Source organism: Anser brachyrhynchus (genome assembly GCF_964034855.1).
Source record: "Anser brachyrhynchus genome assembly, chromosome: 1".
NCBI lineage: Eukaryota > Metazoa > Chordata > Aves > Anseriformes > Anatidae > Anser > Anser brachyrhynchus.
Window position 1 is genome coordinate 185,383,212 of NC_137694.1, and position 72,089 is coordinate 185,455,300.

At 38.3% G+C, this 72,089-nt stretch overlaps 1 protein-coding gene across 1 annotated transcript; it reads right to left on the reverse strand.

Annotated features, from left to right (window-relative positions):
* Positions 1–18,680: 18,680 nt before the first annotated feature.
* Positions 18,681–33,938, reverse strand: UFM1 (ubiquitin fold modifier 1). The gene is made up of 7 exons (XM_080577699.1): positions 33,825–33,938; positions 33,648–33,743; positions 33,386–33,442; positions 33,014–33,071; positions 26,027–26,066; positions 25,587–25,619; positions 18,681–20,559 (listed from the first exon to the last, which is right to left on the reverse strand). Coding segments are annotated over exons 2-7 (258 nt in total). The 5' UTR covers positions 33,650–33,743; positions 33,825–33,938; the 3' UTR covers positions 18,681–20,491.
* Between the last annotated feature and the right edge of the window lie 38,151 nt (positions 33,939–72,089).

Consider the following 72,089-nt stretch of genomic DNA (forward strand, 5'->3'; position numbering starts at 1 on the left):
AGTGGCAAGAAAAGCAAAAAAAAGAAATTGGAAATGGCTTTAACAAGACCTAAAACAGACTAAGTCCAAGCTACAAATATCTAATGACATTCTATAATTGTGTAATTTCCCGCACATGTTAATATCTACACCAGTCGTGTTTTGCCTTTTATCAGTCTAATTTTTTGTCTAACTTTTAACCAAACAATTCACCACCTTGTGAATCAGTTTATACCAGAATGATTGGTTAAAACATGGGCTTTCTGGTGGAAAGTAGAAAGCTCTCCAAAGAATAAAAATAAATAAAAAATCATGCAATCTAAAATATAATTTTCTTCTCAATGCAAGGAACAAGATGGTAAAAGCTGCCCAAAATAGACACAAGGAAAAGTTGCAGTACTGACAGAGAAGGTACAAGTCAGAATAACAAAGAGAAGAAAGGTTTCAGGCCTGCATAGAAAACTGCTGTTAGAAGTTATGAGAATACTGACTGTGTGTTTATGTCATCCCAGAAAGCTCAAAGGACTGAGGAAATATTCTGGCATTTGAAATACAAAGGCTCAGAAGGAGCCTGAGAATATTAAATGACTAAAATTTGTTAGCTGGCATAACATCCTTTAGGGTCCACTGGCAGGAGCTTCAATTTGAGGTACGTACGTGTACTGACTATACAGAAAAGGTCACTTTTCCTAATTTGGGCAGTGTTGAGGTCTGTCTGCAGTGCTCGTCTAAGATTCTAGTCCTTACTCCTTTCTGTGACAGTTTCATTCAATTCAATCAAAAATCTGAATGCAATTCTGTGATGAATCTGGCAAAGCAAATGTATACCTGAAAGCTGCTTTGCTTTTCCAGATAAATCTCTTAGTCTATTAGGAGATATTATCACTGCATACAAACTTGTTCCCTCTTATGAGCTATATTATAGACACTGAATGACTTAACTCCTTCTGGTTGCAAATGGGCTTGTGCCCATTGCCTCTTGTCCTATCACTGGGCAGAACTGGGAAAAAAAAAAAAAAGCCTGGATCCACTGTCTTTAAACTCTCCCTTCAGGTGTTTGCACACATTGATGAGATCCCAATGCTGAGCCTTCTCTTCTCTAGGCTGAGTAGTCGCAACTCTCTCTGCCTTTCTTTTTAGGAAAGATGCTCCAATCCCTTCATCATCTTTGTGGCTGTTTGTTTGATTCCCTTCAGTATGTCCATGTCAGTTTTATACGGGGGGGGGGGGGGGGGGGCAGAACTGGATGCAGTCCTCCAGCTGCGAATCACCAGTGCTGAGTAGAGGGGAAGGATCACCTCCCTCTAGCTGCTTGACAATACTTTGCCTAATGCAGCCCAGGACACCATTAGCCTTCTTTGCAGCATGGGCACACTGCTGGCTCAACTTGGTGTCCACCAGGACCCCTAGGTCTTCTTCTGCCAAGCTGCTTTCCAAGTGGGCAGCCCCCAGTACTTACTGCTGCCCAGTGTTATTCCTCACCATGTACAGGACTTGGCATTTATCCCTGTTGAACTTCATGAGGTTCCTATCGGCCCGTTTCTCCAGACTGTCAAGGTCCAGCCGGACGGCAGCACAACCCTCTGACATATTAGCCACTCCTCCTAGTCTTGTGTCATCTACAAACTTGCTGAGGGTGTACTCTGCCCCATCATCCAGTTCATAAATGAAGATGTTAAACAGGATTAGACACAATGTTGATCCCTGGGGTACACTGCTAGTTGCTGGACTCCAACTAGACTTTCCATCATTTAACATCACTCTCTGAGCCAGGCCATTCAGCCAGTTTTCAATCCACCTCACAATCTGCTCATCCAACCCATTCTTCATCCGTTTCTCCATGAGGATCTTATGGAAGACAGTGTCAAAGGACTTGCTGAACTCTTGGTAGGCAATATACACTGCTCTCCCTTCGGTACCAAGGCAATCATTTCATTGTGGAATGCTATCAAGACTTCTGCAGACCCTAAAACTGAATGGAAGCTTTCTTTGTCTACTGTTACTGTTCTGGCACATTTCAGAATCTTTAGAGTAACTGAAAAAGTAAAAAATAATTATACATAATTGAAGAAAACATATAAAATGATGGATCATTTTTAAACAGGAAAGATTTGTAAACATTTTAGGCACTGAGTTAGTAAAAAATCTGACCAGAATAACAAATCTAGTTGTTTGTGGATTCATAAATAATTACAGTACTTTTTGCATTGAATAGATTTCCACCAGGAAATTAATTGAATCAATATTTACGGTGAAAGAATATATGTTACAACTTTTGGAATTATTGTAGTGCTATAGTAGAAACACTAAAGGTGCATTGATTTGAATCCCTTACTGTTAATACCTTAAACTACAAATCTACATCCTGATCTAAGAATAATGTCAAGTCAATTGAATTCTATAGCAGTATAAATTAATTCATGTCTGGAAACTTTTTTTAGTAACTAAAAATAATTGTAGTATTTGACAGAAGTGTCATTCTGTACAGTAGGCTCGAGTCTGTATTGACTTTGTTGGGGAGCAGCAAGGCCCGGCTCCCTGGGGATGGGGACGGGCTGAGGCCAGGCTGAGATGTGGGCCAGGCCAGGGCAGGGCTGTGGGGAGTGGAGGATGTGCTGCAGTGTCCCTGGTGTAGGGACTGATGGCCCCAGGGGCAGACCTGGGGTCCAAGGTGGGGGCTGTCCACAGGGAAGGCAGGGCAGGGACAATAAGGCCTCATGCCCTGCTTGTGATGCAAGCGATCCTTCATCACTAATAAAGTTCCATTTTATTGCAGCCTTGCTCATGGGAATAAGTTGTAAGGGCTAACTTGATAGGCACTAGACTTTGAAAGGAATAATCGAAGAATTTTAGTTCCCCAGAGTTACTGTCTTTAACATGCAAGGCAGATACTTCTGTACCAGACACAGGGAAGTACCACCTAAAAGAGGGGCAGCAGCAGACGTGCAGCATACTGCACAGACACATGGGATGGACAAAGCTATACTGGCAAGAACTGTGAACATCAAGCAAATTCTTGTGACACTTTAAGAACCAGAAGGAGGTTTTAAGGTTTTATCCCTAAAAGTTTATTTTCAAAAAATACCTTTTGTCTGGAAGTTTTTAAGCATCTCCACCACATACACACATTGGACATTATGTCTGCATTAAGTTACAGTTAAAATATAATGTTGGAGGTTAATGTAGTAAATTCAAGTAGGAATGCCAGAAGATAGACTGCTTATGCAACCTCTTTGCTTCTGCTTGCACACGTGTTATGAGATAGCCTTTACAGGAAATTAAACCATTTACCTCATATATGTCTGTTTTGTTCACTGTATGGGTGAGGAATCCAGATTACTGAAAGTCATCTTCAAATTGGGAAGGAAATTCAGTTAGAAACATACTCATTCTATCCCAGTTACAGGAATGCATTTCATTAATAAGCCAAACAGTGCAGCTGTTGCATATAATGGGCAGGACTGAGTACAAATGTCAGTAGGTTCCTTCTAAATCTTTAGCAATTACCTTGGTTTGAACATCTATTCAGAAACTTTGGAAAACAGCAGTTTCCCTTACTGCCCTTCTCCCAACTGCAGTGGGCAGAGACCTTGAGGGTCAGCATGACCAGTCCTCTGCACAGACAGCAACACATCATCTTCCACTTCTGTGGTGGTTTTACCCTGCTGGGTAGAGGAGCTCCACCACAACCACTCTCTCATTCACCCTCCTCAAAAGAAAAGGGGGGGGAAATGGAATACGATGGAAAGGACTCAAGGGTTGAGATAAGGACAGGGAATTCACTCACCAATTACTGTCACAGGCAAAACAGACTCAGCATAAGGAGATCAACATAATTTACTGCCTATTGCTAACAGACTAGAGCAGTGAGAAACTAAAAGCAAATTAAAAAGACCTTCATTCCCATCTGCCTTCTTCTACCTCCTCCTCCTGAGCGGTGCAGGGGAACAAGGAATGGGGGCTGCGGTCAGTCCCTGACGCTTTGTCTCCGCCGCTCCCTCACGGTCCCTCTCTGCCCCTGCTCCCCGTGGGGTCCCTCCCACGGGATGCCGTCCTTCCCGAACTGAGCCTGCGGGGGCTGCCCACAGGCAGCAGCTCTTCAGGACCTGCTCCCACATGGAGCACGGGTCCCCCACATGTGGGTGGCAGCTCCCCCCAGACCCCCTGCTCCTGCGTGGGCTCCTCTCCACGGGCTGCAGCTCCGGCCCGGGGCCTGCTCCTGCGGGGGCTCTCCATGGGCCGCAGCCTCCTCCAGGCCACATCCACCTGCTCCACCGGGGGCTCCTCCACGGGCTGCAGCGTGGAGATCTGCTCCGTGTGGGACCCATGGGCTGCAGGGGGACAGCCTGCTCCACCAGGGGCCTCTCCATAGGCTGCAGGGAACTTCTGCTCCATGCCTGGAGCACTAATTGGCTTGGCTCTGGCCAGTGGTGGTTCCCTTTTGGGGGATGCTGGAGCTGGATCTAATCTAACATGGGGCAACTTCTGAATTCTTCTCACAGGGGTCACCCCAGCAGCACCCCTGCTATCAAGTCCTTGCCACGTAAACTCAGTAAAACTTCAGAAATGATCTGTCTTTAAATTGCAGAGGTACTTTGTTGTTATTTCTTTCAGAGATCTGGTGGATGGAATCCATCGCAGCCATGTCTTTGCAGTTAAATATTATGTTCCTTTAAGTAATGACTGGGAAACTGTAGCCTGAAATGAGGGGATGCTTCCACCTTCCTAGGATACCTACTCCTTGTGTTCAGGGAGATGCTCTTGGATGGGAGAGGCAAGAGCTGGGAGACTGCAGTGAGGAACAGGAAGATGTCAGCCAGCCCCAGAAGGGAGTAAAAAGCTTCCCTGACTTTTCTGCAACTCAGAATATCATTGAGCTAGCTGGAAGCAAGGACCTTCTCCATTGTGCTCTTTGTGTTTCAGTATTTCAAAAGTAAATTATTCTAGCTTATGGCTTTTTGACTTTAAAAAATTTTCAGACTTACCTGGGGAGCTCCCAATTCAAGAATAACTAGGCAGATATTTCTCAGAGCTCCAGCTACTTGGGTTCTTGTCACACATGGCTGCCCCAGACCTTCTGATTCCTCTAGAGATTAAAAGCCACCTTCTAAATTCTAACCTACATTTATTCAAGGAAATTTTGTATCCGTTTGTTCCTGTATCAGCACTGCCTTTTAGCTTAAATAGCTCTTTTCCTCTGTAGTGTTTGCCTCTTTCATATATTTATAAAGAGAAATTATACCCACTCTTAGCTTTCATTTTGTGAGGATGAACAAGCCAGCTTTTAACATTCCCTTTCATAAAATAAGCTATCAATTTCCCTTATCATTTTAATAGCTGTCTTTACATTCTTCCCATTAAGATTCATCTTCTGCCATTGCCAGAATTCTGTGGAGTGTTCTCAGAGAAGGTCTTACCAGTGATCTGTATTAATTGTAGATTGCCAGATGCTGCATTCTAGATGACATTTCTCACATCATGGTCCATGATTGAGTTGTTTTGTGATGGACTGCTAAATTTTTCTCTGCACTGCTTTACCTTTCCTGCAATGTATGTCTTGTACAGGAAACAGGAGTTTGAAATGTGCCCTGGGGTCAGTGTGGTGATGGCTGAGTCTTTTATTAGACTGTATCCTAAGACACCCTTTCCATCAGTCCTAGGTGACTTAGTCTCTTATACTCAGTCTTTCACACCCAAATGCAGGTGTTAAAAAACAAGCAATATGTCATTTTTTGATCTGTACATTTTGTTGAATGCGTAACAAACTTGTAAGCACGTTTTTGTTTGAGACGAATGGATGTAGTGGGAAAAAAAATACAGTTTTGTCAAAAAGTGTGGCATTCACGTTCTCCAAATTGGAGATGCTTATACCTGAGCTAGTCATTCAGGCTTACTCTGTTGACAATGGAGAAGAATCATTCCTATTCCTTACTCCTGTTCCTTATCCTAAATATTTGTCATCCTGGATGAAATTCCATCAAATCCCCATTTCTCTATATTTTTCTCTGGATTCTACTATACAGGGTGAGACTGTCCTCTTTAGGGCAGTTCCTCAGAATGGAAGGACGGGAGGGAGGTCTCATGGCCAGAATAAATCCTAACAAATTTGACAGGGGAAGGCTGACATTGCTTATTTCATGGACTATCACTACCAGGCATAAAAGATGAGGCCTTGGTCAACCAATGATGCCACCCTGTTCGCCATGGATGCCGGCTGCAAGCTCCTTCCACAGCTTTAAGAAACCTCTTTTCCATATTTAGTACTTCTGCCAGCAAGGGTCCATAGAGAGCCCCGTGCTTTTAACAGCTTCAGGAATTAACTTCTATAAACAGGCTTTTAGATAGAAATCAAATTTCCCAGCCAGCTGTAACTAATAATAACATACTGTATCAGAAAGTTTTGCCTGGTCCTTTCATATACACATTTTGTATTTTTTGCTATGTCTGTCTTGCTTAAAACTGTTATTTTATATAGTGCCAAAATGTAAAATTTATGTTTTTAAGAGACGAACGAAGCAGCAGAGGTATACTGATTTTGTAGCCATTTAAGGCATTTGCCTTCACAGAAAGCTACAGCATTAAACATTCATTTAAACTCTCACCTGCCCTCTGCTACATGAAAAACTGTGCTCAGAAAGCAGGCTTAATAAATCAATACTGTTTGATTAATTAAATTCTTTTTTTTTTCTTTCTCCTTAGGAATGTAGTGAATGCAATTTTATCCCCTTCTGGAGTCACAGATCTGTATAAATAAGTCCTAATATTTCCAGGGGAATAAAATAAGTTATTCCTCGACTACTTTCCATCTTACAATAACATGCCATACCTTCCATACACAAGCGCAGACACATCATTTTTTCACATTTGAAGCCTTTCATTCAGCAGGGTGGTTTTCTTCCTTTTTTCTTTATTTTTTTTTTCCCCACTACTCAGATTTTAAGAAAAAGGTCTTTCGATTTCATCAATTTTGGGCTTTTCTGAAAAAGTCTAATCAAGAACAAGACTGCTTTCAAATGTTACCTTAATAACGTATGAGTCAACAGAAGTGCTCATTGAGGATTTAGAAACTGAAAATTGTCAGAGGCTTTTTGACTGTTGTACTTATTGCACTAGAAATTAAATTTATATTGGCTTTGTAAATATACTGTTCTGTTTGGTTTCTCACCTTCGTATACATTACATCTGCTTCCATTATTGCAGGCTCTTGTCCTCCTGATATTATTACATGCTTTGTAAAATTATATCTCCTGATGCAAGAAGTTCCTACAGCTTCCACTACTGGCAACAGACATTTTGCCAAAATATTCCAGTTCTCATTTCTGAAACAGAAAGTGTCTGGCTGTAGCTGAGTTCAGTCCTAGAAGGAAAACATGTCAAGAAAGAACAAAGGAAATCTTCCAGGGTTATTAAATCTTTGGAGTCAGAGAGCCCTTGTATCACATTTCCCCCATGTCTGGGGCAGCACTCATTCTCTCAGAGGTAGGGGAAGTTTTACACAGTTTACAGTCCTTTCGTCTGTGATGTGCAGAAAGGAATGTTAGAGATGGGAGGGAGAGAGATGGAAAAGAACCAGCTCTAACATCTCATTCTCTCTCTCTTTTTATCCCATTGAAGGTGGTTTATGCATTAGACAAGTTCAGGTATCATAAGTGTGGCTGATGAAAAGCAACATTAACTAAAGAAAGGTATGTATTAATTCACTTTTCTGTAAGTTGGCTGAAAATGTTAAGTTAGCATTTCTTAGTGGCAGACAGTTTAATTGCCAGGGCCCTTCCTGCAACAAATCAGTCATTCTCAATTTGAGCTAGTCAGCCACGAAGCTAAAAGTTAATACTGTCACAGGTTGCTTTCCATAATCCACTAATAACGAGTGCTGCTATTCAACACGCTGCAGTTTTGCAAAGTGTTTTGTTTAACAATAATGGGATTGTGCTGCAGAGTGGCAGGACCATACTAAGAATCTAGCAATATGTGCACCCCTGCAGAGTAAGAACCTAGCAATATGGGGATGGGCTGTACCCTCCAACAATACCTCTGTTAACTTCCATGGTTTTGAAGGAAAGGCAAGATTTCTACTGTATTTGAGGGAGGATGGTGCCAGTCTCCCATATTCTGCTCCCCTTATTCAAGATCAGTGGAACTTTATTAATCAATTAGTAGATGGAGGTACTAATTAGAAGAATGAAAGGTAGTATTTGGGGGGTTGAGGGGATACAGAAGCAAAAATGTCAAGAGTTCATGAGATACCAGTATCCTATTTCAAGATATGCAAGTGTTTTCCCTTCCTAGTTTTTCCTAAATCAGCTCATTTTACTAAGCCCATGTGCCACAAGCAGTCAAAAACATTGATGTGAGCTTCCCTCCCTGGAAGAAAGCAGTTTTGTCCACCTTCCAAGTGAAGCCTCTCAGAGGTTGAGAAGAGCTTAGAGCTTTTATACAGCCTCGATTAACAAAATAAAATCCCATGTCATTTAACAGAATAAAGACTATTCTTTAGCTGAACTAATTCTCCTACCAACATAATTCTGATAGTCTCTTACTGCAATACAGCTTATCTTAAAATGCCTGAAACAGTTTCTCCTCCTCTGTTTATTGTGTTTCTCACCGCTCTGCATGAGAGCTGGCTGCAGTGATTATCAGCTGCTGTAGTTTGCAAGGAAATAATAGTGTACGGTACATTTGTAGGAAAATAGTATTAAGGTAGAGAGAGAGAGAAAGCAAAAACGAGAAGATAACCAGACCAAAAGCTAAAAACAAAGAACCAAAAGAAAACTAGAGGAGAAATGAAGCACAAAAGTGTTTTATGGCATGCTGAAAGTCATTCAGAAGATCTAAAGCAGATTCGAGAACTAATGAGAGGTTCACCTGAGCATCTGTGCTCTAGCCAAAAGACACTACTATTCCTTTCTCTCCTTGTCAACCACCTGCAGCACTCTTGGTCTATACCATAAAAATGACTGATCCAGAGCTTACCTGGCTCAGTGGGAAGTGTCTATTCTTGGACTTCTGTGAGCAGTAAACAAACTTAGCTGAACACTTAAATATATATATATACACATATATAAATATTTGAAGAAAAATAAAATACACTCCAGTACAGATGGGAAAATAATGAAGTTTCTAGAAGAATATGCATCTTCCAGACCTCTGGTGTAGATGAGCAGTAGATATTCAATGACCTGAAACAAAAGGATTCTCAAGAAAGCAAGCAATAAGCCATCCTGGAATGGGATGGAAAGCTCCCTTTGAGGTAAGCTGTTTGCCAGATGCTTTACAGAAAGCTCTTCTACCTCAAACTACTTTCCTACTTCAAATAGCTGCCTTTCCACACTGAATTTTTTGAGTAGACAAACTTAGTTCTACTGAAGCAATGTGGAGAAAATAAAAATCACCAAGCATTAAAGGAAAAGGCCAAAGCTAATTTTATGATTGAGTTGTCCAGACTGATATATTATGTTTCTATGTTTCCAGCATGCCAGATTTTTGAATTCTTTTTTGGATGAACCTGTTTTTGTCACAGAGGAGACTTTTTCAGATATATACATTAACATTTCAGCACTTCCTCACACTCCAAATTAGCTCTGGGACTGGGAAGAGGGAAACAAACAAACAAACAAAACAGTCAAGGCACTGGTTAGACAGAGAATAGAGAATTAAGAAAGGAAAACAGGCAGAAGTGTTGTTCAGCAATTCAGGACAAGCCAGCAACATAGAGTACCTTAACTGTGCTCAATTAAATGAAGAGATATAAAAGCCATGGAAAGGACACAGGAAAAGGAGAAGGGAAAAATCAAATTTGAAGAGCTGGGATGGAACAAGTCTTAAGGTAATGACAGACAATCTGAATTGGTTTTGAACAAAGGAAGAATGAAAAGATAGATGGGCAGAGAATTCTGAAAAAGAAAAAAAAATGAAGTGTGAAAATGGCAGCATTAACTAAAGTGAAAAAGCACCTTAGTGAAGAAAGATGAACACCTTTAAATGTCTGATGCAAGAAATTAATTGAATTGACAGAGCTATTTATAAGATTCCAAATTAATTTATTGCCTGAATACCTCTGACAAGGAGTTTAATTAAAGCAGAATCTACATTTTTTTCAGCTTTTTAAGCTGCATAAGTTTATGTCCAATAATAATGTGAAGTAGCTAGGAAGCTCTTAAAACCAGCAGAGAGGAGGAAGCATCATCTCCCACATCTGTGCAGTTCATTAGATGCATTAAGGAATCATTTGTTTTCTATAAAAGCTTCCGATCTTACCTGTCCTATTAGTCCACTTAGCCAAAATTTATTGACTAGGCTTCTCTATATACTGTGGAAATAGGCACCTACAAACAGTCATTTGTCTCAATTGCTGTTCTCAGTATCCACTGGGGAAAAGAGGAAGACAAAGCAAGCTTAATTTTCAGAAGTTAAAACTGAGTTTGGGAAAAAAAAATCTAAATATAAATGTAGTAAAACACTAGAATAAATCTAAAACATCTTCATTCCTGATACTTTCACGGAAGAACAACATGCTTGTAGACGCACCTTCCAGTACAGTTAGACCTATTCCTGCCTTATTTTTGTACTTAATCATACTGCAGGATGAATAGTTAAACTTGATCAATTGTATTCAACCTTCTGCAATTTTTAGATGCCTGCTTTCCAGAAAAATTATAGATGACTTTGGAAAACCCACACATGTTGACTGCATGTAATTCATGTAAGCCTGTTCACAACAAAAATACTTGAAGAATCATTGTATTAAAAAGTCACAATTCTTTGTACTTACAGTCTTCTGCATTAAATAGAATAAAACAGTACTGATGCTGGTTTTGGCAAACCAAAATAAAGCAGAATTAGTGCATTTCAGTTGCAGATATTCCCCATCTGGCTTAAAATAACATTTCATTCTTTAATAGTAGAAGTTCACATGAACTTAAGTAGATGATCATACATATTGTTGATACCATAACTGCTTATTTGCCAGCTCACAGTTCCTTCTTTTTTTTTGGACAGAATTGATGTTCCAATCACCATCATTGGATAACGGAAGTAATTATTTGTCTTTATTTAGCTTTTAGACTGGAATACAATGCAGAAGATTTAGAATGCCTTGATTTTCCTCACTCATAACAGGGAAGGATTACTAAAACTAATAGTTAAGCACTAGTAAGCAGGCATATATTTTGCATTTAAAATCATGCAGTGTCAACGCATCTTCAGAAAAAGGCTGTCAAGGGTTGTGAATTCATTAAAGTCATTTCCACTAACTAGACAAACCCAGAGGCTTCTTGACAAACACCTTGATTTTGTGATGAACACTGGAAGCTGTTACAACCTCTCTGTAACATTCTGATTTGGGGTCATCAAGTACTGCAAACACATCACAGCAGCTTAATAAAGCTTTTTCAAGGTGATCTCACGGTTCAAATTCAAAATAAAATTTGCATTTAAGGCACAATATAAAACAATGAATGCATACTTTGCTTTGATAGCTGCCACATTCAGTATAAAGTGGTAAAATCACATTTTCTTCTCATTTTATTTCAGAAATCTAAAAATAACTGATAACTTTAAGTATGTTCAGACTAAGGTCCAAAACACTTTGCATATTTGCTATACTTCCTTAATTTTGAGGGCTTCACAGTGTAAATTGCATTATTTCAATCATTTAGAAAGGAAGCTGTCTAAGCTACTTCAATGGCAAATAACATGATGCCATTTGGCATCACATCAGTGAGGTATCCACAGGAGGTATCCACATTATCTGGTATCAACCAGACAGATTATGCTGAATGGTTAGAACTGAAAGAAATAAAGGTGTTTTTTTTACAGATGCCTGGAGACCAAAACTGGAGAGATGCCAGTTTGTTTTTAGAAGTGTTTGGAAGCAGGGCAACAGAATAAATAACCACAGGGCAGTGGTCACCACTCAAAGTTTGGAGAGAACTGCAACAAAGAAATGTGATGTCCAGCATCATCAATCCCTGCAACATCCAAGTGCTCTCATTTTTAAGATCCTCTTGAGGGTTTCTGTTTTATTTATTTATTTATTTATTTATTTATTTTAAACCCATAAACAGTTTCTATGGATGAATTTTTTTCTGGCATTATTGAGTTCCCCTGGCATTTCAGTGGTACAGAAGAAATTTAAAAGTCACAGGGTAATTCACAAAAGCACATGGCTCAAATTGCTTCCCTCTGTCATCATTTGCAGATGTTAGCCCATAAACCTTCAGGAATCCCTGACTCCCAATGCTGAAAACAAACAGATGATCTCCATCCTAATTTTCTATGGGCACCAGGTTACAAATAAAAATGAAAAGGGTAAACTTCAGACTATTCAGGCCCCTCACTCCTGGGCCTGAGGCTGCATGGCACTGACTGTCCTGTAAACACTCCCTCTCTTTTGGAGACAGCTGGAGTCATCCAAACCAGAGCCAAGACGTGAGAATAATCAGTACCTGAGCTCACTCTGGCCCACTCTTACTTTGCGCTACAGATATATTAATTGAGAACAGTATTTAGTCAATAAGTGAGAATTAAATGAATCTGACATAAATAATTGGACCATTTTTATTTCATTGTCACCCATAATGGATATCACCGACTACTGTACAGTTGGCAAGACAAGCTGTGCACTTGTTCACGTACTAATAATCTGCTCTGCATGGGTGGTTATTGACATTGAGTGCTTGTACGATCTTTCACTATTCGTGCTAGGGGTAGAGACGCCTAGCTGCTATTATTGTTAGCAAGTATTATTTGTATCCTACTCAAGAGCCCATACAAATGGAATAGAACCCTGTCACAAGTTAATGGGTCTCTACTGCTAAATCACAACTGCTAGCTGGAAATGTCACTGTAAAACTGAATTGAAAGATGCTAATTTTTCAAGCAACATGGATCCTCTGGCAGCATTTTATTACAGTAATGCTGTTTACTTTCCCTCTCTTGCCCAAGTGAGAAAAATGTGATTTAGAAAGTTACTGCAATAAATGTTAGCTGATCAGCTACATCCAAAATTGTCTTTTTGTTCTCAACTTAGACATTAAAAATGTAATTTACAAAATATCTAATATTAGTATCATCATTGACTACATATGAATGTATATTTCACCTGTCAGTCTCCAAATTACTTAAGCAACTGCCACAGCTTCTACGCAACAGTTGGGGACAGTATGATTTTGGCTACTCCCTCTGGTCAAACTTTGGTTGTCACTCCAGCAGGTCAAGGACTATAATCCTTTACAGGTACGCTGAGAAATATACAGGTGTGGAGAGGGTAAAAAGAGCTCAAGTAGAAAGAGCTATGGCTGTACCATGCCTCCATTGCCTGGGCAGGTATCTAAGGTAAAGTAAGATGTAGCTCTATTTCTGCTAAGAAAAAGCTGGGAGAGGGGGAGTAAGGAAAGAACTGGCCAGGGACTTGCTTAGGTTGGAAAGGACCTCTGGAGTTTATCTGCCCCAAGCCCTGCTCAGAGCTGGGCCAGCCTCAGAGTTACATCAGTTGCTCAGGGCCTTGTACAATTGTGTTCTGAGTGTCAGCAAAGGGCGACTCCAGTCTCTCTTCACAACTAGTTCCAGTGTCCAAGGATTCTCACCGTGAATACTTTTTCTCATATTATTTCTTAGAAATTCCCATGCTGCAGTGTGTTCAGTTTTCATTGTCCACCTCCAATGCAATTGTCTTCATCTTCTCTATAACCAGCCCTGGATGGTGGTTTCTAGATGTCTGAAAATGGCACTTAGGTTACCTGTTACCTTTCTCTGCTTCAGACTGAATAAAAGCAGCTCTGTCACTCTCTTCTCCAACATTATTGTGCTGCAGTTCCCAAACTATCCTGGTAGTCCTGAAGTGGACTTACTCATTTATCAGTGCTCTTCTGTATCGTGTAAGGCCCTCAAACTCTGCTGACCACAGAGAAATCGCTCTACTGCTGACAATTTGGAGTCAGGGCATTCCCCCCCACCTGGGAGTTTGGCTACCTGGGCTCACCTGCTGTATTAAGATGGTGACTAAGTTTTCTCCTTATCCTGAAGACCAACCTCTCTCTCAGAATGCTGAAAGCAGTAGACTACACATTATCCAGACTTGATGGCACTCTGTGCTTATACACAGTGTGAGAAACTAAAGAAAGTTGGGTACCATCAGATAGAAAATGAGCAAATACATGCACATATTAGTATTTAGAGGTCTCTCTGGTTTTGTGCTAAAATGCCAGTGTTGTCCTCCCTGTACTCAGGACTTCTTCCTTATTTATATATAAAAACTGTCAATTTTGAAGCATGAATCTGGTCTCATATCTAAAACAGTCTAGTCAGTACCAGTTCCTTCCACTGCAACAGAGGTCCCTTTCATTTCAGCAGCATTTTTTTCTGTGATACGATTCTAGGTCGAGCATTTAGAGCAGCAGGCCACATTTCTTAGATTATTTTTATTTCAATGCTCTCTTAAGAATTATTAATTAAAGAGTTACTATCTTGCTAGCGGGCAACATCCAAAGGTTTCTCAGTAGACTCCACCACGATGTATGTGACCCAGACAGAACCATGTGACAGTAACACAGATCTGAACAGTCACGTAAAAGCAGTGGATTTGGGGCTAGAAATGAACACAAATTTGTGACAGAGCCTTGAAACAGGGCTTTTGCCTAGACCTACACAACCAACTTTTAAAGAAATAGGAAACTAAATTAGCAGTGGACAAATCTGAGCAGCTACACAAACTGTTTAAACCACTCTTGAACAGCAACCTGCTGACAGCTACTGGCTTACCTTGCAGTAGTTGGCACTGAAAGCTTGCAGAATTCTATTTATCCTCAAGATGGACAGTGAACAACTTCACTGCTTTTTTCAGTGGCTTGCAATTGTTTTAGAAATTATTTTGTGCCAGGATACACAATCAAGACTACAGTATCAGCAGATACGATAATCACCTAATGACTACAATTTTGATCTTATTTTGGTAAGTGAGCAGGAAATGCATACTGCACTTCCTTAACTGCAAATGTTTCTTTTGCAGACAAACAGGGGCAAACTATTGGGGAAAAATACCAACAACTCGGTACACAAATAATTCAAAGTAGCTAAAGCTCACTGTCTTCTTGACTCCTGCAATTACACCTGGAGTCCTACATAAAAAATACCCAGGAAATATACCTAAATCTTTTAGAGCAGCACTCAAGAACCAACACAATGGCTGCAATCAAGAGATTGCTGTCTACCAGCTGTTTCAGGAAAATGACTTGGTCAGCACGGTGCCTATGAAAATCCTAAAAAACAGATTAAATTGCTTTTACCTTGGTGAGAAGTCCCTGCATACAAGCAGTCTTTCCAGTCGTGGAAGAGTGAGATTAGGCTAGGCCCTTAAGCCCAGACTAGACTGTAGCTCTGCCTTGAACAGAAGGCAGGACAATTTTGTTCCCCAAAGAGAATCATCTATGTATAAAATTAGTCCTCTGTTTTGTAATTTCTCTTTATTTAAAGGAGGGAGCCATTGATTCATCAGCCACAACCTACCACTCCATGCTCTCTGTCAGCTCACCAATTCTGGCCAGCTAGTAAAGGTATCGAGGTCCTGGTTCCTCAGAGAAGGAACTGGAGAGCTGCATGTTATCAGCTACTTGCACACGCATACACATTTAAGCATGAAGATATGCTGCATAAACCCAGTTTGGTTCAGAAGAAGCATTTACATTTCTGTGCTCTACAGAAGCCACAGTGATGATGTTGTCCCGCAGTAAAAACTAACAACACTTTGTAAAGCAAAACTGGCATGCAGCCTAAAGTATTATGAGCTATTTTTGAGAAAGCATATGAAAATCAGTTCAAAGTAATGCCTGATGCTTAAAAGGCATGAGGAGCATTAATCAGTATTAATATCAAACTATCCCTGATCATCCATAGCAAAAATGTTCATTAAATGTAGAAGATATACTTCATATATATACATCCCTTGTAAATAACCCAACGGCTCTTTAGTTGAATTTCTAAGAGGGCTGTGACAGTGCACCAAATAGCTCACATGAACTAAAACCTTGTGGCTTTATGAGAAGATACCATACCATGTGAGCCTGGAATTGCAAAAAGACCATGTACCACAGAAAGACAAAGCACGTCCAATTTTTGTTAAAACTTTTCATCAGACAACAATGAATCTTTATGAATGAATCTTCTGAAGATAAAGATGCTGTGGTTTGCAGCTGGCACTTCATCTTTGATGCAAGTTACGTTTTCTTTTTCCATAGGGAAAAGTCTTGAACCTTCCCATTCCCACCACAGGAAGATTACTTTGAAGATCCACAAATTTAACTTAATTATAGGACAAACTTGATCAATTGTTCAAAATTAAGAGAGTGATTTTTCTCCAGCAAAATGATCAAAAGCCTTTACGGTTGGTATAGTTTTTACAGACAACACCTGGTTTTTCTCATCAGTGAAAGACGCTGACAGTTCCCACTCACAGCCTCAGGACTTTTCTTCATAGCAATAAGCAGGAACACCTGCACCTGGCCTTTGCATTAGTGGCTATTTCATGCATTCCAAACCTTTTAAAATCAGCTTTCCAGGAACATTTAACCTCCTCAGGGAGATAAAGGAGACCAATTCTATACTCTGAAAAAAAATGAAGTAATAGAATGGTTGGTTTTCTTCTTCAGAGCAGGTTTTCTTTGTTTGTAGATGTAACTAATTTTAACCTGACAAACCTTTCCGTAAAGAACAACAAGCCTTCCCTGACACTCCCACCAAGGCTGCTAAGCCTGCTGTAAAAACAAAAAAGACGCATTTGACTAATTAGATCACATAAAAAGCACGTTTGTTTTCATGCAAACAAGTTCTTATAATTTTAGTTTTGAACAAGTCCCTGGGGGCTTTGTGTCATGTGCTAAACATCCAGATCAAACAACAGCGAGTGGGTAGCACAATGCTGCAGCATGTAATGCTGAAGGGAGGGGGAAGCGCCTGTTGGGGATGTATTCACAAAGGTTAACATTAGCCCCTGCAGGCTAACATCTCAAGGCTTTCTACAGAGTCAGTAAAGAGAGAAAGGCTCCTCCAGAGGGCAATTCAGAACTGAAGATTCATTTAGCTACTCTGAATCTCTCTCCGGAGGAATCTCACTTTCCATTAAATTCAGAAACAGCCTGCAGAGATTAGCCTCAAAAAGATCATGCTAGCCTTTGTGAATACTCCCCTGTATCTACCTTCCGTCAGCAGGAACAGTGACTGAAATTCACCAGTGAGAGGTATAGTTAGGTGTACTGTATTTAAATATGAACAAAATATATCACACATGAACTGAATTTTACTCAGCTGGAGCTTGGTGCTCCTGCCTGTATTGCTGAAATGCTGTCTCCGCAGTGTTAGTAGGAAAACTGCAGGATTTAGTTTTTTTCACTGCCCCATTAAAGTGTTCTGTTTGATGACTACCTGCATGCTGCCATACAAAGGACTGCTGTGCCCCCAGGATCTTTGGAATCCACTAACTGCTCTTCTGCAGTCATACCAGCAGCTCCTCCTCTCGCTCTGACTGCACAGCGTGCCACTGGAGCAGCAACGGGAAGTGGGTCTTTGCTATCAACCTGAAGATGAATTAAAAAATACCTAAACTCTTGGTATCTGCTACCCACAATTTTTACGGTCATTATTTAGCAGCAATGAGAGTGGAAAATGGTCTTCTAATCTTAAACATGGAAAAATGTTGGATTTTGTGGCTTAGTGTTGTGGTTTAGCCTGGCAGGCAGCTAACCCTAAATCCAAAACACAACACCGCATCAGCCTCTTCAAGGAAAATTTTCTCTACCCAAGCCAAAACCATGACAATTGGAAATACAAGGAGGAAATTCACAGTACTGACAGAACTGTTGTGAGGGCCATTTCCTTGGGGGTGTTCAAGGAAAGGTTGGCTATGGTGTTTAGTGACACAGTTTAGTGGGTGATATTGGTGGTAGTGTGATGGCTGGACCAGATGATCTTGGAGGTCTTTTCCAACCTTAATGACTCTGTGATTCTTATCTCTTCTAGTTTTTCTATACTACATTAGATCATTGTGTCTCCCTCTGAAAAATCCCTGAAAAATACCCGTGATTTCATAAAGTTCTGTCAAATTTGAGAAAATCAAGTCTTCTAGAATATTTTATAAACCACAAGAATAACAACAGCTCTCTGGGAGTTTTGGTGAGATTTTCCACACTAATGCCCAAGGATTCTGCCAAACATTTTCACAGAATATGTTTGAAACATAAACCAGCCATACTTTTACAAGTGTAAAATAGAGGAAAAAATACCCTTTAAATTGCCTTCATGCCTTCAGCAAAGAAATGACAAAGTGAAACAGAGACAAATGACAGAAGTCTCTCATTTAACACAAATCAAGTTACAATCAGAGCCCAAGACTATACTCCAGGCAGAGCTGATTTCCGAAGTACTTCTTAAAGTAAGTTTGACCAAACAGTGCAAGTCTGGGAGTACAGCATTCTTTTCAAAATCTTCTGAAGATTTCCTAGGCCTACGAAGTCTGGTTCTAAACTTTTATTTTGCTATACAATGTGTCAATTATGACTTGGACACAACAAAATGAACTTGCAAACATCAAATCAACTTGCAGACGCCTACCAAGTACACTCTACTGCTAATACCAAGTGAATTCACCAAACTGAAAAGTTACATTCAGGTTTTAGAGTCCATATTGAGACAAAGGTGTCATGAACACAAAGTACTACAAAGATCATTTATTGTTCCAAATGGACAGATCATTTGCATGTTATACAAACTGCTTGCAACACACTGTGGCAAACAAATACTTTATGCTATCCATGCTATTACCTAAGTAAGAGCATAACAAATGCTAGACATCATCTGAGATATTTTTACCTAGCCTTCCTTTACAAGAAGATGAACGCATCTTAGCTTCAAATTGCATTTGAAAAAGTCATGATGGCTTTTTGAAAACTGTATCACGCCTTGAGACAGGAAAGAAAGCTTTGATTTTTGTTACATTCTAGTGTAAGGTGTTTTTCAGGTATTTGCTCAACAGACTGGCAGAGAAAAACTACAAGCTATTAACTTAGCTCATTCTAATTATATTGTTGCATTAGATAAATTGAAACTATGCACTCTGCCTTTAAAATCAGTGTTCTGTAGAATTCTGCATACGAATATTTTGGCTTCAAACGAATCTCAGAGTATGCTGATTAAAATGTCAAAGGGCATCATTTTTAATTACTGTCAAAATCTAAAGAAAATGAGAAAGGAGTATTTGCATTTTTTCATATTGTTGTTTATTAAAATAAAGGAAAATCCAGAAATTTACAATTCATCTTAGAGTTGAAAATGTTTATAGTCATATACTACTTTCAGAAGAGTTTTCCTCTATACACTTAATTCATACCCTCTCATAAGGGCATTTTGTACTTCTACACTATTTGAAACATAATCTGAACATCCTTCTGGAGCATAAGTATTGCACAGCAAAGTTGTATTTCAGACAATCCTCATTTAATCAAGCGCTACATTGCCCATTGTTCAACTTTCTGTAAACTCAGTAAGACACACAAAATGTAACAGGGTAAGATTTGGCCAAATAGATTAAATCACAAAGTAATATTAATAGCTCAAGAAAAGCAGCAACTTTTCTAATTAGAATCCATGACTGACAGTTTACCTCAGGCAATTTACAAACAAGAAGTTATCTAAATACAAACATTTCAATGCATTCTACAACTTCCCTTGTAATACACAGAAGCAAAACAAGACTTTTGCAAAGAACCAGTATTTACTGAAAAAGGAATGACATATTTGACCAGAACCTATACATTCACAAATTATGCTGCAATCCTTCCCAGCTGATGGCACTTTATTTGAGATTACGTCTCACAAATTCGCTGAAACTGTATTTAACTTCACAAAACATCAAATGAAGTTTTAGCATTTCAATAGCTGTTTTCTCTTTTATCTAAAATATTTTCAGCAATTAAATCTTACAATTACTTTGGAACATTTCGCATTTATTTATTTCAGTAATAATCCACTGAAATCTCCCTTCTATTTGAGCTAAACACTTGAACCATGGGAAAACTGCTCCAAACGTGGAATTTTAGGAGAAAAGAACAAAAAAAACCCACAAACTTTCTAGCACTCAGTAGGAACATTTTTTCTGTACCAATATCATAAAGTCCCCCTTTCATACAGTAGGTCCAACAGTATATAAAATACTTTAAATATCTAGTGATCGTGGCTAAATGTTTGCCCTTGCAGTTTCAGTAACACCATTAGAGAGGTCCATCTTTCTTTCAGGAACATAATATGGAATCAGCCCATTACATATACTAGTGAAGAATCAGTGCATGATTTCATGTTTTAACAAGGAGATGAAACCTTATTTTTGTGTCAAAAAAGATCAAATCCTGGGAAGTCATTTTTGGTAGCTTTAAAGGCGGCCAATTCATTAGTTGCACTGTGGAGTTCCAAAATAAATAGACCTTTGCTGCACAGCAACGTCACTTATTCAAAAAGTTTCCAGTAGACATTAAGAACTTCCAACTCGATCTCTGGGAATAATCCGTAGATCTGAACCGTGCTTTAGAAATACATTTCCTAAACAAACAAACAAACAAAAAAACATGTGACCAAGCAAATAAAATGTTACCTAAACAAGCATGCCCTTTTAAAGGAAAATAATATAATTAGGTCAGTGTTTAACATCTTTGTAGTAATTTCTCTCACACACCAGAAATATGTATTTCTCTTTCCACATAATTCTGTATTATCCCTCCCACACCACCCCTGTCCAAACAACTCGTACTTAGAAGTAAAAATACCAGACTCAAAGTCATATAATAAGACTTGCAAGTTATGGCCTTTCAAACTTTGCATTTCCATACCTGCATGTCTGATTTCACTTACATGCCAGAATAAATTCAAGACTCGGAAATCAAGTTCTAATTCATTAAAACTATTTTATCTTGAGTCACTTGTGCATGTTTTCATTCATAATTCCTTGGTTCAGTACTTAACTGCTTTTAACTTCAGAATTCCAACTGAACTTTTCTTTTAGGAAGGCTCTCCACATATCCAAACGTACGTCAGTCTCAGTGTAGCATAAAAATTCTTCAACTTATTATTTATTACTGTATAGTCCTGATCATAATAGATTTTTTAGGAGCACACAATATGGAAGTTTTTAATACTTAGATGGCTATTCAGGATTGTTACTACTGCTTTATTCTATTAAACGCAGTATTTGCAAATGAAATCACATTGCTAAACATGATGTATTATTTAATTACTATTTGGACTTATACTTCTTTTTTTAATCTTCATTGTGCTACTGCACGAAGGAGACTGTACACAATACAATAAAAGGTATTAGTAATATATATCTATTCCAATTCATCTTCATGTTGACTTGTAAAAACACAATAATTACATTTCTTTCTCATGCACGTTATTTCATGGATGTAGAGTGTGCTCATACTAAATATTAATACATTTAACATTTGTTCATTAGTAGCATATTGGAACAAAGCTTCCCTGTTTTGGATTTCACTCTTCTGGCACACAGATAAGGATTTAAACTGTTCTACCTATTCAACATAATGAGTACCAGAAAACCCATTCAAAAAATGTGTTATTGGAAGATATTCTATTTTTAGATGATATGCTGAGACCACATACAGAAGAGATGAATAATCATCACTGAATCATAGAATATCCTGAGTTGGAAGGGACCCACAACGATCATCAAATCCAACTCCTGGCTCCACACAGGACAACCCAAAAATCAGACCATGTGTCTGAGAGAATTGTCCTAACACTCCTTGAACTCCAGCAGCTCAGTGCTGTGACCACTGCCCTGGGAAGCCTGTCCCAGTGCCCGACCACCCTCTGGGTGCAGAACCTTTCCCTAACCCCCCGCCTGACCCTCCCCTGTCCCAGCTCCATGCCGTTCCCTCGGGTCCTGTCGCTGTCCCCAGAGAGCAGAGCTCAGCGCCTGCCCCTCCGCTCCCCTCGTGAGGGAGCTGCAGGCCGCCATGAGGCCTCCCCTCAGCCTGCTCTGCTCTGGGCTGAACAAACCAAGGGGCCTCAGCTGACCCTCATACGTCTTGCCCTCCAGATCCTCCACCATCTTTGCAGCCCTCCTTTGGCCTCTCTCTGATAGCTTTATGCCCTCCTTACACCCAGAACTGCACACAGTGCTGGGGGAAAGGCACAGAGCACAGCACAGAGCAGAGCGGGACAATCCCTTCCCTCACCCGGCTGGCAGTGCTGGGCCTGATGCACCCCAGGCCCTCCTGGCTGCCAGGGCACGCTGATGGCTCGTGTTCAGCTCGCTGTGACCAGAACTCCCAGATCCCCTTCTGCAGGGCCGTTTTCCAGCTTCACATCCCCCAGTCTGTATGTATAGCTAGGACTGCCCCATCCCAGGAACACAATCTCACACTTGCTGTTGTTAAACTTCATGCTGTTGGTGACTGCCCAGCTCTTTGACTTGTCAACACCTCTCTGCAAGGCCTCTCTACACTCAAGCGAGTCAACAGCTCCTCCTAGTTTAGTACTGGAATGCACACTAGTTAGGTTTGCAGACAGCCTTGCATCCATTTCATTTACAGAACCACTGAAGAGAACCGGCCCTGAAATGGAGCCCAGCAGAACTCCACCAGTGACTGGCTGCCAGCCTGTTGTAACCCCATTTACGATAACCCTCTGGGCCCCACCTGTCAGCCAGTGGCTCACCCACCGTGTTACATACTTCTCTAGCCATAGGCTGGACATTTTTTTTCCAAAAGATACAGTGAGAAACAGTATTGAAAACTTGGTGAAATTGAAAAAGATTACATCAACTGGCTTCTGTTGGTCAACGAGGTGGGTGACCTTGTCATAAAAGTAAATTAAGCTCGTTAAAGAGGACTTTCCCCTCATGGATCCGTGTTGGCTGTGACCAATGAGTGCAATCCCTCTCAGTGTTTCAAGTGTTTTTCAAAACCCCTCTAAACACAAATCTCTCACACCAGCAAACCAGAGAACTAAGCTTATCAATCTTGATGAAAAGAACTTATGTTGCGATCGCAGTCATAATCTGAAAGTTTCAAAACAGGACACACCTGCATCTCCTGCAGACAGCAGTTCACCCCACCTCTTACTCTGCTTCCATCATTAATATTACACTGGGTTTACTGAAGTTATGGCATACTATTCCCCGAACTATTGAGGATTTCAAATTGAAATCAATACAGGAATTAAGTGCTAAGCCTAGCTTTTTCAGCTTTCATTTCCCCTGCTCTGTGGAATCACGTAGGGAGAATGAAAGTCACACCTGAGGACTGCTTTTGATTAGAAAGGTTGAGAAACAGTGGAAAAGGACAAAACCTCTGAAATCCCCAAGGATTACTAAGACTTTATTCCTAGATCATCTTGGTTTGGGAAGTTTTTGAAGACTAAAGTAACTGTTCAATCTACAGGAACTTAAATAATATGCAAAAAAAAAAAAAAAACCAAACCATTAAGTTCTAACCTACTTATTATTTTCTGAAGTGTCAGTTAATAAGGCTGAACATAAGGTTATATTTAAGTTATCTATGTTTACTTGTAAACTTTGGACGGGATTTTGTTCTGAGTCCTGGATTTGGTGGTCTTCTCCCTCGTGCTCCCTTCTTTCAGTTTAAAGCAACACCACACAGGATTGTAATGGTGAGTGGTACCTTCTTTGTTTTATATATATATATATATATATATATATATATATATATACAAAATATCCTCCAGCCTAATCTTATATTTGCAGATAAGATAAAGACCAAGGTGAAAACATCTTGCATCTAAATGTTTTTCATTTACTTGAACCTTAACTTTGAAATGCTGTTTTATATTACCACTGAGTAATTTGTGAACATTTATAAGAAGTTAGCAAACTTTGCAAAGCAATTAGCAAAGCAATTAGAGTTGTGAATTAAATGTGCATAGCTGCAAGCATGATAAAAGTCCATATGGACGTTTTCATTCAGGAGTGAACTAGTCCCAAACTGATTTACTTTGAAGGATTAAGCTACAACTATTTTGGGTTACAAAATGGGCTAATTTGGGCTATACAAAATGAAAGTATACTTGTGAGGAAGAGCAACACAGTAAGTATACCTTAACTTAAACAACTGACTTTACTGTTTTGCATAAATGCTCTTCAGCAGTCATGTGAAAATACGCCTGTACATGTTGCTAACGATCTAGTAGCTAAACTATATTGTTAGCTTTATCATCTGTTTTTAAGGCACTTGGTCATATGATCATAATGAGGACAGCAGAAGCTGAAGAGTCTGCCTGAGGCAGTACATCTGTCAAAGCATAATGCGGGTGTCTTAAGGCAAGCCCTGGGAGGACAGAAACCTCCTGTGGTGCTGACTTGACGTTCTCTTGATTTTCATTTTCGGAAGTTGTTGAAGCAATTGTAGACCTCAGAAATGGGTCGCTGTGCTTAAGTGGTTCCTTTTACAACTCCAGGAAATTCCCAAAATTAGTCAAGCAATTGCTCTTCAAACTATCACATACTATGTGCTCTGCAAGGTTTTACTTTATACTATTTATCTTAGATTGCTAAGTATACTAGTAATACCACACTTTCTTATTCTCTTTAGATCTGAAAAAAAAAGAAAGTATGGTATCTTCAATAACACATGACAGACGGAGGGCATAAATGAACAAAATCTGGCAAAGACTTCATGCAAAAAACAGAAGCAGCAATGAACTCTCCATCAACTGCACATCACATTTGCAAGCAGGAGTCAAATCAGACTAACAGTTTCCCATGGATGACTGTGTTCAAGAAGCACCAAAGGCATTTTTACTATTTTTAGTAGAAAGTTATGACCCTAGCAAGATACCCCACTCCACCGAACTCTCATCTCAAACGGGTCTAGATCAGGTTATTGTAATACTTTCCAAATTAATTTAGGAATGTAACTTTCCAAGAACAAGTCCACAGAAGCCAGCTTCTGGACAGCAGACTATTATTAGCCCAATTCAACATCTGTACTAGCTTTCCATGCATTTCAGGAGGTGGTGGGGAAGAATTACACTTTTCTGTGACAGAGGCAAACTCTTAACTCACAGCAAGCCTCCACAGTTGAAATCAGAGACTTCTCACTTGGAATCACTTGGTGAGAACAAGAGGGCTATCTGCAAAACGATTCTATCTTCTTGAAGATCCGCTTTCCAAAGCACCTGCAGTTCCTGCTCTAAAACCGAGTATTACTTTCTAAACACACCTTATCAGAATGGCTGCTGAAATAGCAAATGCTACTGGACTAGGTATAGGGTGGGGGGGAAAAAAACACAGCTATTATTAGCAAGTAAAACAGCATTACTCTTTTAGACTGCACTAAATAGCTAAGTTTTAAAGACAGCAGTGCCTTATACTTTCACTGACTAAATAATGAACTGAGCAATAGTTACATGGATTTAACCTTTTCCTCACAACACTGACTATAGTTTCCGACTACTGGTAGTTCTTTTCCCATTTAAGAAATCAAAACTTAAGCTATAAAAATCAACCCAGAGTGCTATGCATTAACTTAACAGAAAATTAACTTCTTTTTTTTTTTTAATACTAGACTCCATAAATAATAACTTACCTGCTGTCTGTGCAGGGTTTATTCCTATTCCATCTAGAAAAAATATGTTAAAACAGAAAAAGACAAAAACAGAGGGGAAGGTGAAAATAGAAATAACACCGTTCATTACACTAAATTCACAGCTCAAAAATGCAATATAGCAAGCAATATATGTTTAGCACAACAGTACTTCAAGCAGCTATTTCTTATAATCAAAATAAGTCTTATCACAGGAATTAACAAGAAATCTTCAGCATAGGCAATCAAAACTACATGTTATGACAAAACTACTTCAATGAATAATATTAGTGGTTTATTACCTTCACCCATGCATAAGTAATATCAACAATGCTGCAATATTAAGTTCGGTTTGCAGTCTCTACAGTTTATGAAAGAAAAGATGTTTCTGCTTTTATCAATACCCCATAACTGAAACTACAATATAAAAACTATATACTTACCATTTGTTATAATGGCACTTGTTGCTGCAGGAACTTTGAACTAAAGGAAATTAGAGTAGGACAAAATAATGTAAGAGATATATTTAATCCAGAAAATATACGGGGAATATTCAAAACAATTATCGTTTTAGTTGGTTCAGTTACAAAAGAATTATGAGAAAAGATTCCCCTCAGATTTATAGATATAGCAAAATAAAGGTTTACAATTTAAGTCGATTAGACATCTCGGTACAGAATAAGAAATTTGCAATACTAAAAAAAATGAAATCCAATTATTATTACTCACTAGATAAATATATAAAAGTTAAGGAATGTTAGTTCTGATTATACTAAATAAAGGAACACCTAAAACATGCACAGAAATGAACTTCTAAGAAGCATATTTATTACGTCATGTCAAATGCTCAGCAAGCAATACTTTTCTTTTAGAAAAGTGACAAAGAATATATATGTTCAAATTTTCTGAAATAAAAATTAGCAACATCAAATTTTGAACGCAAAAAACATGTATATGTTCATAGACATACTGACTTCATACTGGTGTGCTTGACATTTATAGAACTAGAACAAGAGCTAGTGTAAAGACATTATATACTATGGGGAAAAAAAAAAAAAGGTTGCATCTGATATGCACATAGAATTTGCTTTGAGAGAGTATCTTTTACCATGCAAATAAATCCTGGGTGCTTGGTAGCACCATCATGAAAATCATCACAATGTGAACCTCTCCCTTTCCTGACTGAGGATGGTCAGGAAACCAGAATTAGCTTTAGCTCATCTTGCTTCATTTTGACCTATTTCCTAGCTTTCTCCCTGGCTCAGTTTGGTCCTCTCTGACTGCTCTGCTCCAAGAATTCACTCCAGGATACGCTTACAAAAGGATGCACTAAGAGCACTGTATCAGATCTGGCTCCCCCAGATTTCTGACATCAGCTCCAGCAGGCTTTGTACCCTCAATCACATCCCCACGATACCCACCCCTACGCACATCATATACAGTCAATCTCACAATATGAAAAGCCCTCCACAGGTGAGGCTGCAACGTACACAGACTGGGAATTATTTCAGAAGATCTCAACTTCTGGAGAAGCCAAAAACAATTACTTTTTAGGACTTACTTCTGTGACTGCAAGGAGTCAGACAAAGCCCAGGTAAACACCCTTGCACTGCTTAATGTGGTTGGACCACACAGGACAGAGGGGTAGGCAGCGTGAGTCAGTCCTACTTGGTTGGTCTGAGGACCAAGGTTTACTCCTTTGTACTGAGCCCAATTAACAACCCCTTAGGTAAAATAATGGTGTCCAAGCAATCAGCAAGTTTCACTTAAACCTCCTCAGAAAGCACTTTTCTTAGGCAAGAAAAAGGAAAGCTTATTACGAATCCTAGCTAACACCAAATGCTTTCCTGTAAGAATTACAGAACTCTCCCATCTGCTAAACAAGTCAGTTCAGCCAGGCCTTTAAATGGCTTTCATTAATCACACTTTCCTTATTTTCTAATTGTTCAACTCAAAATTTTGAGGTCTGATTTGCTGGAACTCCATGCACTAACAGCAACAGCTAGCACTCACAGAAACCATACTTGAATACAGCACTTAATTGTTAGTAAACTGAAAAAATGTCTCTTTTTTATCTCCAGACACATCAAATTAGCCTTTTTTTTTTTTTTTTTTTTACTTTTTTTTTACTTAGTATCTCTTAGCTTTGTATTCATAGCAGGTAAATCCTGTCACCTATGCATCTTGCAAGGTAGCATGAAAACTGTAATTTTTGCAAAAGACAAATTAGGTACCAGGGTCACTGTAGAAATGCTATGAGGAGCAGAAGAATTTGTCTTCAAAGAAAGGATTGAATAATGAGTTGATAAACTGGGAGCTACGTATTTCACAGTAAGAATGTAAAAAATTATATGCCACCTCCTAATAGCTAATGCATTGTTGTGGTTGAACACTGACAGCAGCTAAGCACTACGCAGCCGCTCTCTCACTCCTCCTCCTTGGCAGGACGAAGTGGGAGTAAATGAGATGGGGAAAAAAAAACATTTGGAGGTTTGAGATAGGAGCCGTTTAATGTAAGAAAAGCAAAGGCTGCACAGAAGCAAAAGGAGAAAAAATTATTCTCTGCTTCCCATCCGCAAGCAATGTTCAGCCACTTCTTGGGAAGCAGGGCCTCAGTACGTGCAGTGGTTGCTAGCTTTCCTAACAGGAGTCCCCTCCTCCTTCTTCCTTCAAGTTTTATTTCTGAGCATAACATCATATGGTATGGAATATTCCTTTAGAGAGTTTGGGTCAGCTGTCCTGGCAATAACCCCCTCCCCACCTCTTCCCTGTTGGCTTTTGGGGTCAGGGGATGGGAAAGCTGGTGAGACAGCCTTGGTGCAGCAATAGATAAAACACTGTTGTGATATCAGGGCTGTTCCAGCCAAAGGTGCAGAGCACAGCGCTACATGGGCTGTTGTGGGTAAGTTAACTCCATCCCAGCCTGACCCAGAACATGCATACCTATCAGAGAAGGAAGATAAAGTCTTCATCCTCAACTTTACCAACTCTTGATTTAGCAGTCTAAGGAGCTTTTTTTTTTTTATGTAATAGGAGAAAATGAGTTTATAAGGTTTTACCATTGGGCTATTAACGTTAATCATGCCAAGTCCCACCTCCTAAAATGAGTTCACTTTCAACTCAAAAAGTAAAGGAATAAAACACAAAATTAACAAGCAGAAAATGTATCCTTAGCTTAATACTTCGGTTATATTTCAACAATGTTTCCATTTTAACTAAGTGATTTTGTAGATCTTTCCCCCTACATCATCTGAGAAAAAAAGAAAAAAGTAATTTCCAGTATCTTAAGTGTCTCTTCTCATTCCTTCCTTGTCTCTTCTGTTACACAGTGCATGAAAGGGATGGATCATTCACAGGAGGACGGACACTTGCACTCATTTTCTGACATTTTGTTTTTCAGTCGCATAATCTATCTGATGCTTATACCCTAGGTGCCCGTGAGAACTGTGAGGCAGTCAGTCAGTGAATGACTAGTTAAGATTCTCTTACTGCTTCATATCACATTGTTAGAAGAGAATGGAACACTTCGCTTCCTTTATCTTAGCCCGAAATACTGGGCCAAACAGGAATAGTTGTCAGCTACGTACTCAGCACATGAAAATCATCACAGTATAGAAAGGGAAACTATACCGGAAGTCATTACACATAATTTGGTACAATTTGGTTCAGTAATACATTTTAACATTCTGTTTGAGCATAAATCAAAAGTCCTTCCCGTGTCTGGTAAGAATGTTTCCCATGCTGAAAATGTAAGGCTTTCTCTAACACAAAGTCAGATGGATAATCAAGCAGCGAAGAAATTCTGTGTTCAGCTGATAAACCCCAGCTTTCTTTGAAACCGAAGTAGAAAACATCCAGCCCCAAACATACATACTTTACAAAAACAGCTCCTTTGCTTCAAAAACCTTATGAACTGATAACTTAGGCTGCCAAATAACTTTTTTTTTTTTTTTTCAATGCTAGGAAACACATGTTAATATCTACAGTAAAATGTTAAAGGAAAGGTAACAATCATATATGAACAATTATATCCCTTTCTCATTTTTTAAAATGCCAAAAATCCTCTACAGCAATAAACTCATTCTTTTTGCAGAATGAACAGCAGATGAGCGTGTTAAGACATCCAAGTAACAAAATAGTTTCAAAAATATATGGTTATTAAAGAATAAAATAGAACTTTGCTTACGGGGAATAAATGACAATTTGAGTAACAATTCCACAAATGTAAGAGATGCTGTGTAAGTATTCTTTAAATGTATACCCCAGATATGTACTAAGTAGCTGTAACTACCAGTTACAGCTGGTAGTTACTAGTTATTTATCAGTTACTACTGATAAATAAATCAATAGATATCAGACTGTAAATGAGAACATTAGCACTGTCACAGTGAACTCTGACAACTGTGGGAAGAGCTGCAGACATATAAAAACTAAAGAGAACAGTGTTCCCAATACTCTGTATTACTGTTTTTTGTTGTTGTTGTTTTTTTAAAATAGCCCATCAAACAGAGAAAAGAAAAAATAAGGAAAGAGATAAACTTGCATCACCCAATCTACTGCAGTCAAATGTATGTATCGGGAAGGGCTGACTGCTGCAAACAATTAAGACCTCATGAGACCTTCCCATTTAATGATCCAGTTCTTTCATTTCCAGTTCTGCCAGTCTTTATTACGTGATGTGCTAAGAGATGACACACAAAAAATCTCCATTATGCATTTCAGCCATTTCCAAGGGGGAAGGAATATATCCTGCCTTCGGCAATGAAAGGAATTGAGGAGAGAAAAAAAAAAAAGTAACCTGCGACTGAAACTTGATAAATATGAGGAACATTCTACATCATGGCTATGATCAACTGTTATAGAGGAATTCTGGTTGTAATTTGGCTGAACTGAGACACTAAGAAACATCTCAGCAGAAAACCCGCCAAGGCTGAACAGCCCAAACCTAAATCCTTTTCTGCCCTCAGAGCTTTGGTCATTCAGGAGATAATGTACTTCCCTTGGAGACTGACAAACATCTTCATTCAAAATCTGGGGCTACAGTTTGATCTCTTCCTTCTATGTTTGGTATAAGGTGCTATGAAACTGGTCCACGAACATACAGAGGATAAGTTAATGTCAATTTCCCTCTCATTTTTTTCAATGCCAGGTTCATGAACAATGAAAGTAGACTCTTCTACAAGAATGAAGCTAATTTTCTTTTTTGTCTGTTTACAAAGCATTAAGTTCTGCCCTGTCTCACAGAGATGCGAAAGGCTTCAGAAATGCATCAGCAATAATAACTAAAACAGTTTCATATTTTGAAAAATCAAGCATATGTTCATGTTATTAATTTTGATTTAACACCAACACAGGCTAATACAAAAAGTACTTCACACTGTTTTGGGGGAGAAATAAAACATTCTTTGTATTTTCTTTTAAAAATATGTTTGTTACATAAGCATTTAATGGCATTACCCTTGTAAGCATTAACCATACTGGGCTCTTTTACATTCCATCACACATTTTCTACCTTTCTTGAGCACCTCCAAAAAATGTCTGTTATTATTCTATAAAATGGTGCTGAACCAGAGCGGTCCAAGGTCAACCAGCAAAATAACCAGCAAAATTCCCTTGGATGCTCAAATTCCTCGCATCAACCAAAAAAAATATGGTTTAGTTAAATGGGAATATTTAAGTAATTAATTCTTTTCTAAATCCACCTTACAGAGTATGGTATTATCACACTATCACAGTTTCATTTAACGTCCAGTTACATGAGTTTACAGGTTTGAGGGCAACCCTTCCACCACATGCGGCACCTCTTCCCTGATGTCTCCAACTACTCTCAGTCCCACCCCAGTCTTTCCTGTTCCCTTATACTAGCATTTATAGCGGGCATCTATGGTGTGAATCTAGATTACATGTGTGAAGAGCAATCCAGCAACAAAAAAATGGCTTAGTCTGAACCCACGCTGTATCTCTAAGATGACTCTGCCAGTTATTTGGCAGTATGTTTAAGGGGGTGAGGGAACAGAAGGAAGCAGCAGTCAAGGTTGTTTTTGAAAGCTATGTCACTTTATGCCAGCTTAAACTACCTGTAAATGGTGGTGGTTGAAGTGGGACTTACAGAGCTAGAAAACAAAGCTCACTAGCTGATAAAACAGAGAAACGTCAAAAAAAAAAAGACCCTTTAATTAATGATCCGGTTTGAACAGTTCGGTATGCAGTTCAATCAGATCTCAACCTGGCACGTGTGAGGCGACAGGAATCTGTAACAAAGAACGGAAGGGGAACAGGACCGTCCCTTTTGCAAACAGCCCACAGCTAGTGGGAATCCCACATCAGCGTACTGCTGGACTTTTTGGTCTAGGCCTCCATGTGTGGGTTCTGTGGGCACTGCTGCATTTGTTCAAATAAAAACAAATTGGAAAAGAAACAAAAAAAAGCCATTAATGCAGAAAGTGTATTTAAAGACATTTATTATTCTATACGTTACTGCTAATGTATTGTCACACCAAATAAACAACCCACAACCCTTTTTATCCCCACATAAACTGTTTCTGCTAAGAACTGTCCATAGCTGTACAACACTACCATCAGGAAACTCAAGCCACATTGTCCATTATCCCTCCTATTTCTTTGTTTGAATTCCAACACCTTCACAAATTAAATTTTAAATATTCCAAGATTTCCTAAGCTTTCAGGAGAAGTCACTATGGGGACTGCAAGAACAGACTCTCAACTAAACTTTTTTGCTGACTAGACAAAAAAAACCCATTGTGTTTTTGACAACTTTATTTTACCATTTATTTCAAAATGCACATCTCTTAATCTTTGCATGTTTAATCTGAAACAAACAGGATACACCTCAAATACTGCATACAGGCAATTCAGGCGCCTATTTCTGGATTTTGGATTCCATGTGAAAGAACAAACACTCAAAAGCTAAGAATCCAAGACTCACTTAAGCCTGTTTTTTGAATCTAGCCCATGTGCCTAACCTCAAAGCCTTCTACAATCTGAAACTGTAAGTCCTCCAGATAAAAGATTTCTGGAACTGAATGTGAGAAGAATTACAGAATTTTCTTCAAAAAATGAAAAATATTCTGGCTATTCTACATAAGTAATTTAAAATATTAAACACGTAATAGTAGTAACTTTTAATTCTGTTCGCTATCATAAGTTTTCATACTACTGAAATAAAATTAATTTAAATGTGAAGAAAAACAGGCAGTCTGTCCATCCATGCTATTGACATGCAAATTGTGTAAGAACTGCTGAATTAAGGATTCCAAAAGTTTTGACAGATCCACTGCCATGACTAAAGCAGGTGTCCATTCATATCTAACGGCAGCATTTTTTATGCTAAATTAAGTACTGTAGTCCACAATTAAGAATTGCTTTCAGGAACATTCAAAAAGTCAAAAGCGCTGTAACTTTCTACTTACTTCTTCTGCAGCAAACTTCAAGACAGCTGTGAAAGGCGTGCTTTCAGGCACACTTAACCTGAAATGACAATTTAAATATAGGCTATGTGACTGTTAACACACACGGGAAACCCATTTCTACTTGTTATTAAACTACTGTGTACGGTGTCACTTTGGCTAGTGGTAATACCCTTACCAAGGATGTGCATGGATGGTACACGGTCTAGATCAAAGCCTACAAGGCAGCACAAATACAGATGCTCTATGCATCTGCCAAAAGAATGACATAAAATAAAACCAAAACACCACATGGCTCAGGCCCACGTCTGCTCGCTCTGCCACCGGCTTCCACGGCCTTCTGCGACACCACAACCCCCCCGGGCCGGCACTCACACTTTGTAGGGCAGCCGCGGGTCCGAGGTGAGCGTCACTTTAAAGGTGACCTTCGACCTGGGGAGAACGGGGAGAGAAGAAGAGGTTAGGGCTGTGGGATTGGGGCTGTGGGGCTACGACTGCAAGGGGCTGTGGGGTTGGGGCTGTGAGGGGGCTATGAGGGGCTGTGAGGGACTACGAAGAGCCGTGAGGGGGCCGTGAGGGGGCCGTGAGGGGTCTGCTCCCCGCGCCGCTCCCTCCCGCCCCCCCGTCCGTCACTCACATCCTGCTCCCAGCGCCGCCGCCACGTCAGCCGCCGCTCGCCTCACGCTGGGGGCCTCCGCGGCTCCTTCCTGCTCCCGATCTGCCCCACGAGGGCCTGAGCGAAAGAGAAACGTTAAAAATGCCGTGCGCGGCGCCGCGGCGGAGAGAGAGAGGGTTTTCGGTCCTGACGCCCTACCGACGCTCAGAGGAAAGAGGTTGAGAGTGGATGAGGTGAATTGAAGGGGAATATTGAGGGTTTCTAATGAGGCAACAGCCTCGGCCGCTCCGCGGTGCAGGGAGGACCCAGGGCTGGGCGCACCGCGTTGGGCAGGCGGCGCTGAGGGAAAATGGGGGGGGGGGGCGTGCTGGTCCTTCAGGTCCTCGTCCTGTCACGGCCTCTGTCTGTCACGCAGGCTGGAAGTAGGAGTTGGAAGTTGTGTTTGGGAAGTGAGGGGTACGGTTGTGGCAGAAAAACAGCACTTTTCAGTTTTCTTTGTGACTTTTGACAAGCCATTTTGAAAGCTTAATAAGTTTGTATGAAGATGTAATGGGGTTAGCAATCAGTAAGGGAAAGTAACACTTCTTTTTAAGATGGGTTCATCTATTAACACAGGGTATCACCAAGTTTCCAGCGCTTGCTGTGTCAGCGCTACCATTGCAGAAAACCTATGGTCACACAGCTTTTATATTTTCACCTTTAGCAGGAAGGAGCTTTCAGTGTGGGCTGAGGCCCTTGTCCTCACACCCCGCTTGCCAGAGTGCTCATGGCAAAACTCCTTGCTGTGTTCAGTTTAAGTGGGGGTCTCACTAGCATTGAAGTAGGAGAAAAGCAGTATAAATTGACACATTGGAGTCACTAGTTTCCTACCTAAGGCCTGGCTCAGTGCTCAGCTATGAAATTCAGTTCCCCCCCCCCGCCCCGTTTTCTTATTGGAACACAGGAGTGAAAAGTTTCACAAAAATAATAATAAAAACTCACTAGCCAAATGTCCCTTGTCTTCTGCATTTACCTTTATGTTAATGCTACAGTATTTTCCTTTCACAACTATATCACATTGGTGGCTCATGCTTGCTTTGTAATCCATTAATGGTCTTGTGGCTTTTTCATCACCCTGCTTTTAAAAGATCACAGCACAAGCTGGACATAATTAATTCTTGGATTGTGTAACCCTCCATTTTCTGTAGCAAAATGTCATCCCATATTTATTCTTGCCCTCTTCAAAATCAGGTAATTATTTTTGTATCACGTTGTGGTTTTGATTTATACAACTGTGTGTCATCTGCAGCTTCCATTAATGCACTGCTCTCTTCTGTTCCAAGGTCATTAATGCAGATGTGGAACAAAGGACTGATCCTTTAGAACTTTGTTTCTTGCCTTTTACTCAGAGGAAAAAAATACAAATCATTGTGTTGACTATTTTAGTACCCAAATGTACTTGGTTGAAGCTGTTTTGAGTACACGTGGAGCATAACGCTGTTGAGAACAGTCTAAACCCAGGATGGGGTAGTCCTGCATTTTGGCCACATGGGCTTCTCCTCTACCAGGCAAAGGAACCAACACTAGTCACCAGGCAGAGAGTTCAAGGAAGTGATTTGGCAAAAATAAATAAATAAATAAATTTAGGTGGTTTCATTTGGTTTCTTCCTGAACCAGCACAAAGAAGAACGTGAGAAGGAATCTTGTGCCGGCATCACGAGTGTGAGAGTAAAGTTATTTGGTGGTAACTTCAGAGACAGCATGTTTAAAAGTAGTTTCAGGAATCCAAATGCTTTCATAAAAATAAGGCCTATTTGCTGCTGGAAATTTGTAATTTTACTGGGCTTTTTAGAAAGACAGCAGGGTTGTTTTTCTGTGAATTTATAATGAATAAAGGAAGGAGAGTGCATATGATTTTTCTCTTTCATCTGTGAGAGTCACTGGAACATTCTCCTCAACTCAAGAAAAACTTACCAGTTCCCAATGAAATCTTCCCTCCTTTCCCAATGAGTGAAAACAGAAGAAGCTGGACTTTTTTTTATTCAGTTTGTATTCCCTACAGCTCTTATTTAGCCACACTTAAATATGTTGTGTGGTAGCAATGAGACATACCTTTGGTTTATGTAGCTGTGAAGATTGCAAATAGAATGACAATTTGAGCAATTAAAACCATTGGGATCTTTGGGGTCAATCTGTAAGTACTTTATTACAACAGGAAAGCCAGGAAAATATAAAAAAAAAATAAGCGCCCAGAAACTACCAAAATATATATCCCTCTGAATGCTAAGATGTGACTGAGGTGAATTAAAATAGCTTTGACAACGCTTCATGGAAAACCTTCTAGTTATAAACAGCATTGCAAGAGAGATAAGTACTGCAATACAGAGGAGCTGTTCGTCTCCCATGCCTGTAAGTTGTAGATAGTCACCTGGCTGGACCTAGTTTAGTTGATTGAAAGTGGCAATAAACAGAACAATAGGAAAGGAAATGGAATTTTAAAAATACAAAAAATTAACTTACTGAGATGTATTGACCAGTATTTAACAGCCTGAGCAAGATGATCGCTCTTCTTCAGGGTAATACTGTTCTGGGAGGTACAACTATTTCTTGAAATAAGATGGAATATGTAAAATTGCAAGAGGGGTGGAGGAAAGTGGCTCTCCAGAAAGGAAACAATAGCACTGCATGACCTCTAGGTTGTTTTTGTTGCAGAAGCTGAAAGTCTGACTTGGTGCACCTTTCTTTGCCAAAGTTTCTGTATTGTGGGGCTGCGAGCTGCTGCGTTGGGATATGGTGACAGCTCAGTCTGAGCACGTTGACTGTAGTTGTGTTGCCCTGACTTTTTAACCCCAACTACAGATTCTGTTTTCTCTTTTTATTTTTATTTTTATTTTTATTTTATATATGTGTATATATATATATATTTAACAGAAATGGCAGTGTAACATACAACATAAATTTTGTCTGTTTAAGCTAGCCAGTATGTACCTGCTGCTGGGAAAACCTAAACCTCCTTTAAACAGGGAGCTTCCACCTTCATCAGAATGCAGCCTGTGAGAGACAAAAACGATTTTCTATTAGGTACTGTGTCACTGGGTTTCTCTGTAAAATATAAGCATATGGAGGATTTTTAGAAAGCATTGTTAAGCCAGAGATAAAGGAAATTTATAACACTTTAGGAATGCAATGCAAAATTTAAGTGTTTTATAATTTTAATAACTAGATAGGTTAAGATACCTTCATAATCTTTCTTCAATGCAATAACAAAAACCTGTTACAGTTCTAGTGTCACAAACATTTTGTAAAAATAATCTGTCAAAATGAGAAGATAGCATATAAATATATTAGTCATAAAGTAAAACCTCTGAAGTCCAGAGACCTAACATTTTGATTTTCTATAAGTGTGTATTAGGTAAGGCGGGTAATTATATACCAACCCAAGGATCAGTCCTTTGAAGCATCAGCCCTGGATGTATTTATCATCTGTGGATAGTGTTCCTTCTTCCACATGTGAACTTTGTTTGCTTATTGTTTTGGAAAAAAAAAATAAGAAGGATAACAAGCATTTAGCAGGAAACATATCTGGAAGAACCAAAAGTGGGTACATTCCTTCCTGTATCTGATATTTTTTGTCATGGAATTTGATTTAAATAATAGGTATATAACACCATTATGTAAATGTGTCCTGGTTTCCAGAATTCATTTGAAATCACTTTAACTTTGAATAATTTTCCAAGTGAATAATTTTGTAGGTTCTCCATTCATCTTAAAAGCATTTTGATTTATATAATGTCATGATTAGAATGACATTTCTGTTTAGAGATATCAATGCTTATGCACTTTTATATGCAGGAAACGTTTTTTAATGTAGTTCTCTTGTGATTCATATGCATCATAATGTTTTTAATTGTGGAATAATAAACTTATTATTATTATTATTTATTTTATTTGAGAGGGTCTATTAAACTAGTTCATCAAATTTGGAGGACCCCTGTTTCCAGTGAGGAAAGGAACACGCTTTGGGGGAAGATGGATTTGAAGAAAACATCCAGTTCTGCAGATTTAATCTTTTTCTACAGTTGTGAGCTATGATACCTTTTTGCTTGCACAGGCAGCAAACACAGTTAGCTTAGGGTTTTATAGAATATTTTATTTACAGTGCTTTGGTGAATTTTGAAAGGATTGTGTTTTGTCAGCTAGTCACCAGTCTCAAGGACAACCTGCCTACTACAAGCAGCAGATTCTGTGCTCTGAGCGTGCTGTTCTGAGATGACCCACTATGTATTTTCATCTAATTATGCAGATTCTTTTTATCCAGTAGTCTTCCCTGTATGCTGATTTCCTTGCTTCCATAATCAGGGTGTGCAGTTTTATAGTTTATTTATACTATCATTATGTACTACCATGGGTTAGCTTGCTATTGGAGATAAAATCACCTTGTTTACGACATGATTCAGAGAACTGGACAATATCCACAGATGTGTTGCAGACACCTATAGGGAAACATACTGAGGCAGAAATTTGGAGTATTGTAGTATCCTTTTTTTTTTTTCTATAGAAAATTAATATGATTCTGACAGAGGTGCTTTTCTCATACCAGGCAGGGTAGTTTTCATGTATTCTGTTTCACATCTTAAGCAGATTGCGTTTTATGTGCAGAATGAGATTGTAACTAAGTCCATGAAAATTCAGACCAAAATTTCATCCCTTATGTGCAGCCATCATAAAAAACAAAAACAAAAACACAAGAGTCCTGACTGTTTCAGCTCCTATTGCAATTTAATTATTCATAAAGTGTCTAGCCTATTACTTATTTCTTTTTTTTTTTTGAGGGTTGCATGTTTTTACTTTGAATCAATCAGGTTATTCCAGTGAGTTCACAGTTAACATTTAACTAAAAAAAAGTGCATATTCTTGCTTGAGAAAGAAAGCAAGAAAGCAAGCAAGAAATAAAGCCAAGCTGTTTCCATTTTTGAATGTAAGGACTCGCAAAGAGAAGGAGACTATTTAAGAGGAAATTAATTTCAGGTCTGGGAAGTTGTGATTCCGACAAGCTTAGTACAAGATGTCAACTATGATATCCCTCACAGTTCTCTAAACAAGGTCATCTTGTATATATTTTCTTTATTCAGTCATTTATTATGTAGATACTTCCCATATTTTTCATTCTCTCCTTTTTGTTCTCTTTGATGGCAAGCCCAGAAAAGAGTTTATATAGCCTGCAAGTATTACTGGAAGAGGACAGCATTCACTGACACGGAGGTGAGGTTACGCAGATCACTAGTTTAGTGTTTGAAGGGATTAGAAGAGAGATTTACTGAGACGGCAGAAGGTAGTGCATCTCTGTGGGAATGAAGGAGAAGCAAAAACCTACATTGTGTTTGTGAAGCCTGGGCTTTTAAATTGCTAGGGCTTTCTTTTTGGCAAAAAGATAAACATGACCTTTAATTTTCTTCATCTGGAACAGGCCTTTCTAACCTGCTCTGGTTCGGGACACCAGACTTCAAATCTGGACTCTGTTTATCAGGCTTTGCCTTCTAATGTCTTTGGGTAAGAAGCCAAGAACTTCTCTGCATGTAGCTTTCCTGTGGGCTTCTTAATGGATCAGAGATTTAGCTGGAGTGTTCTGACCTGGGAAATATGCCTCTTGGTTCAGTGCTCGCTGTAACACAATGCTGAAGATTTGTCTGAATATTTAAGATGCTTTTGTGTTAGACATAGTGAGAAACTTCTTGTTTCTGGACCATTACCCATGAAGCAAAATTAATTCTAGTAAGTATAAAATTATATTGGCACACAGAATTTTTAAGCTTTAAAGTGTAGCACTGCTAGAAGTAATTTAGAAACAGGCAGAGAACAGAAAATGACCCTTAAATAGCAGATGAAGACTTGAGCTTTATTATTCCAAATGAGTTCCCGAGTAATGTGTAATTCCTTACAGTAACTTTTTGTTTGCTTTCCATTGCAGTTTTTTTTCGTATTTATATATATGTATGATCTTGTTAAGATATCTTTATGCCATCTTCTAAACATTACTGCTTAGCAAGACTTCAGAAAATAGATGAATACTTTAAAGTCTTCCAACTGCAGTCAATTTTAATTACAGATCCAGCATTGCCAACAGAAGGGACAGGGTTCAGCTGATAAAAAGTTGGTGCCAACTTCATATCTATTCCTAAGCTAGTTCCTTTAGGGTCTCTTTATATTCAAAGCAGAAAAGGGACTTCTAGTGCGTGAAGAATCAGCCTGGAATAGATATTTGAAAAGATGAGCTGTTGCCTGAAAGTGCCTCTTTCTTCCCAGGCTGACTATAAGGAGAGCATAGGGTGACTAGCTCTCTCATTGACATCTTCTTTATAAAGTAGCAGTTTGGTGAGGTGAATCCCACCCTGTAGTCAGGCTCCTATGCTATTCTTAAGCCTCATAATCCAGAGCCCCTGATCCACTTCCAAAATAAAACTTTAGGCACCCTAGTTTTGAACTCAACTCAATTTTCTATGGCTCTCCCATCAGAAAGTGAGGAGAGACAAGTACCTTCAGGTTGTAACCCACCCAGTGTGTGAATTATGATTTTTATCATTATGATTTTGTAAGTCTGAAAATAAATGATTTCTGGGACTTTCTTCTCATGCGGTATTCTTAAAATGAAAATAATACAAAGCATAATAAATAATATCCCGCTAATCCCCCCCCCCTTTATTTATTTATTCTTTTTCACAGTTAACTATCATGACATACTTGAAAGTGGAATCAAAGGAAGACATGGAAGAAGAAGAAAGTGCAAATAGGTTTTCAGTGGATAAATACAGTAATGCTTGCCATTCTCATGCAAAAAAAAAAATCCAAAAGAATAACTGTGTTTCACATTTCAGGAGCAACATCAGTTGAGGCCAATGTGGTGCCTTCACAGAAGAAGGCATCTTCCATCTATCTACAACTTACATGATTAAAATCTTAAGTTTCTCCTTCTATGAAATGAGAAAAAAAAAAAAGAAACAATTGTTGAATTAAAACACTCATTCATACGTGTGTCCTTCACGCCTGCTATCCTGCAGTCCCCATCATGCATACTGGGATCAGTTTTCTCACCCTATGCCCTGTGGAATCAGTTTGGGCTACAATACCTCTAACGTTAGCAGATTTATTTTTTGTTTCCTGAAAGCTCCACTTTAGCAATTTATTTGGGGAAAATTCCAAAGAGAAATCAGGATTATGTATGTTAGAAGGGTGGAGTGATATACAGATTATGCAAAACAATGCAGTAAATGGTAGCATAGGACTGAATAAAAGAAATGAAATGAAAAAACAAATGGAATAAATTCATTAGAAAAATTCAATGTACTAATTCAAAGGAAATGAGCTATATAAGAAAGTGATGACAGAAAAGGAAATCAAAGTAGATTGGAAAAGAATGGAGAAAAGTTTTGGGTGTCACCTATAACTACTTAGATCAAAGGAAAAAAAATGATAAAACCACAAGGTTAGTTAATGAAGTAGTCAGTTAATTGAAATTACATACAATGTGAAAATGCAATGGGAAGTATGAGGTAACATCAAGGTTATCAACTGATAACTTACAAAATCTAACCATGACTCAAATAATAAAGAAGAAAAAATTCTCTGGTTATTACATTTTCTGTAGTTTCATTACATGTGTACTGTCTCCACTCGGACCTTCTTCTCTTTTATTGTTGCAGCCTGGCAAAAACTTCTGGCACCACACAGGTTTTTGTTGTTGTTGTTGTTTTTTTGTTTAGTATTTCCTTCCTCTTCATTATCAAATTGAAGGATTTTATCCTCTATAATTCCATGACTATGTACTTTTTTCTCATTGCTTTCTAGTTCCTTTTTCTGATCCCTACCTTGTTTATACTGTCTCTGTGTATATTTTTTCCTCTTATCTCGCTGCCTTCCCCATGGTGTGCTCCCTGTACTCAATTATGTTGTTTGTACTACACAAATTACCAGTTCTGCACCAGTTCTCCCCTTCCATCTGTTTTTCCTTAACATATATATAAGCCAAGAGCTGACTCCTGCAAGATTCTTATGTAACCTTAAATTCATAATCTATTGCATTAAAATATTTAAAATGTGCTGCATGTAATAGAAAGTAGGCTCCTGGCTCTGGTATGTTTTCCCATACACAGCAATCAGTGGTATTTCAGTCAATGTATTCAATTTCAGTCAATGTATTCCAAATGAATCACTTGTATGGAAGAACAAATGTAAATGTTGCATAAAAAGAGGATTAGTGTCTGTCATCTGTAATATACCACATTCAATCTACTGCAAAAACAGAAGATCTCCCAACAGAGCAGACCTACTCTTATTATGCAAGAATACCAGATGGAAAAGACAGAAGCTATACATTACATAATAAACTATATCATATTAACTAATTTCCTTATTTTTATATGTTGCACAATAGAACCTGTTGTTTTTATAGAAACGTAAGGACCAAAATGATAATACAACATTCACTATGACAGAATGATCAAGCTTAATGTCCAAGTTGTAGTGGGAATCATATTCTCACAGAATTGAGCATTCAGAAGTTAGTATGTTCCAAAATTGTAATAGCATAAGTAAAACAACAAGTAAAGACATCCCCTCACAAAGTAAAATAAATAAAATAATTTAAGTAGTTTGTTAGACTTACTGATTCTACTCAACCATAGCTTTTCAACTGTGTTCTCTCTGTCTGTAAGCCTATTATTTTCAATAAATTTGTTGTGGAAAAACTTCTGTAAAGAAAAAAATTTTGTTTATGCCAGGAAGTGGAGTCATCTCAAAAGCTCCTGCAACGTGTAGTTCTTAGGTTATGGAACAGAAAAAGAGGGTGAGCCTTTGAGGAAAATTAATTTTCCAGCATAGGGGATTATTGTTTCAGATGATTTAGAGTATTCAGGAATGTTTAATATTATTATTATTACTACTACTACTACTATTATTATTAAAATAATTTTATTGTTATTAAAATAATTTTATTATTATTATTTTGACTTTTATTTTTAATTACAAGTGTTAATCTTGAAGGAGAAAATGTCAGAGAGGTATTAGTTAAACTTAGTTTTTTGAGCAGGATTTGTAGGTACTAGGTGAAGTCCATGCTATATTCTACAGATTTTGATTAGCCAAAAAATCCCAGTATCAGGTAAGAGTATATTTGCTGTGGTTTGCCTTTTGTTGTTTTGCACAACCTGCGCTGAATTAAAGCATAGGACATACCTGTTTAGGTAAGGGTCCTATTGACTTCCTTGGTAGAAAGAAGAGTGTGGGAGCTAATGTTCTTCTGAAGTAGAACTCCCATTACTGTTTTTCTCAGTGGTTGGTTACCAAATACAAAACCGTCCTGCTTGTCCTGAGCAGACGGAAAGGATCACCCCCATCATCCTGCTGGCCTTACTTTGCCTAATGCGGCCCAGGAGGCTGGTGGCCTTCATTGCCACGAGGACACCTTGATGGTTCACGATCAGCTTTCTGTCCACCAGGTCCAGAGGTCCTTTTCTGCGAAACTCTTCTCCAGCCATCCACTCCAAGCCTGTACTGGTGCATGAATTAACAAAATCTTCTAACAGAAGTTTATCTTCTGGAATGATATGAATAAAATGGATTAATCATATAATAGCATTGAGGTTGTTACGTCTAGAAGACCAAAATATCTGAGGGTAATTAAGTGGATTGCCACCTACATAAAGCAGAGATCTTAAAAGCAGAATATATAGAGAGAATGCAACTGTGGAGAATACAGACATCAACATTGACTCAGTTTCCAGAGGTGTCAGGGAATACATGTTTTTCTTAGATTTTAGAACGTAGTGGTAGCAGTGGATATGAAATATCTGACTGTGTTACTGAAGTCAGCAGAGGAAAATGCAGAAGAATCTTCTTATCCACAAGGGAAAGCTATAGGCACATAACTTACTGAACAGTTGTGCAAATGTTTTGGGCACCATTACTGTATGGTTATGCAGGACCTTGTGTTGAACTTCATAACATTCCTCTCTGAGCAATTTTTCAGGCACTCTGCATGGCAGCACAACCACGCCGTGTATCAGCCACTCCTCCCAGTTCTGCATCATCTGCAAGCTTGCTGAGGGTACGCTATGTCACAGTGCTGCAAAGAACTCTTACTTCACTTACAAAAACATGAAGCAGATGTACAAACTGTTTTTATATTGTATTATTGTAAATTATCCGTCTGGGATTTTGTCTGACTGTATATCTGTCACCTACTCTAACATAATGTAGTCCCTTAGTAACAGACCTACAGAGCTGCAGCCAAACCAGGCAGGGGAAGGCTGCTGGTGCACCCAGGACACTGACAGTCCAGTTCAGTTGTGATCTCTCTCTCTCTCTCCCTCCCTCTCTCTCTCTCTCTCTCTAATTTATTAGGTTCCGCAACATTTCTGGGAAATTTTTTCCGATGTTTGGCCACAGTAAGTTGCAGCTTCTGTCCATTGCTTCTTGCAATGCTGCTGTGTACTTTTAAAAAGAGTCTAGCTCTGTCTTCTCTAAACTCTCCCCTTAGCTGGTTCAAGGCAGAACTAAAATCACTCCTTTAGTCTCCTCATGACTGAATAAACCCAGGTCACTCAACCTTTCTTTGCATATTGTGTTCTCAGGTACTTTGCTTGCTGGTACTTTGCTTTAAAGGTTACTATAGAACATCATGCTGAAAACTTTACTAAAGACAGGATAAATCATATCCACTGTTTTCCCATCATGTGCATAGCTGATTATCTCATCATAGAAAGCTATCGGGTTTCTCAAGTAGAGTTTGCTCTCTGTAAATCCATGCTGATTGTTCCCAGTCACCTTCATGTCCATAGTATGCCCTAGATAAAGATTCCAGGAGGACCTACTCCATAAGATTCCCAGGGACTGGTCTGTAGCTCCTCAGAGCCCATGTCTTACCCTTCCTGAAGATCAGTTTGGTGTTGGCATTTTACCAGTCAAAAGATACCTTCCATGACTGAAGTTGTCCTTTTGAAGTTGTTATAGTGTAGCCTTGGAATGACACTGGCCAGTTCCCTCAGCACTACCTTTAACTCAGAAGTTTTTCATTAAAAAAAAAAAAAAATTCATCTCATGCACTGTGCATTAGCATACATATTTCTGCTTCTCTCTCTTTCCCTGTACATGTATATGTAAAGAAAGAGAGAAATGTATATGCTAATACTTAAGTAAAGAAATTCCAAGCCAGTGATAAGAGAATATAAATTTTCAGGAAAATGGTAGAAGAGAACAGAACTTAGATTCCTGAACTTGTTGAAGCCAAAGGGACTTTGCTATTTGTTTCAGTGGATCCAAAATTATACTCACAGTGTTTACATCTTTATAAAATCTGGAACATAATCTGCTTGTGAATCAAATGTAGAATTTTCTTTGAAACTAGTTCTAAAGCTTGAGACAGAAAAACTAATGAATAAGAAGCAGAAGAAAAGCACCTGAAGAGTTTGAACAGTACAGTTTCTTCCATAAGCTCTGGTGAGATTCTATTAGAAATGGGATTTGACTTTCATAAAAATTCATATGCATTTTTTGATTGACAGCAAATCTTTATATTTTATATTGAGTCAATAATTATCTATTCAAGTGACTCCATACATACAAATTCTATACATGGCATCCTGGTCTGGCCAAGAATGTATATGTTGCATGTAGTGGGCGAGAAGCTGACCGAAAGAGATTATGTCTGTAAAAGTGAGGTTTCTCCTGGGAATGGCTTAGCAATTGCAAATGTTTTACTTGGCCAGGCTTACACAATCAGAAGTATACAAAGAGACCATTCAGATGATAAAGAGATTTGTGCACATTAAGGAATATAAGCACATTTAAGCTGTAATGGATTTGTTTTAAGAAAGATAAAGAGAAAATCTGCCATTTTAGGCCAGATTTAAAACGTGAGTCTACACCTTAGCTGTCTACACTGGAGATGAAGCAACTGCAGTCAGTTCTGTCCAGCAGATGTGATAATCTTCTTATTACACATTAGAATAGGGAGTCAAATGAGATGTGAATGTCTTCACTGTCTCTGTATAATGAAGATCAGTGGGATAGACAGTGGAAGTGAAAGGTCGAGCAAACTGGTAGAAAACTTCATTAGGGGAGATAGAATTTTTTCACTGGTTTTTAATGAGAGTTGACAGAGCCAAAGGAGGAGAAAACTCATTTAGTTACTATTCAGGCTACTAAGTGTCTACAAAAGGAAAGAAAAACATTTTCTAAATATAGACTTCACTAGTCACATTTACTGAACTATAAGACATGCTTCTACAAATTTTTAAAAAGGAAAAGATTCATTTTGATTTATGTGAAATAGTGAATTTAGCTAAAAAGACATAGAAATTGTTGTGCTTGAGAAACTAGACTCTTCCACCAGTTTGTTTAACGGAAACTGAAAATGAACACATCCTACTTTTAATATTTGCAAATTGCTTAGTTGGGAAGAGTTATTCTTGCTGCTGGCAACAGTTCAGCTAGGGCTTGAGGTTTTTATAACTTCAGTTCTGCAACACATATTTAGAACCAATTTGTTAGCATTTGCTCTGCTGGTTCAAACAATTCTTGTTTTACTCCGTATTAATGCTTGGCTGATCATCCCAGGGATTTTTTTTATTTTTTATTTTTTTATTTTTTTTTCACCCTGTGTCCCTGTAAGCTAAAAACTAATAGCAATGATGTGACATTCTCATCAGCTTTTCTTCAGGACATAATAGCTCCTGCTTTGTTACTTAACATGGAGGAATGAGTCAAGGAGAGTGAGGCAAAGGGCTTCAGTGTACTTTTAGCATGAAGAAATATGGCGTGTGCCATCTTCATGCCATCTCATGGCTGCATGGACTTCCTTCTGGTGGATCTCAACAATCCCTGTTCTGTCAGTCTTTAAACCCAGCTTGGAGATCCTGCTTGGAAAGACAAATTTCTCAGCTATGGCATATTTTACAGAAGTGTCTCTAGACCTTTTCCAAAGTCTCAAAGGATTCCTCAAAGTGACCCAGCATACACGATTCTCACTGTAGATAAATAAATAAATAAAGTGCAAAAATCACGGAAGTATCTGATTTTACTGTGCTGTCCTTTGTTCATGTAATCAGATCATTGCAGGACAGTGGCATTTAGGTAGGACAGGATTCAGTTTCCTAAAAAACATTATACCAGTGCCATTTGAAACACTGTTTATTGTTCTAAAACAAATACATGGGGCTGGCAAATTTGACACACTTCAGAAAGATCTGCGTCCTTATTGCTTCTCAGTAGGATACCCAGGATATGCAACAGCAGCTAAAATCTACCTAACTGCCAGCATTATGCATCTAAATCATGCATCTACTGGCTGGTCTGCCAAATCCTTGTCTAGGCTCTGGCATAATGTCTGGACCTCTGCAGAGTGCTACAGCTTGGCCACCAAAATTTAGGTGGTCACGACCTCTGATTGAATCGCATTCTGGTTACCCAGACTCCCACTATGGTCAATAGAGAAAAGACAACTTTTCTGACGTAATATTCATCTGCACTATTTGAAATGTTTTCCTTAAAATAAATTTTATCAAAATACCTGTTTTTAATTACTCACTACAGGCAGGTATCTGTGCCAGGTATCTGTGTACTCCACACAATTTTTGTTCAGTGGCTCAACAATGCAGCTTAGCAATGCAGACTGGTTGTGACACAGAAGGTATTGGGTCTTGTTGTCAAATTCTCCTTTCATGATACGTCAGATTAATGGACTTCCAAACTAATTAACAAAAGAGATCATTTCATAGCCTATCTGCATATTTTATGGATTGGAAAAAAAAAATCCAAATATTTACATTTAATGGCTTACTGTTATTATGAAAAACACCTTAATTATGGCTACTGATATTGCCTTTCCAGTTTCTGTCTTTCCAGTTATATGTTGTGTGTATGATTGTTCCGTGGGTATTACTGATATTGTACAGCACACTAATAATAGTAAATGTGGGTGTTCCAGTTTCAGACCTTCTCTCTAACTAAAGAGGGCTGAATAAGAAGTAAAGAAGAATGGAAACTGAAAATTGAGGTCTTTTTTCAACCATCAAACGTTAAGAAACTGAATCTTCACTCTTAAATTTCTATATCCAGAGAACTGGGTGTAAGATATCTGCATTTAGAAATTAAATTCACCCTAGTAGTCTAACAGAAATTACAAGGAGTCAAGTTCCCATTTTTTTTTCTTTACGTGACAATATTAAAAATCCAGATGTAACTACATATTCCAGTTTTATTTAGGATTTGTAAGTTTGTTCATGTGCAAATGGATTCTGATATATATATTTAACTGCTATAGTTTTTATTCAGTTTAGTAATCCTACTCTGAAATAAAAGCTTTCCTTTCTTTTTATTAGTAAGGATTTACATTCTCCAGGTGGAAAGCCTGAGAAAGTTATTATTTTTCATTAACTTGATTTTATATGAAACCAAATTATATTAATCACCCTGCAGATATTCTTAGCATACGGAAAAGTAATTAAAATAGGCATGTATCTTGTGATACAAAGTTTATTCACGGGTTTTGATTTTACAACTTCTCCAGTAGTCAGAGGAGCAGAACATCAGTGTAAAGCATACCAGCTGAAGAAGTAAATGCTGCTTGAAGAAACACATCCTACGCTGTTATGAATGGAAAACAAATGAGAATGAAGACACGAGACACAGAATTGTGTTTGGGCCTAATTTGCTTCCCTAGACCCTTTCCAAAAACAGCCTTCTCCCACCTATCAGTGTTAGAGATTGTTTTAGCCAATGCGTGTTTAAACACCCAGACTGGGTAAATCAGCTAGCTGTTGCATAACAACCTTGCAGCTTGAATTCTGCTTCAGTGATGCATTTTTTTTCCTTAAAATTTCTAATGAAATACAGCGTCTTGCCTAAATAAAATCAGAACAAAATAGGCTTATTGTGCGTGATGTCCTATATCTGCCATGGATGTAGAAGAGGCACATCCAGAACTTTGTTCCAGAGTGGAAGATGATGCAGTGCAGTTATTCATTGTGAAAATAAGCAAAAGCCCAAAGTGCTGAGTATTTTAAAAGTGTAATCAGGCTTTTTGTTGTAAGCTACAGTGGTGAACTGCAGCAGAGAAGCTCTGCTTCCACCTTTTTGTTCTGTAGCTAGAGTAGGAAAGGTCTCTTCCTCTTGCCAGGCCCTGTTTCACTGGCTGCTTTGCCAAGGACTCGCTGACCTTGGCAAGAATGTGATGCGATTTTTGCATAACTGCAAAGGAATGGGACCATCGGATGGTTGGAGCCATGCACACAGTTTATTTTACTGTTGGCATGTAAATTAGCTAGGAACCTAGCTCTAAAAAACAAACTGAAAATTGATTTACAATGACAGATTGAAAGTTGTGCATGTAAAATACTCGAATGCTCTCTGATTGAAAGTCAGCAGCCTCAGTCAATTCTGTCGGGAGTGACAAGGTGGTTGTCACAAAGAAACTGGTCATGGTAGGCAAAAAGAAGTCGCGATGCAACTGGAAGTACCAGAGATGCAAATTCCATTGTGTTTCACCAGCAAAGAGAGGCTGAACATAGATGGAAAAGGCAAATTCTGGATGTGAGTTCTGCCCGATCATGCTGGCAGCAAAGGAATACAAGAGGATGTTTTGACCATGGATTTTAACAACCTTTCCTTCTACATATTTCCTTGAATTGTCTAATATCTATCTTGTACAAACCACAGATGATAGACAGTCCTTTTTGCCTGTGTCCCAAGTTTTTGGAAAGTAGGGTATAGACAACCCAGGTAAAAAGCAAGAAAACATCAAATTTAGTATGACCAATACAGTTATTAATGATATGATCAGAACTGTTTTTTCTTTAACTGCATATTGAACCGTAAGAGAGAAAAACATTTTGAGTATCCATAGAAGTCCTTAAAAGACAAGAACATTTTCCTCAACCTTGTTTTCTTGTTTCTTGTACAGAGGCGTGGTATCTCTGCCTTGTCTGTCCGATGTGGTCTCGCTGAGGCTCCCCCAGTCATGGGCTGCTTTCTTCATGCCCGTCTGCTTGGCCTTTGAGAAATCCAGCAGCAGCTCATAGTCTTTCTGTGCACACAGAAGGTTAAATAGCAGTGTCTGGTTAGCACTGTCAACTCATTTATCAAGAAAATGTCAAAATATGATAAAGATATGGCATTTTTGGTGTTAAAAAAATCAATAATCACTTTCAGTGATATTTCCCTGAGCTGGGGCATACTAACATGGAATGAAAGTGGAGAAGAGAAACTGGGATAAGGCAGTGAAGTATAGCAAATACACAGGCAGGACTTAGTTTTACCAAATTCATTTGTTATTTTATGTCTGCAGCCCTTCTAAGCAAAGTTACCTAAGGAATAAGATTGACACTAACACCGGAGCTGCTCATTATGAATCAGAAAATTCCTCTGAGACAAGACTTGGAGTTGTTTGAGAAGTCTGAGACTGTCAGTCCTGAAAGCTGTAGTTTTGTTTGGCCTTTTTCTTTCCTTTTAATGACAGAAATTTGAAATGACTTTGCATACAACTTCTTAGTCCAGTTTGATGTAGAATGCATGTGTTTGTCATGTACCTGTTCTGCTCTTGAGTGTGATTTTGTGATAGGAAGACAAATACGGATGCAGTGCTGTCCTCCGTCTAACGCCCTGTGCCCTCTGGGTACTGTTGGCTTGGTGATGGTATGGAGTGTGTTTGGATAGCTAAGCTTGTCTCTCATTGAATTTCTTAAAGTTGGGGTTGTCCAGCTAATTAGTTCTGATGAGGGCCTCCAGGCGCTCTTCTAATGTGTTAAAAGCAAGAAAAGACTGTCCCAGCTTTTCTCCCACTGCCTTAGTTTAACCCAGATCTGAAGAAAACTGGTATGAAAAGTAAATCATTCTCTGCAGAGCTTTTTTTTTTTTTTTTTTTTTTTTTTTTTTTTAATATTTGTACATTTCCAAATTGCAGAGTCTGCTTGCTCATTTTTGATTTCTTCCTCCCCACTGGCAGTACTGAATTTGTTAGGTTAAATGAAAAGCCTAATTTTTTTGCAGTGGTTTATTTTTTCCATGTTATTTGCATAAGGGGACTATGATTTCTTTCAAACCCACAGCAACACATTTATTTGTATAAATGTATTGGTGTGACAGAATATAAATGGATGTTAATTCATCTGACTGCATTTAAATCCTGCATTCCTGTGGAAACATTTGTTGAAATATAAGTGAAGAAAATTTAGAGGTCATTCAAATTAGAAAGGTTATTTATTCATAAACTGAAATAGCAATCAAAAAGGTTAGGAGCTGAGAACAAATGAAGTATATTACCATAATAAAATTAGAATGGCCTTATTAATTTTGGTGATAACACACCTCAAGCTACATCTAAGATGCGACATTTTGAATCAAATCATGCTAGACAATACAAAATCCCTATTTTTGGTAGCTATTAATGTAGAAGGTCAAACTTATTACTAGAACATGTTACACTGGTTGCAATTTCACACTGCTATCACATCTTTGTTTCCTTTAACCCACAAATATTAACAAATCTGATATTTACAAGCAGATCAGATTTACAGGCATGTGCTGAATGATCAATTATAAAACAAATTATTGTTTTGTTGCGTTGTGGAGAGTGCACATAAACACAGTGTCTCTGCAATGCAATGAAACTGTAATTTGTGTTACAGCCATTGTCTCTGAGTTAGTTCATTTTCATAAACTATTTTACATTAAAAATCACATTCCTAGGAGGACTAAGCTGCTTTATAAGCTCAGCCTGTGACCTGCACTCCATTCAAGAACCTTACTTGTTTCTTTTTCAGTTTTATGTATCATCAGTAATGAAGATGCTGAGGAGTAGAATATTAAATTAATTTCAATGAATTTAACTGTAGGTATTTACTTATAATTACGGTTAAATTAAATTCAGAAATGAAGATCATAAAGCACCTTTTATTTACCTGTTAACAACTATCATATGAATATCACTGGATGTAATAAGCAGAAAAATCCTAATCCCATTCTTCAAATCCTGAGATAACTGTTACTTACAATATTTCCTAGGAATTTGGAAAGGGTTTGTTCAGCCTTGAGGTGAGTAGGTGAAAGGAAGACCTCGTTGCTTCCTGCAGCTACCTAATGGGAGGGTTTAATGGAGGTGGAGTGAGACTACTCAGAAGAGCATGGCTACAGAACAAGAGGCAATAGCCACAAGTTGCAGCAAGAGAAATCCTGATCAGATATTAAACAAAACAAAACAAACAAACGAATGAAAAAATAAATTCATCATGAGGGTGATCAAACACTGGCACAGATAATCCACAGAGCCTCAGAAACGTCAATCTTTAGAGATGCTCAAAACTGAATGGATCAAGGCCGTGGGCTGTTTGAGCAAGCTGATCCAGCTCCTAGTGGGCTTTGTGCCAGATGACCTCCAGGTACCCTGTCCAACTTCAGCTGTTCTGTGATTCTGTGATGTGACTATCCAAGGTTAAGCTAAACATATAAGCTTTTCTTTACTGGTTTACCTGTCCTCACTTTTTTTTTTTAAATTTCATTTTATTTATTTATTTATTTTTAAGCAAAGTCAAAATAAATTGATTAATAATAAAATAAAATGATTAATAATAAAATAAATTTATACCCAGCTCTGGGCTTTTTTATTTATGGACTGAAATTCAAGTTTCTTGTCTCCATTGTTAAACATCTCCGAGGTATTACCCTGTTTATATCATAGTCTCTGTCAAGAATTCATGTGGTTCAAGTTCTTTCTGACCTAATCCACTAGATTTATCCCACAAAAAGTACAACTAAAAAAATTGAAATCTCTCTGTTCAAAGGAACCAAGAGCTCTTTTTATTTTACTTCTGAGAAAGCCTTTGATCTACTGAACTGAATTCTTTGCAAAAGTTTGCATAGGGCAAAAACCTCCAAGCATGAGTGGAATAGATTTGTTTTACAGCAAATGAATCGTCATGATGAAACAGCAACAGAGAGAACCACAGAGCCTATTTTTGCCACTGGTATTAATGACACAAGGAATAAACTATGTTGGTAATAGAAACGGAATATTTTCTATACGAATAGCACAATATTTGTCACAGCCATAGCCACACTACTCTAGAAATCAAAAAATCTAGCATATGTTAGTGAAATATAAAATGTAAGGTTCTTTGAGAGAAATTCACATTGTTGCCTATAATAACAAGATAGAATAGAAGGTATTATGCAGACTGGAATTACAGTTGAGTGGCAGAAGGGTATAAAAGACTTGAGGATTAGAGCGAATAAGAAAGAAAATAAAATAGCTTCTACAGCAAAATGGGTTCAGATTCTGTTTGGCTCCCTGGAAACTAGTGCAATAAAGAATATAGACTAAGAGAAAGCAGCATGAATGTGTGTGTTTCAGACATATATATCTTAGCAACCATGATTTTTAGGGGAGAAATATTTGGCTGTATCAAATGAGAAATAAGTTTTGAATATTTAAAAGACTTTTATGACAGAAGATTTAAATCACTTGTTTCAAAAAGCCATACCATAGTAGGAAAGTTCAGATGCTGAATCATAAAAAATAATAAAAAGTGTGTTTTGTTCAAGCATCATCTTCCAAAACATGTTGATGGAAGTAATATGCACAAACCTATTACGAACTGAGGAAACACATCAAAAGTCACATTTCAAGGCGGAGGAAATTCCCTCCCTTGTCTGCTAATCTTGCTGTGTTGCTAAGCCCTGTGAATACATTTAGCCCCACTGAATATATTCTGTGGGGGAATATTGCTTAAGTAATGGATACTAGAGTTGTCTATCCCAATGAAAGTGAAAATTTGTGAGGCTGTTATTTCCAAGATTAAGAATAACAACACCCAGAATGATTGGTATAAAACTGCTGTTTATAGAACAATAAAAACTGCATATAAATGTAACCATTTTATATAAGGGGCCTGTTTTTGTTTTGTTTTCTTGAAGATTGTTACATTAAAAAGTATGTTTCATGGGGAAAAACAAAAAGAGCAGGGGAATAATCAACCTTCTAGTTAGTGTGGGGAGAATTGTCCAAGTAGTTCAAACAGTAACTGGGATTTCAGCAGACCTCTTTATAACAGCTCTGCATATTGAAGGATGTTAATAGGTTCCCTGTAATTACATAAATCTTCACCAGAAAGCTCACATATACATAGGGGTCATCCTAGCATGCTAAAATAAGTTATTGAATTTCATGGGAGAACACAGCATTCTTCTTGTGAGCAGGCCTTGAGATTAATTTTACCAGATATTCTTTTTTGTTTGTTTTTTACTCCATTTTTATCATTAACTATTTTATTTTACAGTCCTGTATGGAATCCCCAACAGTGTCTTTACTTGAGCAATTTAATGCTCAGCTTTGCTCCTGCAGTTAAGCATGATAGTGGGACTTCAAATAGCAATTAATTACTCAGCATCCAAAGTGTGTGTGAGTAGAGTGTGTTTTAGTAAGCCATTTGCAGTGGTCAGTTCCATTTCTATTCTATAAACAGATACCTGGGCTTAAAACATTGTGGCTGCAGTTCATTTCTTTGCAAGTGATTATGGGGAGAAGAGAGGGAAGCTGAATCCCCACCTGCCATTTCAGATCTGTCCAAGATTTGCTTTCTTGCAATTCATTGAGATGTTGCTTCCAGTCTTTTGAAAATTCCAGCTTCCCAATTTCCAGAATATTACCTTCCTTGTTAGGGGATTTATTGAAACCATTCTGACATGCCATTGTTCACAAATCCGTGATGCCTTTCATAATGAATTGTAACTTATGTTATAGCATGGCCCTTCCAACTTTGTGGCCATGCAATGGGAGAGTACTTTAGGGCAAATCATCTGGCAGATCCCATGAAAGATCTCAGTATCTGGATAGCATTGCATTTTGGATGTTTTCCTGTTGTAATAGTTTTGCCCTTTTCAGATCTGATCACAGATCCCCAGTATACAACATCCCTTTGAAAACGCTTGGATTTAGGAAGGAGTACATTCAGAACATGGCCAGTCAGTTTCTTCATTAGGCGATTCTCTGTTGGTGAGAAGATTAGAGTGTCTACGCAGGCAGGTGCCTCACTGAGAAGCATTGTCGTGATGTTCTGTTTTTAACCATGTTTTGGAAGACAAATATAGTGTTTGTCAATCTGTTTTAAAGAGATTCCAAGGGAGAAGTTTCGAGTAGGTGTTTGCGGGAATTTAGTCTCTGCTTTCACATCTGAACACTGTAAATCCTGGACACAAAGCCACAGAGAATGAAAAATAAATAAGTATGAATAATACTTCATATGTTTAAGTTGAAGGCTCCACATCACTTAGAAAATAATAATTTTCTTTCACGGGCATTTCACTGTATGTATATAAATATTGTTCAATCCTTCGTTTTCTGGTTTGATTATTAGTATCTATGAACATTGCAATTGTGTTTTAAATGTTAGTCCTGCTTTTCTCCATACAAATCTTACTGGCCACCTCAAGATATAATCAGGATAATATCCTGAGAAGGGATATCCAATTTCTTAGTCAGCCCTATAAGAATATACACTCTCTGTAGTTTATATCGTCGTCTGATTTCACAAGAAAGGCTCCTCAGGAACACTGGGTCTGAGTCTACTTAAAACAACTGATATGGAAATGATGAAGTAATGTGCAGCTGCTTTGGAAGAAATGAGGGCCCTCTGTAACAAACAGGTCATGCAGTCCATGCATTTGGACTAGTTAATTACCCCTCCAGAAAAGGATTTCTGTGTCTTTATCGGTATTTTGCTGGCATTTACGTACTGCCTTTTCCCCTCTTCAGTTTCCTCAGAAGTTCTCCTGACTTGCAAAAGGTTAGATTCTGTGCTAAGAAACACAAGAACTGAAGAAAGGAAGATTTGTTCTTCTGAACTTTCAGAGCTTCTGGGGGAGCTTTAAATTTGACTGAGCTTTAAATTCAGGTCTGATGACTGAGCCCTGGCACAGATTGCCCAGAGAAGCTGTGGAGTCTCCTTCCTGGAGATTTCACCAGCTGCCTGGATGTGGGCCTGGGCAGCCTGCTCTGGGTGTCCCTTCTTGAGCAGGGGTTGGACCAGCTGACCTCCAGAGGTCTCTGCCAACCTCAACCATTCAGTAATTTCTGTTAAATTATGATTTCTCTTTCTAGTGAAGAAGGGCGAAAAAAGGGCCCCAAACTCTTTCAAGCTTCTGCGTACAGTCAATTGGATGAGACAGGTTGTCTGGGAAAGAAAGGGTAGTAGCAGCTCTGTGTAGGATGTGGGAGAAGGGCAACTCTTGTGTTGAGTAGGTTGGGCTGTTTCACAGCTAGAGCCGCAGCTGTTTTCAACAGGAAAGAGCTCTAAATGCATTAGTGAGCCATTTGATTCAGAGAAAATAAAAGAGATGAAGAAACTGAAAGAGAAAAAACACACCCCCTTCTTTCACATTTGAACACACTGGATTTTCAATATGATCCATTAACCTACACATAGCCTTTCATTACAGTCCTTGGGAGACTGGAATATTTTTGGCAATGTACTGTTATGAAAGATGCAAGTAAAAAAACCCCACACAACTGCCCCCCACCTCCAGCAATTGAGGGTTCATAGGGAAATTCATATCTTTTCTCTGAACATACCAAGAAAGGTATGAAAATGCATGTACATCAGTCATATTTCAATTTAAATTTATGTAATTTTTACTGAGAAATAAAAAAGCTCCAATAATTTTGCCATAATTTATCTACTTAATACTCAGTACATAAGGCATGCACCAAGTCTTTTAAATACATATAATTAGGAAAAAGTGGCTTATAGAGTGGGAGAAATAACGCAGTGTTAGTTTGGAAGGTAGCTGGAAGAATTGACAGGATTAAACACTGTTTGAGCCAGTAAATTGTTCTGATTCATCTCAGAATGATCCCATTAGTTTCACTGGAGCCACCCGGGGTGCAACGCAAGAACTTGGTGGTCTTTTTAGCTGACATGGTAGCACATTATTTTCTGATCTCAGCGTGAGTCACTGCTATGATGATGTCTATCATTTGCCTTAGCGTCTTTAAAAGGACCTACAAGGTGTCTATTTTAGCTGTTAACTTCTTAACTCCTGTCTAGGATGACATCAGGTGTGTTTGTGAGTAACCATGTGACAAGCAATACCATCAATTTATTTTAAACAGTTTTGAAATACAAAGTTATGCTCCTTATGTCTCTGACCAAAACTTGCTTGAAAAGCAGAGACTTTTTTTTTTTTTTGCTTTTTTTTTGGCTAGATTTTTTTAATGTCAGCATTATCATGTAGACCCTTGAAAATTAAGAATGGTTTTAAATATCTCAGTTCTTCAATTTTAAAATTTGTTTAAAGACTTTAAAACACTGCATTCAAAGCTTTATTTTTGAAAACCACCTCTTATTAACTAGATTTACATATTTTCTTCTATGGCTTTTGGTTAAGAATGACACCTTGTAACTGTTTCATCTGTGAAGTGTGTTTTGGCCACGTTTAAAGAAATACACAGTCAAAATATGCTGGGAGGAAGCGTCAGACAGCGATACATGGCATTTTTTCCATTCGGTACTTGTAGCTAACAGATGTTATGCAAATGTGTTATCAGCAACTATATCCTAGTGCAGCAATACTGTATCCCTCTTTCTCATAGCTATTTTTATAACTTCCAGTGGTTCTTTGTGAGTTAAGATGTTTCAGTATCAGCTGCTGGATAAGAAAATTTCATTGATTTTCCACAAGGTGGCATATAAGAATCAGTCTGGCTGTATTTTAATTAATATAATTCAATTAATATACACTTTGCTTATGTCAAGTGCCTATGCATACATAAAGAAGAAGAGAAACATTCACAAGACAGAGTATACTATGATTGGCTATTTAAATGCACTGTATCAAGTGATGTTCTATCACTAACTAAATTATAGAGATGATATTGTATAATTTACAGAATAACATAAAATCTAACCTATGCACCTCACAGTTACTTGTGAATACTTGTATTATGAAATGAGATTAAATCATGATTCACAGCATAGAATTGTCCGGTTACTCTGGGGAAATTATTTATTTGTTATTATTCACTATTATTTATTTATACTTACATTTTATTTATGAAAGACAAAGATCAGTATCAGTCTCTGTTTATTTAATGTAGGTATATAATTTTCAAAGTAGGCATTCAATTATTATTAAAAACCCTTCATACCCAGTCGTTCATTTTGAGTTAGCAAGTTGCAATTTATTTAACTCATTAAAATCATCCCAATCACTGAACAGATTTCTGTTCAAGAGAGCTTCCTACTCAAAGCAAGAAATATTTCTGACCTAAGTTGCCACCCAAGTACAAACAACTCATGATTTTGCAGATATAGGGTGTTCAGCTAATCTCTAGTGCTGCAGATTTCCACATTCTCTGCATTTCCTAGTACTGCAGCCAACCGAAGAAGTAAAATCTGCAAAAGTATCACAAAGAAATTGCTACTATATCATTTTTTCATTTTATTTAGAAGTCGAGTGGACAAGTGCTGTGGTTTAGCCTGGCAGGCAGCTGGGCACCACGCAGACATTTGCTTACTCCCTCACAGAGGGATGGGGTAGGGTATCAGGGGAGGAAAAAAAATAAAAATAAAAAAAAAATAAAACATGCGGGTTGAGATAAGGGCAGTTTATCAGGAAAAAAAAGGGGGAAAAAAAAGAAGCAATGAAAGAATACACAAAACAAGTGATGCACAACACAACGATGACTGATGCCCAGCCAGTCTCTGCAAACTGGTAGCCCCTTCTGGCCAGCTCCTCCCAGTTTTATTGCTGAGCATATGATATGGGTCAGCTGTCCTGGCTGTGTCCCCTCCCAGCTCCTTGTGCACCCCCAGCCAGGCAGGGTGGTATGAGAATTCAAAAAGTCCTTGACTTAGTGCAAGCACTGCTCTGCAGCAACTAAAACATTGGTGTCTTATCAAAATTACTTTCTTCCTAAATCCAAAACACAGCACCGTATCAGCTACAGTGAAGAAAATTAACTCTATCCCAGCTGAAACCAGGACAACAAGAAATCTGAGGAACTCTGTGCTTATAACAGATTTTCATCAAAAGAGATTTTGGCATCTAAAAATCTGGTCACTGATCAGAATTGAGCAATCTCCTGTAACTTTAACAGGATTCATCTTGGGCTTTGTCATCTTGATAAGAGTTAGATGTTTAAATCTTTAAATCTGTTTGCATTATTACAGGGACACAAAGACAAGTGTAATTTTTTTATTGTTGGTTGGTGATTGCCTGTACCAAGGCAGCTTTAGAGAATACTTCTCTTGTATGTGGTACATCTCCTGCCCAGAACAAATTTCTCCTTTTCTAATTCCTGTAAATGAGGATCATACCTGTCTCATAAAAGGAGACTGTTCTGGGATCTGACAATGGTCCCAACTCTCCAAATATCCTTTACATAACCATAGACAATGTAATGTGGGCAAACGTGCCACCTTTGATCAATCTCTGTTCACCGTTAAGTAAATCCCCATTTTAGAAGGGAATGAAGTGTTTTAAAGCCATCTCCTTGTTTTCGTATGGTTCAACTTGGTCTGGGAAACTTAAAGATCTCCTCACTCATCCTAAAGGCTGGTGCCAAAGAAAAACCTTCAGATTTTGGTTCTTTCTTGAGATCATTAACAATGTGCCTGAAGTTTATTTTTTAAAACCGAAAACTTTGGAATATTTCAGTAAAAGATTTCTAGACTTGCAAATCAAGAAAATTGGAAGAAAAGCCATTGTCATAAGTTCAAAATGTACACAATTTTTGAACAATTAATTACAATGCAGTTTATTGAGAAAATTGTTTATCAATGTATGTTATCGAACAACTGCAATTTGTGCTGTTTAGGCAATAAACATAGCTGAGCTTTTCAGTTACCGTAGTGCTATTTAATGGAAAACTTTATTATTATAGATTTCACATATGTGAATGTGTCCAAGAATAAGGAACAGGTTCCAAATGCTAAAGACAGAAACATCTCACCGATTTTATTTCAGCTTTGAGGCCCAATAGGTTGTCTTGTAGATTCATTGGCAGGTAATAACCAAACCCACTCTTGTGCTGTTTCCACTATTCAACCTTCCCATTCCAACCAAAAGAGTTGGAGAAAACTGCTGAAAACATATTTTTCTGGATAAGTTAAATGAGTCTGTGAATTACAGTACAAGCAGATCCCGCAAACATTCCCTAGGTAGGGAGCCCAGATTAAAACCTCCTATCGCATGTTTTGGCACATCATGCAATGGCTTGTTCTGCCCCCACATTGCTGTTTGGTGTGCAATCAAAGCCAGAGAAGATGGCTGGGCACTTCTTGAGCAATGCTTGCTATCAAGGAAAACATACCAGTGAACTGTTCTCTAAAGCTGCCTCATATCTGGTACAGTTCATTATTTCTGCCCCTCATTTATCTGGATTTGCAGAGGGAAAACAATTGCCTTTAGTATTTGTCCCTCACAGACGTCACTCTACGGACCCAGGGTGACAGATAACTAATTTTATTCATGGAAGTCGAAGAAAAAATATGTTCATGTTCTGCAGAATGATCTCATCCTTCCCACAAAAATATAAATTTTGTGGCCAGACACATAAAGTTTTCCTAAATACAATACTAACCAATTTTAGAGACTATTTTACTATTTTATTTTATTTTATTTTATTTTATTTTATTTTATTTTATTTTATTTTATTATTTTATTTTATTTTATTTTTAATTTTTAGGAACAAAGCAATCCATCCAATGATCAATACAGTGAATAATAAGCTGTAGGCCTTGATGAATCATACCAAGATTGATTTTCATACCAAGAATGAAAATGGCATTTCAAAAGACTACAGACACGTTATACAAGACATCTAATTTTGCAGCCATTCTGAAGCACACATCTTTGCCTCTTTCTACCAATGTGAAATACAGCATAGTAGTACATAGCAATGTTCTCAAGTCCATATTGAAGACATATAATTGTTTGCCATCTGCTAGGAATTGTTCCGTGAAAAATATCTCGTCTTTTAAATTTTGTTACTTTGGAAGATTATTTTCCCATGGGTGGTGCAAGAGAAAAAAGTGTCATCATTTCAAGTGAGCAGGGGACATTATAATCGTATCTATGCCAAACCTGTCTTGGCAAAATATGTGCAAAGGATGAAAAGAAAGAAAATCAGCAACATGCCCTTGGCAAATAAATTCTAAATTCAGCATCATTATCATAAATGACAGAGATACTGCCCCCCACCCTCAGCATTGTGTCTGAAACACTTAGGAAATATTCTTAACCCAGGAGAATGTTAACACTGAAATATTGGAATCGATCCTTGATCTTTTTGAGATTGCTCATCTCTGATCATAACTGAAATTAGTCCTTCATCAACTAAAATTATTGGAAAGCCAAAGAGATATCTCTGTGCTTGAGGGCCCTAAAGGAAGGGACCTTCAAAGTCTACCTTTAACATTTTCCCTACATTTTGAAAAAGGAAAAAATAACATTAGAAGTTCCTACACACTGCCATTTTTGGTAACGAACTTTTCAGCAAATGTAGAAGAGAAGAAGGAAGATGATAGAGAGGTAAACAAGCAATTAAAAACTGTAATGACTTCGTGCATCATGCACAGTCCTACATTCACATGCAGCAACAGTGAAGAGTATCATGAATACTGCAGCTAGTGATCTGGTAGTGGTAGCAACTGGGAGACACCTGACACCTTATTGAAGCAACTCCTACTGACAGCTGAAGGGCAGTTAGCAGAATTGGTGGCAGATGGATTTTTAATTTTAGGCCTGAGGTGACTGAGGCTTGCCTTTTTCCCCTAAAACTCCTTCCTTAACTGTTTTAGGACATTGCACAGATTATGAGCTAGAATCTCAATATTGCTTTATAAATGATCAAAAAGACATGTGGGTGGAGGAAGACTTCTCTTCCTTACACTAGTGTAATAGCTCATTACAAGCCTGATTTTTTGGATTCTTGAATACAAAGGTTCAGAATTGCTGAGTGTTGTAGACCATTACATGTTGTTTGTCATGGGCTGTGATCTTAACCCTGTATTTTCTCCCTTTCTCTGTGCATAACCAACTGCAGCTGAGGCAACAGAGCTGGGTGATACAGCAAATCAGGCTGTTTTTTAAAACTGTTTCTCCTCCAATGCTAGGGACTGCATGTGCTTCCTTCAAATGTTTTTACTACGATAGCCATGTGTCCTCCTTGAAGCAAGGGGAGGATTACTTTCCTGTTACTATTGCTAAAACAATTGCAAATGACTGCAACTTCAACAGGGTTGGCTAGTGTGCAAAGCAGCTCACTGTCTTTCTGAAAAATTGTAATTATCAGTAATTAAGTAATTGAGCCAATTATCTGAATTTCTTAATCCTCTGGAGTGGCTGTTCATCATACATTTTCTAACAGCATCAACACTGATCTTTAATCTTACGTTAAGGAGTTCCTTTCACTTATCCCAATGACATTCCAACATGAATTCTACTATTAAATATGAAAATGCAGAATGTAATTCCCCCAAAATCTGATAACATTCTTGTAACATTCCTATGGTACCATGAGGGTATTGCAAATAACATTATCCTTTTATGTGCAGAAAAGGAAATCTGAGATTGCAGGTCAATTGAAAAACTATTTGTAATTAAGTAGAAGTACAGTATGCTGAAGAAAAATTAGGTGACAAAAAATTAAGTGACTGAAAGAAGTTTTTCAGTTTTCTGTCTCCATGGAAAATTCTTCATTCTTAGTAGCAGTTGTCGAACAGTGGATGTATAAGAATGTAAACAAGCTAACTATTTTGTACATAAGTGCTGATACTGGCATAGCCCCATAGCAGGTAGAATATTGTTGACATACTCTCCTGAGTTTATTCATCAAATAAGCTGGTTTGTTTCTTCTGCTTTGAAAAGACACATATGGGTGGATTGAAATGTAATTCCCATTTTAAGCCTCAAACATAGTCAGTATGGATAATGTTTGTGATGGCAAAGATTTGTGAATTGATAGAAAATTGAATCAATAGAAAAGTGAATTTCCAAAAAAAAAACCACACCACAACACAGTTTTGTTTCTTTCTGTCTTTACAGTATTGTTAATCCTTTTACCATCTCCATAACTGATTTTAAAGCCCTTAAGCATATACCTGGGAATACTCCCCAAATAAATTTTTCCTCTTTTGCCATGAAAAGTTAGAATGTTTATTCTTAATAAGATAGCTTTTTGATGATATACAGCTGATTTCTAAACAAGCTGTCAGTTTTCTATCTTCACATTGCTAAAGGTTTGCATCCCTCCAATATAGTTCTCTGTGCTCTGTTTCAAAACATTTTAACCTTTCTTTTACATTTCGTCACGCTTCAGCACAACACTAGAATAGGTATTCTGAGACCAATCTTAGCTGCATTTGCTACATATGGTATTTGAATTTTATTTACCTGTCTAATACTAAGATACTGGAATGCAGGTCACTTCATGGGGTCCATCCATATCTTATTCCGTTCTCACTGTGTCACCCTGAAATCACTTGCTTGGATTTAAGCAAACTAAAGTAACGATCATAGCACAATTGTACAGGGTTAAACCACATTCTTGGGCTTATGAATGCATGGGCCTGGTCATTCTGACCGTGAAATGATATTAAAATGCTGTCCACCTTGATATCAGGAATATAAAGCTTGTTGTTATCTCTTTGGGGTTTATGCTGCAGCTTAATCTACTCAATGTTATGGCTTTAAACAGGGCTGATTTTAAGACACTGTCTTTGATATTGATTGAATAGTTTCTAGTAGTTCCCAGTCATGCATTTACTGAGTACGCTTATTGAGTTTTCAATAAAGTTCAATGTGTTCCTCGTAGCAAGGATTGTAAAACTCATGTATTGCTCCAAACCTCATTTTGGTGGATTAGCTATGGGAATTATTAAAGGTACAGCTATCTGTTTTCCAAAAATCAACAAAAGATAAACTCTGCTTCAGTAACTGCACACTTCTGTCTCATGTTGATAAACTCAGCATTATTTTTCTTAGCTTTGTAAACATTCACATCTCCATCACTAGAAGTAAGCTGTCATTGCCATTCTTTACATTTCATCTCAAGGAAAACGCATATATTAGAAGAAGGATGTTCTCAGAATTAAGGGATCAAACAGGAGTTTTTGTTGTTGTTGTTGTTTTGTTTGTTTGTTTTCCTAATTCTCTCTTTATCATACCTTTATCCTCAAATAATGAGCTCTCTCCCCAGCTGCATGTTAAAACCTTTGACTTCAGTGAGTCCTTCCACTCAAAATTTGCATGCAATCCATCTGATCCAATTATGTCTACAGACTGGATGCCAACATCTGAGCTACCAACTCAAACTCCAATTATAGTCAAAGCAGAACAACAATTTTCTAGGCCTAATCTAGCCTAATTTAGAAGGTAAGAGATGAACTGTGCCCTGAAAATGCTGATTTCCCTCTATTGTCCATAAGAGGGGTTATTGATGATACTTCAGATGTGAAGGTATACAAGATGGTCTCATCCCTTGTGTTACTAACCTACAGCTATGCCTTCACCACTGAAAAGATGAGAAATTCCACAAAGTCATTGGGAACAATGCACTATTGACTTACCTGGCAGTTATCCTGTGTGAGTGCATCGTTTCTTTCCAGTCTGATGTGAAATCTCTCAATACTGTGCCGCAAAAGCCCAATAGCAGATATTTCATCAGATGGTGCTGCAGCTCACTGGCCTAGGCAGTCTCCTGGACAGAGCTCTGACATGTATCAGTGCTCTGAGGCTGAAAAAATTCAGTGGGTTTTTTCTCGTCTTAATGTAGATGCTATACCTGAACCAGGGATCCTTGTTGACAGAGGATACAAATTGGCATTTTCAGGACATGATTCATCAGATCATAGAATCATAGAATAGTTTGAGTGGGAGGGACCTTAAAGGTCATCTAGTTTCAACACCCCTGCTATGGGCAGGCACACCTTCCACTAGACCAAGTTACTCAAAGCCCCATCCATCTGGCCTTGAACACTTCCAGGGATGGGGCATCCACAGCTTCTCTGGACAACCTGTCTCATCACTCTCAGAGTAAAGAATTTCTTCCTTGTATCTAATCTAAATCTACCCTCTTTTAGTTTAAATCCATTACCCTTTTTCCTATCACTACATTCCCTGATAAAGATCCCTTTTTAAGTGTTTACCTTAGAATGAGGCAAATTCCCCAGAAGTGCCTGTATCTCTCCAAATAGAAAAAGTAGTTATTCAGTAATTCGGTTCTACGTTCCAGATGTCTGTAGGAAGTGGAGAGAAATTCATCTTCTGCAATTTATACAATACAATGAGCTAGATATCACCTTGACCTTAGCTCACTGAGATTCTATTTTCCTGAGTCTTTGCCTCCTTCTTTTACCACATCTTCGCTTTGCCTTCTATATACCCTGTAAGTCTTGTTTCCCTGACATTACTTATATCCTCCAGGATACCCAGGTCCTGTGTCATGTGTCATCTAGGAATGATAATTCTTCTACAGGATTATTTACAGGGAATTTAGCATCATTCTCTCCTTATGACAGTTAAAGTTCAACATGCTAAAACTTCACCTCAGAGATGTAGTCATTTGAAAGAAGCATTAATATACGGTAATGTCTTTCCTTTATGGAACCTCCACTTACTGGGGATGGAGGGGCTACTGACTGCATAGGTATCCTTAGACATTGTCTGCAAGCTTTAATCTTAAATTCAGCCAAACCATAAAAATATACTTACTTTGTTAATGAGAAGCTGTCTAGAGCAGTGTAAGCTTTTTAAAAAGAAAAACTCTACATTCCCCTTGCCGGGCAGTCCGAGGCAGATTCATTGCCTTGGTTGCTGCTAAGAATGGAACATTCCTATAAAAATTTCAGCAAGTATAAAAAAACCTGAATTGTTATAGTGTTTTACTTTAGTGCATAATCTTTTAAAATACATCATAGAGAGTCAGTAATAAGACCCATATTGTTGAAGGAGTGCAACTTACAACCAGATCTATAAAGAAGTCTGACACATTTAGAATTGATAGTATATTTTGGATAGAATAGTACCTCAGTCTCAATGTGGCAGATGCACAGAACACCTCTTTCACAAGCCAGTTGAACCTTTTGCATTGTATGATCTCAAAAAATTTTGAAGGTGAAGCAGCTACCTGATTGTATGTATTCACACTAAATCTCCAAGCACTGCAACGAAGAGTATCTAGGCCAGCTAGGCTTGATCACTTCTAAACTCACATATTGTTCTTCAGCATTCCTGTTCTTTGTCTGAAAGCTTTGAAAATAAATCGATCATAAAAGTGTAGCTATGGTTTATTTCTTAGTCGTGATTACTCTATATATGCAAGCAGGATATTTATTTTTGAGCTTAACAATAAATTCAATTATGATAACTATGTTTTGTTCATGAATGCTGAACATACTAATGTAGTAGTATTTTTCTCTTACTTAATGTTTTAAAACTAAGCTATTAGTTTTCTGTGCCTTCCATCTGAAATGAAACTGACTGTTTTTCTATAAAGACGAATAGCCCTGAAGAGAATGCTTTAGAATTCCATCATGACAAGAAAGATGTGATCAGTACTGGAGTAATTATATTTCTTAAAAGCTTTTCCATTCTAGTATCAATTAGGAACATTGTGGCTTTCTTCCACTATCTCATAACACTTACCCAGAAGGTGGTTTGTCTTTTTAATGCTTTCTTCTGTAGAGATGTGTATTTATGATTACATTCCTGAGTGATTAAGTTCTAAGAATTATCCTGACTCGCTTGAATACTTGAAAATGTACATAGTAATATAATTGTTATATTACTATTTATTTATGTTACTGTGTAAGTATGGAGACAGTGATCCACTGTGCCTCTTATCTCCTTGGCATTTGTAATTTTGAAAGGTTAAATTTCTAATTATGAGCATTATATATATATATATATATTTATTTATTTATTGTAAATAAGAAAAGGACTACTATGCAAATATATGTATTTCCAGAGTAAAAAATAATTTAGAAACTGAATCTAGGAGGGAACCAGATAAAGCTCAGTCAGGGACAGGAGATGAAAAATTTAATACACTGTACAGACAACTTTACTATTTGCAGTGGGAAGTTTCTGTGATTTGCATGTGTCTGTAGTCACAAAAGTTGAGTGTGCTTCCCCTCACAACTATTTCTGTGCACTGAAATCCCATCATTTCATGTCATTCCCTTCAGCAAAGATGAGGAGAAAATCCTATCTACTTCTGATACTGATGTACTTTCACAGCTAGTGCTTCATTAGTTGATGATGATAATGTTGAGAGGGTGAAGATCTCTTGGAGCAGCACAGCATAGTAGAAGTTTCCATCAGCCCTAAGATTGCCCATCTCACACCTGTCAGATCAACAATTCTCGCCAAAAAAGGACATCAGCTCAGAAAAACCTATGAAAGATGACTCAAGGGTCATCATTGCAACTACTGGTACTCAATGTTATATTGAGCCATTCCTTGCTCAGTGTACACCAGATACTTCGAAAGGGTAAAGACTTAGGGACCGTGCAGATGCAGATGAAAGTTATATAGATGTCTTAGTCTCAGCAGCTCAGGATAGCCAGCCATCGCAAGTGAAGAGCTGGATAATGGACTGTGTATTTTTTCATCTTCTAGCACACATTTCAGCTAGAACAGTTGTCTTTATCCAGCGTATCAACTGTCATCGGGGCAGGGATAAACATTTATGATATGATCACTCAGTTATACAACAATCGAGGATTTGTAGCGGTATGAACTGTGGCAACTGGACAACATTGCTTACTTTTACCAGCATTTTTTTCCCCCGAGTGTGAATGAAAAGGACTTTACAGAAGACAGGCTATAATACTATTAAGACTTTCATAGAAAACCTATGGAGAACGAGCGAGGCAGGGGGGGTGATGCTGTATGTAACGGAGGGTCTGGACTATACAGAGCTCACAGTTAGAGATGACAGAGTTGAGAGCCTCTGGGTAAGGATTAAGGGACCAGCAAATAAAGTGGATGTCTTTGTGGGAATCTACTATAGATGACCCACCCAGGATGATGACATTGATGAATTATTCTTCTTAAAGAAGAAGTTCCTTAGAACTAAGAGATAACTCTAGATCATCCTTGTTTTTAAAGGTGACTTCAACTTACCAGATGTGAACTGAAAATATCACACAGCTGATACAAATAGGTCCAGGAGATTCCTAAAATGCCTTCTTGATAACTTCTTGGTACAGGTACTAAGGGAACTGAGTAGTAAAGGTGTCCTCCTAGATTTGTTGTTGGTAAAAAGAGGGTCTCATGGGTGAAGTGATGCTTTGTGGCTGTCTTGGCCATAGTGTCCATGTTCAGTTTACAATCTTTGGTGATAGGAGAAAAACTGCCACCGAAACTTCAACCCTGGATATGGGAAGAGCAGACATCAGGCTGCTCAGGGAAGTGGTTAGTAAGGTCCTCTGGGAAACCACTTTCGAAGAAATCGGGGTCCATCAATGCCGGTCAAATTTTAAGTACCACCTCTTAAGAGCACAGGAATGGGCAATTCCAAAATGTCAGAATTCAAGCAGGCAAGGTAGAAGGTCAGCTTGGCTAAGAAGGGACTTTCTTCTATAGCTTAGGTGGAAAAAGAAAGCATATAGCTACTGGAAGCAAGGCTGGATGACATGGGAGGACTACACAGATGCTGTTTGCCATTGTAGGGAGAGAATTTGTATGACCAAAGCTCAATTAGAGTTTAAACTGGCCAGTACTCTGTGGGAAAATAAATTAATATATATATATATATATATACACATAAAGAGCAAAAAGAGGACAAGAGAAAATATTGGCCTGTTGCTTGATGAGGATAGTTACCTCACAAATAGGGACATGGACAAAGCAGAGATGTTTAATGCTTTCTTTTATGTTGCATAATTGACTAGGATGTAGGAATTGAAGGTATATTTGAAAGTATATACAAGTAAGTTTGCGGATGACAGTAAATTAGGAGGAGCTGTTGACTCACTTGAGCGTAGAGAGGCCTTGCAGAGAGATGTTGACAGATTAGAGGGTTGGGCAACCACCCACTGCATGAAATTTAGCAAAAGCAAGTACCAGATTCTTCACCTGGGAGAGGGCAACCCTGTCTATACGTACAGACTGGGGGACAAGAGGCTGGAGAGCAGCCCCGCAGAAAGGGATTTGGGGGTTTTGGGTGATCACCAGTAGAATATGAGTCAGAAGTGTGCCCTGGTAGACAAAAGGGCCAACCATATCCTGGGGTGCAACAGGCCCAGCTCTGCCAGCCGGGCGAGGGAAGGGATTGTCCTGCTCTGCTCTGTGCAGACCTCAAGGTGAGGCCTGTACTGTGTGCAGTTTTGGGCACCACCATATAAGAAGGACATAAAACTGTTACAGAGTGTCCAGAGGAGGGCTACAAAGATGGTGAAGGGTCTGGAGGGCAAGACCTATGAGTAGCGGCTGAGGTCCCTTGGTTTGTTCAGCCCCGAGCAGAGCAGGCTGAGGGGAGGCCTCATGGCGGCCTGCAGCTCCCTCACGAGGGGAGCGGAGGGGCAGGCGCTGAGCTCTGCTCTCTGGGGACAGCGACAGGACCCGAGGGAACGGCATGGAGCTGGGACAGGGGAGGGTCAGGCTGGGGGTTAGGGAAAGGTTCTGCACCCAGAGGGTGTTCGGGCACTGGGACAATCTCCCCAGGGCACTGGTCACAGCACCGAGCCTGTCAGAGTTCAAGAAGCATTTGGACAATTCTCTCAGACACATGGTCAGATTTTTGGGTTGTCCTGTGTGGAGCCAGGAGTTGGACTTGATGATCCTTGTGGGTCCCTTTCAACTCAGGATATTCCAATTCTATGGAGGCCTCTTCCAACAGGATCAAAAGGGCAGACTGTAAGGCAGCCTCATTATCCTTAATACCACCAGATAAGCTTGTCAGAAAAGGTCATTTGTGAGTTTAAATTTTACTACTTTAAATTAGTAGTGATTTAAAAGAGTGGGAGCGTGGTTTCATGTGTACTTTGTCTTTTTAGAGCTGAATATTATTTTTTATTCGATTTTACCCATGTATCTAAGTAGGTCACCAGTCATTATCTATTTAGGTTACACCAGTATAGAATAAATAACTCTACTACATTTCTGTGATGGAACTGTATGCTTCAAATGCTCTAGAGTTAAATACATGAAAGTACTTAATTATTCAGGGAAATAATTTATCCATGTTTAATTAAAATGTGAAACTGTCCTTGATAAAATGGATCACATTTCTGATTGATCTAATTTCTTTAAGTACTACACTGCTATTTTAAAAGGTGTAAATCCTGTCTATTTTACTTTGTATGTATGCATGTACACTCAGCCTTTGCTGAAAGGTGTATATAGGGTTTGGTGAGCCAGTGTTAATCAGAAGCCTAGGCTGAAGCCTCGGTGCACTTGCTATTGACACTGTTCAAAACTTGATCCCACATTCAAATATCCCCTCAGTCAGACTTTAAAATTTGTAATCCCTATTATGAGCTGAGCTTCACAGCTGAGTCCACCTGGGTCTGACATGTAAAACAATCTCCAGTGTGGGAACCTAAGGCTATTTTACATCATACACAGGTGTTTTGGGACCCTTAAGGCTGTTTTGACTGTGAATTTTCTCAGCTCTCCTGCTAACATGGTTAAAGGCACTACCTATTTCTCAGCCTCCTCTGCACTCACCTACCATCTCACAAGCTGTCAAATACTTACTGAAGTGCTAAAATGTGAATACAAATTTAACATAATGAAGTTAAACTTAGAGCAATTGTTTTTGGCTTATGCTTTGCTTGGAATTTGCTTCTTGTGCATCAGGTCTGAAAGACAGCTGGAAGATAGGACTTGCCTGAAAGCTTGTCTGTTTATCCACTGATATTCAGTATAATAAAAGACCCTATTGTTTCCCTACAACACATATACTGCTTAAGAGTTTTATTTGAAGCGTTAGCAGCTGGCTGCATATTAGCAATACCATGGTTACTCATGGTCATGAAACAGGTAATAAGAATTAGCATTTAACTTAATACTCTTGAAGGCAAGCTAGAGGGCTTGCTACTACTCTTATTCTACTCTTACTACTTTTGATGGGGTTTTCTGCATGGTGGCCTGACCTCTGAACTTGGAGAGCTGTCTGCTAGTACAGTAGCTTTGAAGAGCGGAGACTGGCAACACAAAGAATAGCACCTTAAGGGCTCTTTTTTTCTCTGTTGATTAGAGATTGAGTCTTCTGTTAGTACCTGAGATGTAAACATACACATCTGCAATATCTAAAGTTAGGTGAGGTGAATCCGACCCAACTGAACAGTGTTTGTGTCACCTCTATATTTCTCTTGTGCCAGCCAAAAAGGGACAAAGTATCCCTAAAAACAAAGGCCAATTCAGGTGACGTGCTATACAGTTATGGCAATCAACAGAAAAGATGAAGAAATTCACCTACTTGTAACAAAAACACAAGATGCATGTAATAACTTTAATTTTGCGCTCCTTTACAAGTGTAATCATGCAGCTCTCCACTAATTCCTGTAGCTATATATGACCTGAACAAATTTGTTTAGTGTCAGAAATCCTGGACACTCTGCTGCCAAACTTGCTGTTCATAATGTTACATCTAAAGAGCTGCATTTTGTGTTCCTCAGCTTTTGAAAACAGGCAATTGCAAAATGCATTACCTTAGAGTAAGTGGCAGATCTGGATTTCTTCATATTTAAACATGATGAGCTCTTTTTATACTAATGTGAAAAAATATGTAATTTCATGGATGTTTCAACAGTACTTATCGATTTATTTCAAAAGGCAGGGAAAGCTTTTGATCTTGTCTGAAAATTAATTAACTATTGAACAGAAAAAAAAGGCAAACAAGAAAATAAACACCAAAAAAACACCTTAATTTTACTCTGCAAACATAAGGATTTCCCATAAAGAAAAATAGATGTATGTGATGAATAGATACAACTGATTTATTTCTCTACCAGAAAATCTGAAGTGAATGAACATGGCGTGAAACACAGAGCTATACAATGGAGAGCAGATGAACTTAGTGGATACTTTGCTGCATTGAAAATCATAATGCTAAGTTATCCATTTGCTTAGCAATATCATACTCATCTTCCACATAATCATTCTATTTTTTCCAATGTATGTTCTTAATAATTTATCTGATCTTCTGGTGGATATCAGGAACAGCCTGAGAATTACACAAAGCAAAGTCTCTGTCTTACCTTAGGGGAACAACATGTCAAAGGTATAACTTGCTCTTTTGCTGAGCACATGATAGAGAACTCCCTTTCTTACTTAGACTTTGGGTGAAGACTAGCCTACATACATATTCCATGTTTTCAAAACCAAAACTTATACAAAAACTTCAGAAAAACTTGAGTCAACCCTTGCTTTTATGACCTAATGAAATGTCAAAAATTGGTCCATGCAATTGGCTCAGCCATATCTGACTGT

Bases quoted from the DNA above. Each gene is read 5' to 3' on its own strand.
- UFM1 (XM_080577699.1), bottom strand. The intron at 25,620-26,026 runs GTAAGTATATAG...TATTTTTTCTAG, and splicing joins AAGTGCCATTATAACAAATG to ATGGAATAGGAATAAACCCT. The intron at 20,560-25,586 runs GTAAGTTATTAT...TTGTTTGTTTAG, and splicing joins AAACCCTGCACAGACAGCAG to GAAATGTATTTCTAAAGCAC.